The sequence below is a fragment of the Opisthorchis viverrini genome (assembly GCF_000715545.1).
Source record: "Opisthorchis viverrini unplaced genomic scaffold opera_v5_82, whole genome shotgun sequence".
NCBI lineage: Eukaryota > Metazoa > Platyhelminthes > Trematoda > Opisthorchiida > Opisthorchiidae > Opisthorchis > Opisthorchis viverrini.
Genome location: NW_008751738.1, coordinates 946,947 through 1,000,485, shown reverse-complemented (window position 1 = coordinate 1,000,485; position 53,539 = coordinate 946,947). Strand labels below are relative to the sequence as shown.

Here is a 53,539-nt window from a genome sequence, read left to right as displayed (position 1 = left end):
AGCTGCGTTGGTTGGGACATGTGTTACGTATGCCGAACCATCGTTTGTCGAAGAGAGTGCTGTTTTCCATGCCCAATTTAGAGTGGCGTAAACAGAGAGGTGGCCAACCCTTGACTTGGCGGAGGAGTATGAAGATCACGAAACGCTTGGGTGCTGTCGGTGCTACTCGCCTTCTAGGGTGGGGACCGCGTGATCCTCCGTGTGCCTGGTTGGAGACACTACAAGATATGACTGCCAACCGATGTCAGTGGCGTTCTTGTTGTCAGTTTCTATCCATATCGCGTGAGTGAATGTCTGGAGGTGTAGGCACCTCGGAATGATTGTGTTAAGCTAGCACTAAGTCCCTCCCCCATTCACCTTTATTCTTTTCTTCACAATAAGGCTTTCAAACAAGTCATGGTTGTACGGCAGTGAGGCATCGGTGTTGAACACTGATGTCAAGCTGTCGATGGTGATAATGATGATGACGCCAGCACATTCATCTGCAGCGACCTCTGTATCATCAGAGGTGCGCAGCCGGAACCTGGAAGAGAGCGAGGGTGTAATGAGTTCAGTTATAGTACTTGCGTTCTGTGTCATTGTTTCTCACAGACAGCACACATCAATGCAGAGGGGAGTCAGTGTACGAGCAAAAGCAGTCTGTTTTCTTGCTTGCCCCACCATGTGAACATTATGAGCAGCTAAGCAGACTGGTTTCCGTGGTTTGAAAGCAGATTTTGAGGTGTTTAAGGGTGTCGCTGAAGTCGGACGTACAGAAGCTGCAGCTGAGTGTGATGCATGGTGTGGGAAAAGTATGCAAACTTGGGTGGGGTAGCATAGAAGAGGGAAACTTGAAAGTGCAAGAAGCGAGGCGTTATCAGTAGCATGTTCTTGCTTACTCGCCCTGCTGTTTGCAGCAAATGAGGCGAACTGGCTGGTGGCACCACGAAACGGTCGATGTAGCATGAGTTAATTTGTATTTGTAAACTTGATGGTTGTACCTCTGCTGGTATACTGCCATGGCATCTAGACCTAGACAGGAGGACGACTAGGGTCCTCAACCAAAGCCTTTGGTCCGGAAGCCTGACCGCAAGGCAGTGGTGTTTGTAGCGAAACGCAACTTTATTATCATTTTTATGGAACAGGTCGCCACATATGTTCCAAGCCCCAAACTAAAGGCCCAGGAGACTGTGTTGTTCAGACCCCTAAACATTGACCAACCTGGTGTGAGAGATTCTGATTGTCGTATGCCACAACACCCAGTATAACCCAATGGGTAAATGCGCGAAAAGAGCCCTTTTCAGCTGTAGTACCCTTTTGGTGCTTAACTGCCATGCCACCAGAACGAAGCACGAAGGTTAGGATACTGCCAGGTTACCCAAGCCTAGACGCGGGAAGTCGAGAGGCAGATTTCGAGTTTGAACAACCAATCTTCCGGCCAGTAAATTCGCGCTCGAATCACTGTACTATCTCGCCTCATTCGCTGAACCACTGTACTAAGATTGCTTGGAGGTTGAAAGGAAGCGAAATAAAGAAGCCTTGCACTTATATTTCAGAACTGTCTATCCAAACCATCCGATGGAACTAAATAAACAGTGAAAAACTCCGGGACCAGCAGGTCTCGTAGCTAACGAAAAAAGCCGTATCAGCAACCGGCGAACAATAAGGCTTTCAAACAAGTCATGGTTGTACGGCAGTGAGGCATCGGTGTTGAACACTGATGTCAAGCTGTCGATGGTGATAATGATGATGACGCCAGCACATTCATCTGCAGCGACCTCTGTATCATCAGAGGTGCGCAGCCGGAACCTGGAAGAGAGCGAGGGTGTAATGAGTTCAGTTATAGTACTTGCGTTCTGTGTCATTGTTTCTCACAGACAGCACACATCAATGCAGAGGGGAGTCAGTGTACGAGCAAAAGCAGTCTGTTTTCTTGCTTGCCCCACCATGTGAACATTATGAGCAGCTAAGCAGACTGGTTTCCGTGGTTTGAAAGCAGATTTTGAGGTGTTTAAGGGTGTCGCTGAAGTCGGACGTACAGAAGCTGCAGCTGAGTGTGATGCATGGTGTGGGAAAAGTATGCAAACTTGGGTGGGGTAGCATAGAAGAGGGAAACTTGAAAGTGCAAGAAGCGAGGCGTTATCAGTAGCATGTTCTTGCTTACTCGCCCTGCTGTTTGCAGCAAATGAGGCGAACTGGCTGGTGGCACCACGAAACGGTCGATGTAGCATGAGTTAATTTGTATTTGTAAACTTGATGGTTGTACCTCTGCTGGTATACTGCCATGGCATCTAGACCTAGACAGGAGGACGATTAGGGTCCTCAACCAAAGCCTTTGGTCCGGAAGCCTGACCGCAAGGTAGTGGTGTTTGTAGCGAAATTCAACTTTATTATCATTTTTATGGAACAGGTCGCCACATATGTTCCAAGCCCCAAACTAAAGGCCCAGGAGACTGTGTTGTTCAGACCCCTAAACATTGACCAACCTGGTGTGAGAGATTCTGATTGTCGTATGCCACAACACCCAGTATAACCCAATGGGTAAATGCGCGAAAAGAGCCCTTTTCAGCTGTAGTACCCTTTTGGTGCTTAACTGCCATGCCACCAGAACGAAGCACGAAGGTTAGGATACTGCCAGGTTACCCAAGCCTAGACGCGGGAAGTCGAGAGGCAGATTTCGAGTTTGAACAACCAATCTTCCGGCCAGTAAATTCGCGCTCGAATCACTGTACTATCTCGCCTCATTCGCTGAACCACTGTACTAAGATTGCTTGGAGGTTGAAAGGAAGCGAAATAAAGAAGCCTTGCACTTATATTTCAGAACTGTCTATCCAAACCATCCGATGGAACTAAATAAACAGTGAAAAACTCCGGGACCAGCAGGTCTCGTAGCTAACGAAAAAAGCCGTATCAGCAACCGGCGACGATGGTGGTGCACAGATATCCATCAAACACGGGATATCAAAAGCTTGTTAAAAGACAGAACACTGGTGGATTCCGAAGATCCAAGAGATAGAGAAGGCTTTCGCTTCAGACAATAGCGACACCCTATTTCAACTGATTCGATCAACAGGCAACAAGAAGACAAATGTTAGCGAAACAATGTGCGAAAAAGACGGAACTGCAGTTCACTCAAAATAGCCCTGTTGAATGATGAGCTGAGCACTTCAAAGAGCAGTTCAGGTGGATCGATTCAGCACACTTTGCAAGAGTCCACAGGGCCCGGATGGAACATCAAAACCAGTCCGCTATCAACAATGGAAACCCAGTGTGAGCCATCATTCCTCTAAGGTGACAAGGCACCTGGCCCGGACGGTCTGTACCTCACATTCTTCAAAGTAGATGGTGAGGCCATGCTGAACAGTGTGATGACCCTACTGCGGAAGATTTAGAGCCGAAACAGAATACCAGTGTAATAGGGCGTCTCTACCGTCGTCTCAGCCTTCAAAAAGGACAGAAGAACATCGTGCAAAAGCCATCGTGGCACCAGCCTGGTAGGCGTGGCATCCAAGGTGTCCTCTGGCATTATTCTGCCCAGGTTGATCGATGATGGGGAAAGATAGATTCCTCCCTTGCCAACGATGCATAGAATGTCTTTACCTTGAGACAGGCTCTTGAACAACGCCACTCCTTCAAACGTCTCGCATTGGTCGTTTCTCTTGATCTGAAGTCCGCATTTTACTCCGCCGATTGTCAGGAACTTTGGCACTGTCCGTCAATCAAGGGTATCTCCAAAGGGCACTGTTTGCGAACTCCTGTGGTCGGGTACAAGTTCACACAAGTTCACCACTTCCAGTGGTGGAGGACGAGGCTGTCCTCTCTTGCCTTTCCTCTCCAAATTTGTTTTTAATGTTCTGCTTGAAATTTCTCTGCCTGCCTCTGAAGCCTCGGGTTCGAAATGCCCCTGGGCCATTCGCTCACAGACATTGAGTACGCGGACGATTTTGATCTCTTTGGTTCAGATTTTCAAAAGTGGGAACCATATTAAATGGCCCAAATAATCCTGCCAAACGGTTTGGCATGCGTCTTACGAGACTGAATGGGACGGAGAACAGCACTCTTCGGTTCTGCATACGCGACACGTCCCAACCAACGCAGCTCAATGGAAGTACTTGGCACACAACCGAACACTCGCTTTCTAATTGCCTCGTTACGGATTCGCCGACACCAACCCACACGAGCCGTGGTTCTAAAACAACGATTGCCGGACACCTGAAGACATTTCAGTTCTGCTGCACGAACAGGCCATGTATTACAGTCGTACAACAAAACTGCCTGCACTGAAACTTGATATGCGCGTCCCTTGAGATTCAGGGGGCGAGATGGCCCAAGTAGGTAGAGCGCGAATTTACTGACCGGAATGTCCGTGGTTCGAACCCGACCTCTGCCTCTCGACTTCTCCTGCCTAGGCTTGGGCAACCTGGCAGTATCCCAGCCCTCGTGCAAACTTCGGCTGGCATGGCAGTTAGGCACCGAAAGGGTGCTACAGCTGAACGATACACCAATTTGACGCCATAATTGTCCCCAATTAGCATACGCGATGCGGGCCTTGCAGAATCATACATTTACCTCATCTGTCACGCTGGTCAGAAATAATGCAACTGCCAGGATATGTAAAACGCTCCACAACTTCCAGTGCCTCTCCCTGGATTGTAAGCGGTGTGTTTGGTGTCTGCAAGTCCAGGAGCATGACCTTAGAGTTTGTGGATACAAAGTGCATACCAAAGGGATGACTTTGGTCAGTTCATCCAAAAACACCCGCGCCTTTCTCCCCTTAGACGACGACATCAATATCGTCCGCATGTTCAAGATCTACAAGGTTTTTTCTTCATAGGCTATTTGAACAACGAAGTTTTGAAGACCTTCCAGCGTTAGTCCCATGATTCCATCGATCACGAAGTTAAATACGAATGGGGGGAGTGGGCATCCCTGATGGACACCGCTTTGTTTAGGGAAGCTTTTGGAGCGTTCACCGTATGCTCTCACACGTCCGGAAGTCACAGTACAAGGAGATTGTTATGTTCCTTGGTAGGCTTGTGTGTCAAGAACAGACCGGTCAACCGAGTCGAGTGCGCCTTGGGAATGCAGGAATACTAGGATTGTTGGTATGAACATCCCCTATCTAGGCTTGGGCAACCTAGCAGTATCAGTGTCCCCGTGCCTCCTGGCGGCATGGCAGTTAGCCATGGAAAGGGTACTACGGCTCAACGACTTTTGTTATACGAATGGCGTTCTTCTAGCACCTGACGGAGTGTGAAGTTTTCATCATAATCAAAGACAGCAAAATAGGTGTTGACATTAATGCTTCACTGTGAAGACTTGGTTAACGCAACCCGTACCAGGCCGTAGGATATGCACACCGCACGCCGACCGTCTTCCTCGCAGAGCTCTTTTCACCAATCTCTGTCCTAGCGAAAGCGACCGGGAGGTGGACATTGTGTGACCACGTGACGAAGATGGAAGCATTAACTAGTAAGCCCAATCGGGTCAACAACTGTGGTTTCCTTGGATGATAACCCCGGGACTCAACTCAGCAAAGGTTAATAATACTGGCAGAAATGACCCGATAGCGTGGTCGGTGGTGCTCGTACTTCAGTGCCTAGCTGTTTAGTTCCTGAGTTAGCTGAATATGCCATTGCTTCAAATGCTTGGCTGATAGGGTCATGTCTTCGCTGGAGACAGACTCCTTCTGGCCGCAATCACAACTTCACCTGATGCTTCATTTGACGCCGGGTGAAAGTGAGTATCCATGCTGACCGAGGAGCTTGGTGGACCCGAAATGCCCGAGCAATGGAAGATGCAAAGAATGCTGATGACGTCCGCAAGCTGTTCCACTTGATTCGTTCGATTGGTCTTCTTGTCATCGAAATAATCAGGGACCTAAATGGCTCCCTGATATGCAGCAAAGCAGAACATTTGCACAGAACGTGTGGAGACACCTCAGTGGTTAGAGCGCGAATTTACTGACCGGAAGGTCCGTAGTTCGAACCCGACCACTCGACTTCCCCTGTTTAAGCTTGGGCAACCTGACAATATTCCGACCCTTGTGCCACCTGGTAGCATGGCAGTTGGGCAACGAAAGGGTGCTAAAGCTGAACGATTGTTTTTATTTAGAACGTTCGGACCTCTGGGCACAGTACTTCGAGCAGCAATTAAGCTTGCCACCTGCTACCCGTAGTCCAGAATCCTGGACCGTGAATATGGAGCCGCCTTCAGCCTCAGGAGTGTCCGAGTGTATTCCCCTACTCAAGCGCTGCTGGTCCTGACGGTCATCCACCTGCACTTTTCAAGAAGGGCAGTGGACTTCTCATCCAGTACCTTCCTAGCCTATTGGGGTCTATTTTGGATAAAGAGACCGTCCCAGACAACTGGGTTGAATCGATAGTGGTGTCCATTCTCAAAAAGGGTACTGGCAGTGAATGTAAGTTTGACTTCTGTTGTGACAAGGCATCTGGCGTCACTGATTCTCCAACGTCTTACAGCGGCAGGTGTACCCTTGACTCGTGAAAATCAAGCGGGATTTCGGCCGGGTAGAAGCTGCGTTGACTACATTTTCACACTCCGTCATGTGTTAGAGCAACGCCATGTGTACAGACGATCCATAATGTTTGCATCCATTGCATTCAAAGATGCATTCGATTTTATCAAATGCAAAGTCATGCTTCAGAACGTGCATTCTACGAACATATCGCTCAGAATTCAAGGAGAATCATTGGAGGTCTTGGAAAATTTTACTTACTTCGGTAGTTGTATTATTTCTGGCGGAAATTTATCTGACGTAGTCAGTGCGAGAATCTCAAAGGTTCGAATCATCTTTGCTAATTTGCTTCACGTGTGGCGTCAAAAGGACTCCCATGTACGAGGCTACAGTAAAGCTTGTGCTGTTTTATAGGTGCGAGACGTGGCCTCTACTGACAGCTGATGTGAGACGTCTTCAGGTATTTGACCACCGATGCTTCAGAATCATGGCTAGTTTTGGATGGCGCCAACGTGTTATTAGCGGCAGTGAAGCATCGATATTGAACACTTATGTCATGCTGCTGCTGCTGCTGATGATGATGATGATGATGAACGAGGTGATTAAAAATGGGTATTTTGATGTGCGTTAGGCACTTCAGTCGGAGAAAACACCCAGCATCAGCAACTACGATAGCTCAGTCATGTGCTACACAACCCGAAACACCGTCTGCCGAGATGAGTTTTGTTCTCCGTGCCCCCTTCGGGATGGCGCAAACCGTGAGGTGGACAACGCATGACTTGGCAGAAGGGCGTGGAAGAGATCACGAAGAGTCTGTGTTGTTGGTGTTGTACGCCTTCCAGGATGGGGCCCCCTTTACCCCACATGTGCTTGGCTGGAGACATTGCAAGAAATGGCGGCCAATCGATGTCAGTGGCTTTCGTGCTGTCAGTTTCTTTCCAGATTGTTTGAGCGCTTAGAGGGGTAGGCTCCTCTGGCCAGCTCTAGGTCCCCTCCCTCACCCACTATTTTTCTCTTTTCACTCTAGGACTTTAAGTATAGTTAGACGAACCTTATGGTTGTACGGAAGTGATGCATAAGTTCGAACCCGAAGTCTACCCCCCGACTTCCCCTGTCTAGGCTTGGGCGACCTTACAGTATCCTAGCCCGTTCTGGTGGCATGGCAGTTAGGCACCGAAATGGTGCTACAGCTGAACTTCCTTGAAGGGTTCTTTTCGAATATCAACTGACTAAACGGATATGTATCCCGTACGTCAAGAACTTACGTTAATTCGCAGCTACGCAACTACAACTAGCCCACAAACAAGCCGCTACATTTAGGAAACTATTCACAAGGCCGAAGAAGACGCCACAAACAACGTCATGTTCCAAAGCAACTGCAAGCACTACGACAAACATCTACACGGGTAAAAGTAAACAACGCAGTTCTCAAAAGACGATCCACTATCTCTTATTTTTCGTACATGAAAATCAGGAAGGATACAATTTTCACCTAGAAAAAGTGGTCGTAGCCCGCGGAAGTAAATACCACGAGAGGATTCTTCTGGAGGTGTTGTATCTTGCCAAACGGTAGTGCAACTATGTATCGCTCCCTTGGCTTCCTGCTCCACCCTTTATGGTATATCAAAAGGCACGGTAGATCTACACAGTCCTTTATGGAGGCAAAGGAAAATTATTGCAATTGTATTTATTGGACAATCACAGTGTTCAACAAGGTCGTGCTAGAATCTCCGTGAGGGGGCGAGAAGTGTCGAGTCGAAGATGCTTGATCCGGATTGGCTGGCATACCTTCGTTTGGTCCGTATCCTGCACGTGACACATTCACCCAAATTATGTGATGTTCGGTTATTAGGGACGGATGGCCTCCGGACGGGAGATGTACTCCTCAACGGGTCCGGTCAACTAGCATATTGAAACTGACCCCGTCTACGCATTGGCACGAACGAGGAACTGTCAACTCAGTGGTAGTATTTGGTAAAAATCGGCCGTCAGACCGGTGGAGCAAGAAACAGGACTCACTGTGGGGGCAAACGAAGAAATTTGCGGGAGGAGGCACCAGAGAGGTCGAGTCTCAAGGCTACCCGCTGCACCCACCAATCAAAAGACGGATCAACCAAAGGGCCGATAGGAATGCTTACCTAGACGATCAGTAATATAAAATAACATAATTCTCCAGCTGTAGCACCCTTACGATGCCCAGCTGACGTACCACGAGAAGGAAGCACGAGGGCTGAAATACTGCCAGCACCATAGGTGTTGAGGTTGGGTTCGAACCACGGGCCATCCAGTCAGTAAGTGCGCTCCTTGATTACTTAGCCATCTCGAACCCTAGACTATCAATGATCGGTCAAGGTCGACCTGGGTGAGTAGACCCTACATCAATCCGTGCAGGCGCAAAGAACCACACACTTTCAACCTTATCGCTCTTCGCACAACTTGCTGATGATGTCAACTCGGCTGGTGATGGAGCGTTACAACAAAATTGTCCACTCTAGCGGACAAAACAACGGCCACAGCTGAAGCGTTTAGCCGTGGTTGTATGTGCATACTCAGCCCAAAACAAGTCGAACGCCTATTTGAGTCTCACGTGCACCACGACTACCCACTTATGCACTCAGATTTGAGACAACCACAACGATATTTGCACATTTAGCCCGCAGTAACAAGGCAATCGAGGCATCATATAACTTTGATTGTGTTAGAGCTACAGCCCGTTTGAGCAGGAGCAGACACGGTAAACAAACAACGATCAACCTCTCTCTTTGACTCCTTCATGGACGTTGCTGGATGTCAATGGCTATTTAAACAAGCAAGGATCCTTCTGCCCGGTGACTTAGGATGACGCTGGCCCTGTACATCCTTCCGCAGTGGCTCCCAGATCGCCGAAGCTGTATAGCGAGAAGCGAGCGGAAAGTAATGATGTTCCTGTCTAGCCTTGTTCAAACTGGCAGTTTTTTAGCCCTGCTGATTCCCTCACGCGGTACCGGCTAAGCACCGAAAGCGTGTTAGAGCTGAGCAATTATTATTATTATTATCAAAGTTCCCGCTTCTGATACACATCACATCAATATTAAACGTGTGTGAAACCAAGGACAGCTTATGCTGCCTACTTTGGAGTGCGAAGCTTAGAAGCGGCCAAATAGCCCGGGTGTGAATCGAAGACCTTAGGTGCCTGAGGCTGTCGGTGCCGGCTGAACCACAGATGTTGCGGCTAAGAGCGCTGCAAGGCCGACGGGTCGTCAGTCCTAACGGGTGGGCGTGCAAGGAGAGATTTATTAATGGAGTGGGATAAACGAACGAAGAAGTATGTGAAAGAGAAACATATTTGTACGTGTCTTGTGATGCTGCCAGGGAGCCTAGACCTACATAGGAGGACGATTAGGGTCTTCGATCAGAACGTTTGGCCCAAAATCCTTGCTGCGAAGTAGCATTTTTTTAAGGGAACTACAAGTGCATTACATCGTTTAGGGAATACGTCACATATTCTCCAACTCTCAACCTGAAGGTTCAGGAGACTGTTAGTCAGAGATATAACCAATGACCAACTGGGAATGAGAGACCCGGGGAGTGTCGTGCGGACACCGTCCAGTATTGCTCAGTGCGTCACGAAGACTCACAAACCGTCACGCCTTGGTAATGTCCGATTTCTTCGTGTTGGACATTACATGTGTAGATCTAGTGCTATCAGTAGCCAGCAATCTGGTCTGTCCTATGCAGAATCTAAGGGATTATGCTCACATGTCTTTTTTAGACCTCCTGTTTGTCTTGTTTCAGCTTTCTCTTTCCAATGTGATCATCAGTCAATGGAGACCATTTTCTCGGTGAGTTTTGGGCTGTCCACTTAGATAGCCACATTTTGCTCAGCAGTATGTTCATTAATATCCTTTAAACTTCTTTTTACAAACTATCGGAATTCTTTTAGTGACAATCTTTCTCACAAAAAAGTAGTCATTGTTTGATGCTGTAACTTATAGTGATTTAATCCATGCTGAATCTTCTGTTCCATATATAACATCATTTTACTATCATCTCGAGAAAACCTGATGGATACTACATTATCTACCAATTTCGGTACTGTTAATTTCACCTAATACTCCATTACTATGCAATCACAAAAATCAGATGAGTCCCAGGACATAAAGCCAGCGATGTACATGGAGTCGAAATTTACGTGACTGTTGTGAGCTGAGACCGGAATGAAAGTGCACCAAACCAACGAACACTAACGACTACTTTCGGCTTAGGAGGGATATCCAAATGATTGGTTTCATGTACCTTGCACTATCACAAGCCTTAGACTGTCTAACCACATGATATTAGTGGTAGGTGAACATCATACACTGGTAGCCTTTGAATTCAGCGTATGGAAAACGCAATGTGTCTCAATCTGGGAGACCTGTCAACTTGATGACTGCTCACCTGTGGTGAACTGTTTTTTTACTCTTTTTATCACCAGTTGGTAGTGGTTCATCCTTGCTTCTGTCAATCTTTCAGCTCGCTCGTTAGATTTTACAGAGTAGGATATGTTGCGAATCGGGTATCCCAGTGTCATTTCATACCAACAACCCAGTTTCGAGGCCTTGCATGGATCCCCTCAAATTGGCTGCCGATCCCCATTCTGAAAGTTGAAAATGCATGTTATTCCGTTAGCAAAAGACGTAAAGAAACTTTCAAAGACACACAGGATGCATCGCTGTCTTTTGGGGTGACCGCCAGTGAAAAGTCGTGTCGAAAAGTATGCTGTCGTTTACACGGCAGAGAACCCTAGGAAATCCGTTAATGCATGACGGATGATTGCAATGAGGTATCACTGGATCATATTTTGTGTATCTCAGTTGTTCGTGTGTATTCTTGGTGGCTTCATCACGCAACTAGATGTCCCACCTTTAATCGTTGTCAATCTGTTTTTTATTTGACTTTACTTAAATGTCTGCACTGAGAACTTTAATTACATTCAACAGCAACCCATATCTCCTACATAAGGAGTGCAGTCCTAGGTTCCATGTAGAGTGGATCTAGCTCAATTTAGCTCTTTCTCTGGCGTTGTCCTGTCCGGTTTTCAAAATGCTGCTGCAGGCTAATACAGTTGCCCTCCATGTGTATCCTATGGCGGGGACTCCCGACGTAGGAGAACTGCTTTGCTTAAGTCCCGCGGATTCAGATAATTGGCGGACCACAACCTAACTCGGAATGGATCGGAAAATTTCGGCTATTTCCGGCCTATTACCTCCAGCAGTCACCACATCTTTCCAGGAATTGGGAAAAATGCGAAAGCTGTTCGCCGTGACAGTTGATTTCTTTGCACCTGAAAAGGGAATATTCAAACCCCTTAAATTCGGCTCTGCAGTTTATCTCCGGTGCGCATTCCTGAAACTGTTTAATTCGCTTGACAGCCTAATTTTCCGTGAAACAAGACGGTTCCGTAGCTTTGCATAATACTATCAGTCATGAGGGTTCAACAGAGCCGAAGGGCGCTTAGCATAGTTTTTCCTGTCAATACTGTGAAAACTTGGTATCGTGGGCTCAATCATTCGATGAAAGGTCGCATGGTTTTTGCTTTACTCAGTGAGATTCCAACAACAAATTGAGTATTTGGGTCCCCAGTAAGATTAAGTTTATTTGTGTGGGGATTACATTCCTAATGATGTCAAATGAATGGAGGATATGAATGATGGACGGACAACAGCGAATATTTCAATTAAGGTTCGTTCGGTCCTCACGTACAATTAGGCGTTTCATCGATCTTTTTGAACAGTGACCTTCCTTTGAAACCATTACTGTAATCACGCCCCGTGGGTGGTACCTTTTAGGGGAAACTAGCATATACGCGTCAATAGGGTTGTTTAGCCTTTGGCAATTCGCTTCCTCGTAACACATTTCGGGGCACTCTTAGAGCCCTCTCACTCCGGAATAGCTGCTTCATTGCAAGTTTTGGGTTACCAAGCGACACAGAACATAAGGTTATCGGCTTCTAGTAATGAACAACCGCTCCCCAGCCAATCATGCAACTGTCGAAAAATCACTCTACTGAGAAGTTATATGCATCGTATGCATATCTCGAACCTTACGGTCTTACACGTTATCCTGCACACTAAAAATAAAGGAATTTCCCAGCTCCATGGCCATTGTGTGTAATTACCGAGGTCAACTTCCTTTATGGAAATGAAATCAATTATTGCTTCGCGAAAAATTACCGCCGACAACCGAGGATCCGACATCAGCTAAGTTCCAAGTGAGTCTCTCGCGGAACCAAATTTGTTTGCAAATGCACGTTTTTCGCTAATATCACGAGGGATTTAACACGTTCCAGACTTCCGGTCTCCATTCTGACAAAGTTCAAATCGCGCGAAAATGGGGAAGGGGGAATGTTTTTTTACTTAACTGAAGGAACTGCCGATTAAAATATCCACGATTTTTATGCCGGTAATATCCTACTTACAGGCAAACCAGCCCATTGTTGGTATGGTGTTGAGTTTACATTATCCTATCGTACTATATGTAATGACTGATTCCTTCCTCGTTGTGTGTACTACTCAATGGCAAAGGTGTACCGCCTTCGCACGTTTCGACATCTTGGAACTAACAGTCTATGATGTACGGGCTATCCCCATTACAGCCCTCGGAGAACAACCTCATCATACTCATCAACTTTGTCGGTCAAATATCATGTTAAACACTGCGTGCTCATCATCAAGCCAAGCACCAGGTACTGCTGGATTTTGGTCTATAGGTTCACCGTGGTTACGTGTACAACGGTTGTGCCATTTCACACGTGTCACGGACTGGAGTTACTATAAGTAGATATCGGACACATTGAAGTCCACGTTTAACGTAAAATTGTATTTTTAAGTTCTCATTGGAGTATTGCTTCGTGGAACAAAGATGACTCGTTCATAGTTAGTCATTTGGTATCTACTACTGACTGTCGGTGCATTCGTATATGCCTCACTGCTAGAAATGTGGAACCAATGAGTATCTATGGAATTCTGTTTAGTCAAAGTGAGTGACATAAGCGAATGGAAACTTCCGCTGAAACCTGTATTTTCGGTTGACTCGGAAAGATTTGGGTGCAATTTTATCACCCACCTCAACAGGACACCATAAGGCACAGTAATCTAGGTATCCTTCAATGATGTTAGCTGCGGAGGTTGCCGACGGCTGATCTTAGATTCTCATAATTAGCTTTTGATACCAGATGCACATACCAGCGTTCTTCGACCCTAGACTGTATGATCTGATACATTCAGCTAGTTAAATTCTCGCGGCAATACAGATTTCTTGTTCCAGGTCGGGACGGCAACGACCAGCTGAAAGCTGACGCTACCTTTGGGACAATTCATCTCGATGCTAGTAGCAGACCTCAATATTATGTGAACTTGTAAGAGGAGGTACAACAATATTCGGGGATGACGCATTATATTATCTGCATTATGCACACGACACGACTGGAAATGGTGATGCGAGTTTCCGACCAAGCTCACAATTGACCCTTCTTGCTTTCATCTAAGCTTCCTTTGGTTGAATGACAGTTATGGATGCCGCGGCTGGATGGTGTTTTGCGGAATTTTTCCGCGTTCGATGTTTTCTCCTCCTATATTTGGTGGGCTATTCGTTTTCGTTTCACTGGTTTACTCCAATTGCGTTTGCCGTTTCCTGTACGGGAAACGCTGCGCCCGTTGATTGTTGCCAATACATTGTCGTTCTGCACTTGTCTTCAACTGACTGAGACTCACCACTCACGACCGATCGACGGTCAGGAAACTTATTTTTAGTCCCCTTTTTTGCGGGACAAAGGGAACATTTGCGTTGGGTAGTTGACAGCTTCGGGCCTGTCAATGAAATATCGTCATATCGCCAGTTGTTGGCCGACGTACCGTAGTCAGTCGCGTATTCCCTACGTATCTCACGTGGTTCTAACTTCTTTGAAAAGCCCTTTGATTTTCTGATCGTTTCTCACACAAATAGTTGTCTTATTAAATCGCCACTATTGACCACATTTTCCCAATTCGATTACGCTCTCTCGTGTGATTTCAGGTAAAAGCCAGTCGAAACGTGACAGATGGCGGAATTCCATGCACTACTCCAACGGATACTCACCCAGTTTCCTTATCTGGACATGTTACCCCGAAATTAACTCTTTCCGGTCCACTCCAATCTGTTGTGAAGCAACAAGATCCTATGAATGTGAATCTCTCCACACACTTGTCCTCACGTCCCACTTCCTTCTCCACACCCTCATCAGCTTCTCATGCAGCTCACTTGATTCACTTCACCGATGATTTTGATTTGCCGTCGATGAAGCCGATCGGAGGATCCCCACTAATGGATGATGACGATGACGATATGCGCTCTCTCCTAGCAGCAGCGGCCGCTGTTGCCGCTTCCGTTTCCCCTGGGTCACCTCATTTGCGATCTTCGTCCTCTGGTCTGAATACTCCACCTGATACCAGGGTTTGTCGCCCACTAGATGTCGAGCTAGATGGGAGTGTGAAGACCAATGTGGAACGCAGTGAACATGGTCTGCACACTGCTGGTGGTGCAGCACTACTTGTTTCTCGCCTCAACTCCACAGCGGCCGCCTTGGCGAAGGCAGAAGATCCACTTGGCCTTCAACTGATCCCTTCAAATACATCAATTGGTGGTTTCAGTCCAAATAATGCTATGGAGAATTACACGTCAACCCTTGGTGTATCAAGTCCCGCCTCTCAGTTTTTCACCATATCCTCTTCATTGACCTCAGAATGTCGTATACTTCCAACTTCTAGAGATTCACCGTTGCACACCAATTCTCTAGCTAGTTCCATAAAGTTTCCTAGCCCTAGCCGTGATCCATTCATCTGTAACAGTACTTTTGTTCGTGAAACTAGTTCACCGTCTACCTTATCCACTCCACCACAACCCCATCCCAAACAGAGCTTTGTCGATTTTGATGTCCCATGCCAGAATCAACGACATTCAGCAGAGACGGTGGCCACCACCACATGTTCATCATTTCCCACTGCTCCCTCGCATTATTCTCAACCAAATTTTGGTCGTGTTACTGATGCTTCAGTTGTTCGTAGTGTTGCAGCTACGACGGCAGTTTCGGATAGCACTTGGGCGTGTCCGACATCACCTTTACTTCTTCCCACAACCGTTCTTTCCGATAAGCAGGGTATATCCCCGAATACCGTGGGCCCAAATTCGCATATTCCTACTACTTCTGTTTCATCCCCTTTTCCACATGATGACTGCTTTCCCATCACATCCACACTACCGCTAAAAACAGAATCACCAACTCGGATCGCAGCACTAGTGACATCCGAAACTGTCTTGACAAACAAAATGACCCTAGCAACTGTTGATAATAAACCACCGAGAAATTCCTGCGACACTCCTGTGTACCCTTCCTCTAATTTACATACTTTGGGCGGGCGAAATACACCCTCTCGTTCCACTGACAACAGTGTCCCATCCATCCCAGCCGTCGACCACCAGTTTGGCGATATGGATAGCAATGCTAACAAGACTCAACCTGCTGTAAATTCAGAGAACAGAAATATTACCTGTGATCATTCTCCGATGAACCCGACCACCAATAACTCTCCCTATTCCGGTTCGGGACCAGCACAATCAGATCTCGTGCATTCGCCCGGTTCACAACTGAATTTCCTCAACAGCCATGCACCGGATACTCTGGGTTCGCATTCAGGTGAACTTTGCTTTCTGAACAGAGACGCCTCGAAATCGAATGATATCAGTGACATAGACGTTCTCATATCAACTGCAGAAGAACCCAGTCCTATTCCAAACAATACTGTAAACAATGGTGATCATCCAGATGAAGATACAGCGTGTGATGAAGCAGAGTATGTTTCCGCAGCCGTTGCAGCTGTAGAAGACGTGGTCTACGCGCTTGCTGGAAATAGAAAGCCGGATCCAGCTCTGGAGGTCGACCCATCTCTCGAAGGGACTGGAACTGATAGGATTCTCACCCTCAGTCTAGCTCCGATCAATACGAGCTCAGTGTTATCAAATTCTGGGCTTGAAGCAAGTGTGAATGGTTCCAGCTCGGCACTGCACAATACCGTCTCTTCGCACAACTCAAAGGAGGTAAGCTGATTAACCAGTATTATCATTATTATCTCGAATTGATATGTTTTGTGGCCCGATGTTTTCCTGGGCCATACACTTCTCCTAGTATTTGTGTGCTTCATTACTTCGACCTCATCATGAATTAGACCACCAAGTGGGATGGGGACTCAGTGACCATCCACTGTCACTTATGTCACAAGCTTGTCCAGTCACCGCAGTAGCAGTTCGGGACCTGCTTGTGGGCGTGAGTCTCTAAACTAGTATTCTGCATGGTTTCAGCAGAAAGACTTGTTTCCCCAGCTAAAGGTGATGGGACTCCTTCGTTCGCGTACCCCTATTCAAGTAGCTTGCTCACTGATATTCACGGTGATAGGTTCAAGTTGGTAGGCGTTTACTTGGCCTACTTGGGCCCTTCGTAAATAATGAGCAGAAACTAATTGTGAACGTATAAACGTTGTATGATGTCTTCGAATCTTCATGCTTCGCATGGATTGTGGATTTGGGTCAGGCAACACTGACTGGTGATTGCATATGCCGGTAAACTGCGGCTTTGTTGATAAATGAGTTTGCTCACTTTTTGGGTAGGCCGCAGGGACTAGGTTCGTAGTTCTCAGCTGCATAGTTTTTTATGTAGGTGAAACGGAGATGTGACTAATCCTAAGCCGTATTTCAGACCAGTTTATTTGTATATCAATCCGGACGAGCCCTTTCAGTGGCTAAACGCTTTCGACGTCTTACCTACTGTTGAGGTTTCGCGAGAACGCCACTAATGGCACTAACAGACTGAACATAGGTCAGAAGTGTCGCGATCACTTTGGAGACCAAATGCGACAGCAATCTACCGGTATCCTAAGCAAACAATCCAGTATCCGAAACATTTTTATGATCTTTACATGTCTTCAGAAAGCCACTGCATTTACACTGTCAAAGAAACCCTTCGCGAACCTTTCCGAACTCTTCCGGATGACAAACCTCAAATATCCGTATCGTGGTTGACGATCCAAATGCGCAGTTTAAAGAATCAACAGGTACAACAACCGTCTTCCTATAGGATTTGCTGTGGGTACTCTCGGAACTGACACTGGTGAACACAACTCATAACTGTATGCTGATTAACATGTATTTGTTGCAAGCACAGACCTGTAAAGCAACTACGAAAGTTATAAACGCAGACAAGTAGGGAGGAAGTGCTCGCTCAGCTGCGCGTTGGGATGAAGTGTTTGCAAGCTGATTGCCAAGCACGGCGAACAGTTCTGAGCTCCGCTCCCACATCCGATGGAACGTGAAGTTGACTACATAAATTTCAGAATCGCTTTACAGTGTCCGTTTACTACTGCTTACTGTTCAACAAAGGTCCACGAAAGTTCAAGATGCTTGATAATGTTCGCTCTTCAAAACATTTATTCTGACGCGATGTTTGTTTTCGTATCTGATGGCCTGTAGTAGCTTAGTTCGTGTTTGCTAAGAAACAACATCGCGGCGGAGGGCTTCCCTCCTTTCACCGGTATCACCAGACTCATGATGGAAAGTTGGGTCTAAAACGGGATAGATCGTCCAGTGTTGCTTTAGGGCTGTGGGGCCTGAGCATTGTGTGCTGGGGACAAAGAAAGTCGGCTTGTGTTTGACCATCGGCTCGTTCGAAACATTGCACATACGTCGTGCGACCATCAGATCAACAATGCGGAAGGTGGACAAATGGAATTTGGCAACAGATCACATACGTTTTATGGAAGGGAATACTGGTAGCTCATTTTGGCTTTTCCCCGATTTTGCAGATTCCGCTGCCTTTTGTCGCAACAAGGTTACAATGTTCAGCGTTCAACCCATCGTCAAATCAGATGCTTGTCCAATGGATGATTTGAGTGAACCACACCACTTAGTGATGGTTGCATCGTGTGTATCTTATACTAGGTAATTAGTCACCTTCCCGTGCCTTGTTTACCCAAACAGGTTCCGAATTGCAGCTACTAGAAGGCGGACAACGCATTACTTTGGGGCTGGACGTGAAAAACAACAATAGGTCTTAGTTGCACTGGTGTGTGCAATCCACGAGATCGATATATCAGAGGCTCACCACATCACTGGTTAAAAGTACTCATCGACACGTGTGTCGAAACGAGCTGAGCTATTGCGTTTATCCTATCCGTAATCGTTAACCCACTACTTTATTTTCTGTCCGTGCTCCACATACCCACTTCTGCCAACCTGACGTAAGTTATCTCAAGGTGCCATTGCCCCAGCCGCCGCGCATAAGTCCGTGGTTCGTGATTGTCAAATCTCGCAACATCTAGAGACGCCTATAGATGTCGCTTGAAAATCGGAAGAAGGGAAACAAAAAGTCACAGTAAAAATTTCCAAACGCAAAAGATTCGGAGTTTTACACCAACCAAACTGACTGTCTTCTGAACCAACGTAGCTGCGCTGATTTGGTGACTGCGTAAGTCGGGGTCGGAATGCCCACCTAAGTATACCACAACGGATTGAATTGAACTACACAGAGTCGCTGAGGTTGTTATCTGAATCTGTCGCACGGCAGTGGACAGCAGAGAACAGCCAAACGCTTATTATGGTTTGGCTCTAATCCTGTCTATGAAATATGCCTCTGCTTTTCAGCTTCCGCCACTTTCTGCACTGTGTTGCTCAACAGACGCATGTTATACTCAAACTTCCGTAAGATTCTCGAATTTCGAAAAGACAAGCAGTAAAAGATCGTCTGATGATCAGTCATCAAAATTCTTATTGCCTGGCTTGTGGTACTGAGCTTGGAGTTCAATATCTCTAGGTGGACTGAATAAAAAGTTGAATTAGGTCAGCGGTTAAGGCCAGTAAGTCGGAGCTTAGAAACTACAAATTTCAAAGCGTCTTGACATCGCATACATTTATTGTTTCGCATTATACTTATCTACATGTGAAGACACAGTAAACAACAATTTCTACGATATTCTGTTTGAAACAGGCCTAGTATATCGTCGTAGTGATGGGGTCGGATACCTGAGACTGGAATTAATGATGTGAACCGACGCAGCTACGTCAGTTCATTGGACAGTCAATTTAGATGGTTGAAGATCCCGCACCTTTTGTGTTTGGAGAATTTTACGACAACGCCAACTTCGCTTGTGAGCTGAAGAAACTCGAAATCCCTTGTGATGAGACGTTTCTTTGTTCCATAACCTGAAATTTAAAGGGGGACTACCAGCATTAAAAAACAAGTGCCAGGTTCACCATTTTTCAGGCATAACTTACTCAGATCTACTCTAATCACATCTATTACAGTTTGGCGACTGCTTACCAAAGCGCATAATACAGTAGCCCCTCACTAGAGACCACCTTTAGACCTGATCAAAGTGATTCCTTCGTGGAAAACAGACCCAGAGACGCCTATAGATGTCGCTTGAAAATCGGAAGAAGGGAAACAAAAAGTCACAGTAAAAATTTCCAAACGCAAAAGATTCGGAGTTTTACACCAACCAAACTGACTGTCTTCTGAACCAACGTAGCTGCGCTGATTTGGTGACTGCGTAAGTCGGGGTCGGAATGCCCACCTAAGTATACCACAACGGATTGAATTGAACTACACAGAGTCGCTGAGGTTGTTATCTGAATCTGTCGCACGGCAGTGGACAGCAGAGAACAGCCAAACGCTTATTATGGTTTGGCTCTAATCCTGTCTATGAAATATGCCTCTGCTTTTCAGCTTCCGCCACTTTCTGCACTGTGTTGCTCAACAGACGCATGTTATACTCAAACTTCCGTAAGATTCTCGAATTTCGAAAAGACAAGCAGTAAAAGATCGTCTGATGATCAGTCATCAAAATTCTTATTGCCTGGCTTGTGGTACTGAGCTTGGAGTTCAATATCTCTAGGTGGACTGAATAAAAAGTTGAATTAGGTCAGCGGTTAAGGCCAGTAAGTCGGAGCTTAGAAACTACAAATTTCAAAGCGTCTTGACATCGCATACATTTATTGTTTCGCATTATACTTATCTACATGTGAAGACACAGTAAACAACAATTTCTACGATATTCTGTTTGAAACAGGCTTATCAGGAGGAGGTATGATAGCCTAGTATATCGTCGTAGTGATGGGGTCGGATACCTGAGACTGGAATTAATGATGTGAACCGACGCAGCTACGTCAGTTCATTGGACAGTCAATTTAGATGGTTGAAGATCCCGCACCTTTTGTGTTTGGAGAATTTTACGACAACGCCAACTTCGCTTGTGAGCTGAAGAAACTCGAAATCCCTTGTGATGAGACGTTTCTTTGTTCCATAACCTGAAATTTAAAGGGGGACTACCAGCATTAAAAAACAAGTGCCAGGTTCACCATTTTTCAGGCATAACTTACTCAGATCTACTCTAATCACATCTATTACAGTTTGGCGACTGCTTACCAAAGCGCATAATACAGTAGCCCCTCACTAGAGACCACCTTTAGACCTGATCAAAGTGATTCCTTCGTGGAAAACAGACCCCGATTCGGAGTTTGGACCAAATCTCTAGTTCCACGACACTGAATGAAATTCAGGCAAAGTATTAACTTTTACGTATCATTCTATATCTACTATATATTAAATCATTGTTCCTAGTTGATCCCGTTTGAAATGTCCCCGCGCAATGGGCGATAAACGTAGAATCCTACAAGGGTCTTCAATTCCGAGTTCATTCGCGACGTCTATCTAATTCAAACAGGCACTCGAAATTTTTCCCCGTGGTCATAAAATCGGTCTGTTTTTTTCTCGTCGTTTACTGTTTCATTTGTCATGATCACGTAAAGGACAATATATCCGATGGAATAATAAATGTAGATTGATAAATCAGTGTTGGCATATTTGTCGATTTTTGCACCCCTCGTATTCTAACGCCATCCAAGAGTAGAAAGATTAACTTACACCTCGTCACATTCGCCGATGAAATGCACAGAGGATATTTTTGAGACTGGTTGAATTTATTCTTAATTGTTAGCATCGTGGGATATTCTTCCATGCTTGCATCATCAGAATATTCGATTTGCACTTGCCTTAAAGAGCCCACTTGATAGATAGTTCCAAAAAAGGGTCATTGCTTTATGCTTGAGTGTGGTTAAGCAGAATTTGCCTGCAATAAACTCATGGAAAAGTTAAACCCATGCAGTATTCAACTGTACCAAAGTCACTCAGCCTTAGAGCAATGGGATGTTATATTCATCTTAATTTGTTCGTCTACGGACGCCGACTATGTAACCGGATTATTAGTTACATAACTGAACGTTCGTCGGGCAGTTTAGCTTGTAGGTGCTCCTTGTGTCGATCAGAGCTCAAATCTTTACGTATTGTTTCGTGAGCTCCTGAACTATCCCTTTTCGCGGAAGTGTCACTTTCTGAGCAGTACCAGGAAGACCCAACAGTAGTTATCAGTAGAGCTATGCTTAGCTTTTTAGCTCTTAGCGTACTATTGCCTAACAAATCAATTTTCGTCCTCTGTTTTCTGAAAAAAGAAAAGTACAGGTTCAAAAGTGACAGATTTTCCTATCGTGTCATTGACGGGGCATTGACAGTCGATTAGTAAACCTCACGAGACTGGGATGTTGCTGTTTCTCATGATGATGGTGGTGAAGTGTCTTCTTTATGAGGAGGTTCTTTTGTGGAGAAAGCAACTGAGAAACCACTGTTTCTTTGTTCTACCTCGGTTGTGTGATTTTTTTAAAACGCGAAGAGATCATACATTTGTCCCAGAGGCCACTCCTGATTCAGATGGTTTTGAAGTTATCCGTCACGTGTGATAGGATGTTCCATGTTTGATGCAATAAAAAGGGCATTGTTTATCCATTCCTCTTTGAACCAGTCCCAAGGCTTCCTAAGTCTTATTGTGCCGTCAGCTGTGATTACGAGTTCAATTACGCAATAAACTGTACGTCTCACCGAGACGGTTCAGTGCTCATTCGGGCGGCCATCGACTTTGCCGACTGTCGGAGGGCTTGTTTTTTCCCCTTACCAGTTGTCCGGACGAAATAATCTAATTCCGAGCACGTGACCAGAAGCAGTGATTTATTTGTCGGCCAATTGGAAAGTTCACTCTATCCTTGCACGGTAAAGCTGGCATGCTCGTGAACCACGTGGGCAAACGTCTATTGATCACGGGACTGCAATAACGTGTCCCGTAAAACTAAAGAGAATTTTAGTCTCACCTGGATTGTCTCACGATACATGTAATTATCTGTTTGGTCATCCTGACTTTCTAACCACTCAGCCTAAATTTCACTGTTATTTAGCTGTCTCAAATTTCAGCCTATGTGGGAAATTGCCTGTGAAGCTTGAGTCTATCGTCAGATGTGCCAGAACTTAGTGTCAGGTCATAGACATATTGGGGTTATTTTGACAATAGTAGGCAGAAATTTTATTTTGCCACGAGACGCCGGCAAAGGATTACTTTTCTTGTAAAATATATCGTCACCCGTTTGTCTTGTTTGTAGATGGGAGCGATACACATGATCTGTATTCTTGTTGGCTTTTGTTCCTAGTCTACAACGAGGTATCAGCATGTTACCAATTGGATAGTCGTTCATTTCTTGATCATTTTTTTTCTATCTGCTCCTCTTTACATCACATATCTTCATTTGCGAACATTCAGTCTTCTGAAAATATATCCCCGAACGGCATGGATGAAGCGCCAGACTCGCAGACGACCACATCGGCAGTAAATATTGCGCCCTCAACTAACTGGGAACGCCTGGACAATAAGGGTGACTTCCCTTGTTCTGCATGCAATCGTGTCTTCTCCCAGAAGGCGCTGCTTTTGAAGCACCGAATTATGCACGACGAACCGAAGCATACGTGCGACACGTGTGGTCGGTGTTTTGTCAGAGAAGATAAACTGAAACGTCACGTGATGTCCATTCACACGACGGAAAAACCGCATGTTTGTGGTATATGTACCAAGGCATTTTCCCGAAAGTGAGTCTCACTTATCATCGTCATACGTCTGCCTCTCCGTTACCAGCTCCAGATGTAGTTTCAATATCACGTTCCCTCTCTCTACCCTTACTGTATGTAGTGAATTAAAATAAATGTCTTCTTTAAGATGTGCAGTGGGAACATCTGTTAGCGCGGCCATTGGCTCTTCAAACCGTGGTCACAGCGATGACGTAGTATATGTATAAGTTGATGTGAGTAGAGCACGCCAGTTGATAGTGCACTTGTTTGAATATCCAACAGCAGGAGGGCATTCATTTTTGGGGTATCTTTACGAGGATTCACTTCAACTTTCTTAAAAATATTTCCACTGCGGTATCTCTGTTTACCGGGTAAATTGGCAATAGTAGGTAGTCACAACAAGACATGTGTATCGATGGGCTTCATGGGAGTTTGGATAAATGAACGTTAATCTCAAAAATCTAAAGTTTATAAAACTTGTGAGAAAGTGCAGATGGAAGAGAATTCCAGGGTCAAGCAGTCTTCGGGAAGACCATGAAGCAAAACAGTTTTGTTCAGCAATTGAGGCTTGGAATGAGTAGGATACCCGGGTCTTGTTTGGAATGAGGAGAGACTCAGTTTGCAGTTAATCTGGCGGATGGAAGAAAAAGCCTGTATGGGTTAGGTAGGATTTATTGCAGCCACCCTCCAAAAGTCCCACATGAACGTTCGTGAAATCGGCGTTTGGTGTGAGTTTATGCACGCGATCTCTACTAAACTGAAATGGAAAATTTGAAGGGAAAAAGTGAAGGATAACATCATCTGCACATGGGTGGATGCAACCGGAAACAGAAGAAGAAAAGAACGAAACCTTGGAGAACACTTGCGTCGGCCTTGTGGATCTAGGAGAGATCACCGACAACACGTACCTCAGTTGAGTGATTTGTCAGTTGACGGTCAGTCTAGTTCACTAAGTCGTGCTTTCCAAACTCGTAGTCGCTTGTCGTATCGTAATTGATGAGAGGCCGTAAAGTTATCAAAGTGATCTCTAAATCTAATCTGGCTGTAACTCAGGAGGCTGTTTTTCGAACCACCTAGGGCTGTCTGATCGGTTACAGAATTTTTTTTACTAAATACCAGAATGGCGATGTGGCTTACTTGTTCCCATGATATAGTGATCCGCATATGGGGGCAGGGAGTGTGTGGGAGCTTCCCTGATATAGTGATCCGCATATGGGGGCAGGGAGTGTGTGAGAGCTTCCCTGAACTCTGTCCTCCATTCTGGAAGAGCACGGAAGAGGACGGAAAAAGACTATGTATGATTGAAGCCAGTTCTAAGACACATAATATGGAAGATACTTTCCGTACCAACAGGTTGGCAGTATTTAGCGATATCTGAATGCCCCTAGTTTGTACCGTTCGTTGCTGAAAACTGTAGCGGGAGATAGGTCCGGAAACAGGTGCCTCTCGATGATGTTGTTGTGTGAAGGAACTCCATCTGATAAGTATAAAAGATGGAATACGTTATTTATCTTGTTAGAAATGATTTAATTCGTACCGGTAAACGAGAGGTGACTGAGATTAGCTTACCAAAGCCGCAGTGAATGACGGGTGGTTCCCTTAGAGCCCTATGGCGGTTTTCAGATTTAACACCAGTAACCGAATCCCGTTCAGTTTTTTCCGTAAGCTTTTGGTCGAGCGGTTTTATCTAGTCTTGCTATTTTTCCCAGCGTTTTTTCGCCTTTAACGTCTTCCCCGCTCACTCAATAGTGGCTCATGCGCTTCCAGGATGTGATTACAGAAATGACATTTGTAATAACCCCTAGTATTAACCCCTGTTAGGGGATGCACAGCCACTATACGACTACCTTGCTGCAATCAAACTTCGGTGACTGATCGGGAGAAATATTCGTTGTGTGTGCATTGTACCAAAGCCATGTGCGTGTGTATCCTCGTGTTGCTGTCTAACTGTTTTCACATTGTGTTTGTGGTAGGGATGTGTGTAGTCTATTCTTTCGAGTGCAATATGCAGCTACGGTTGTGTGTATGCCGTGTGTGTATGGAATTTTTTCTCTTTCCACCAGTCTGCATGGCTGGATTGATCGGGCTGGGTTCACCCTGTGTGGGTAACTTTGCTGATCAATTCCCCGTCTACACTATCGGTAAAACTTTTCTGTGCACATGTGTGCATTCATTCGTAGCTCTTCCTATCCCTAGATGGGCGTGTTGCCACTTTTTTTACCATACCATCACTCGGAACCCTGTCACACTTACCATATCCCTTTGTTGGTTGTTCCTCCCGTTGGTAACATGCTCCTCGCAGACGTTTGGTATTTTCTGTCGCACGCACCCATTCGTATGTTGGCATTCACCTTTCCTGAGCGCCCTTATTCGCTTCATGAGGGAGGCAGCTAGTTTTACGTTCCGAATTACTAAACGACGTCTACTGTTGGAACGTGAACTGCGTTTAACCAATGTCCCCCGTATTGGACAAGGAACTCTTCCTGTCTGTTTCTTCGATCGTGATACATTCAATAACCGGTCAGACTCTTTATCAGCTCGTGGAATACGGCGGAGCTGCGCACGAGTCTTGAACATAATTTTACACTGCTACCCGATAACGATAACCAAGTGGTCCAGGAGATGAAAATCACCCGGTAATCAAAAGGAAGCTGGCTAGGGAAACAGCATCGGGAAACTACAGGATACCTCACAACTACAACAACCAGAATGCTGAGCAAACGTTAGTTCTGTGTCACGTCAAATTTGGTGGAACACGATCCACGGGAACTGGAGGTACACGAGGAGACCTTTGGCCCGCTCAGGACTTCCGTAGATCAAGGGAGCCTGTATTTCGAATGTCTGACCACGTATTAGTGTTTTGCCAATGCAAAACACTATGCGGACGACCATACGCAACAAGCAGCTGTTTTACTTCCTGTTACATCGATACTGTGAACTGATTGGTGAACATCTCCCCGTCGTGCTATGTTCGTTAATTCTCTTATCGACGCAAAGTTTATAAATCCTGGTAAATTTCCCACTGCGTATATGTATTAGATAGCCTTATTGTTTGATTTTCTTCGGTGACAGTTCTCATGCTGGTCTGCTTTTGCTCTTGTAACGATTGCTGCCTCTTGGTCTACGTCCATTTTGATTCAGTTTTTTGATAGGTTTCAGCAATGGTTTTCTTCTGGTATTCATTGTCACAGTTCCACTCACTGCTGTATGGGTTCGTTGCCCTTAAGCTTGCTGCACTTCACCGGCTGTCTAGAAAAGATTGAACCTAAATACCTGAAATTTGCAACAATCTGTTTCCAGGAACAATCACTACTGTGATATCTAGCTGAAAGTTTGACTCAATTCTTTCTATTATTGCGTACTTGGTGGTCGGCGGTTGCTTCATGGGCTTTTTCAGTAGGATTGAATAACGACCCGCTCAGATTGATCAATTGACATTACCACGAAGTTGAACAGAATTATTTCATCAAGTGGAAAACTTTTGCCAGCGGAGAATTCCGCTGTGGGAAGTCATTATTGCTTGCTAACTTTGTTGATGTTTCGTGCATTTTATAAACCTGCAGAATAAATATGGTTTTTCTGTCTGGGTACCTCTGTATTATTGCGTGTTTTTTCACTTATCCCAGCCGATTAACACTAAGTGAGCGTTTGGAGCTGTCTTAAGGAATTTCCCTTAGTGGATATGTTTCGGCAACTCGATAAAGGTTCCTCGTCACGAGTTCTTCTCCATCGATTAAAGCTCTCTCAGTATACTGAAAGTATGCCGCTTTGCTGGAGAGCAGTTAGTAAACCAAACCCTTTTTGGCTGGATCCCACAAAGTCGGGCTTCCTGGCTCCCACAATTCCTAGGACTGGAGAAGGTGCGACGTCACCCAAACTTGAGTGGACATTGTTTGACTGGCGTGACACCTCGGGCATCGATTGCCTCTGATTATTTCGTGTGACCTTGAGTGTTGCGGAATGCTGAGAAGTAATTAGTTATTATTTTTTGCAAAGCTTACTGCTACTGATCAGGAAACAAGGGGAGCCATCCTGTGTAAGCATTAACAGACGGCTCATTGCTGTCACTCAGTGGATTTTGATCACCGACACATCCCAATTAAGTTTCGTTGTTTCGGGTCTGTTTCATTACCCAATTAACGCGCACAGTAGTCCGTTTAATCTCCTGACACTTAACATAGCTGTGACGGCTTTCTGAAGTCACCAGCACTTCGAATAAGCACAGGGAGTTTCCCAACTCATTCCTCAGTGTTGGTCCCGCACAGTCATTTGGCCCAGATTCCTTACGTTGCTTACGTTTTTCGTCACCCTTTTTATTTTTTTCCCAGGGACAAACTGAAGGACCATTTGAAGCATCACGAACGGGCAGCAAGGAACTTCGAGTGTCAACAGTGTCAGCAGCCTTTTGTTCAGAAGTCGGACCTCAACCGACACATCCGTGGGGTACATCAGGGTGAGCCTGGAGTGGGGATTAACATGGGTACCAAGCGAAGAGCCCCAGGTGCGCTTCTGTTTTTCGTCCTTCTGTCAAGGTCCCAAATACAATTTTAGGAGTGTTACTTTTTGTCACAGTCGCGATGAACTGCGCGGCTAGGGTTACGTAGGAGTAATTCAAACCTCATGGTTCGTATGCATTGTTAAGCCGTTTACTTAGCTTTTCCTCGTTTAAAATGGTACATTGTTCCGAAGAACAGGGATTACCATCCTTACGATATTATCATTTGTAATGCTGAAGCAAGAAGGTGACACTTTCCTTTAGCGTTTTTTCGGAGACTCCAAGTCAAGTGCGCAGCCAACTTTCTGAACCATTTGATGTCGTATCTTGAAGAGACGTTGATTGTTTCTTTAGAAGTTGAATTGGAGGTCCTTCAGATTATCGAATGAGAAAATGACTTACTACGTTAACAAGCTTGAAGTCAGAGGAGAGGGCGACCTTGGTAAACCTCCCCAACAAACTGGGTGCAAATTGCTCGGAACTACATCATATATCCCATGCTGAGTATATTGCCTGTTCACATGAGAGGCTGGATAGCTTCCTGTTTCAACCAGTGACAAAGTAATTCAGTTTAGTTGCGGCTTCAAGCTGTTATTTGCATCGTCATCACCACGACCACCGTCGTCGTCAAACTCTGGATGGCAACACATCCCCAGAGGATACGACGGCTCTTTTTCGGTACTTGATATACTTGTTTGGAATTTATCGGCACACATGAAGTTAAAGTGCCAGGGAATGTTTTTATAGGCAACCGTTTTCTATTGATTAGATTTAAAAATTTGGAACTGAGGCTCCAGCATCCTTCCAGTGAAACACAGATTAGGGTGATCAATAACATTGATTGAGCCAGAACCACAAACTTTGTGGTCACCAACCTGTCTCTCACCGATCGCGCTATGCCGCTATTTCAAAAGGTACGTCAACTAGATGAACGTTTAGCGACTTGCTGGTGATTTCGAGCTACCCTCTTCTCCCTGCTACCTTGAGAATGGGGTTTGTTCATCAAATACAGTAAGATAGCCACGTGCATCGGACCCACATCAACCATCCACGAGAATGCTCCATCCTATCCTCTGACGAATTGCACGAATGTTGCCACTTTTACCACTGAGTCGATTAAAAAGTTCTTGTGATGCAAACTGAGCAGGCATGTTGTGGGTCTGACTATAAAATGCTCTTGTTCGCCAGTCTGCCACCTGTAGATATACACGGAATCCTGTTTCCTGTATTGGTGTTCTCTCATTCTCGACTTTGGTATAGGTTTCCGTGGTGGGTTGTTCACAAGACGAATCCATCCCTTAGCAATCAAGCACCCGTAATATGGACCATTGGGTGGGTTTCATAATCAGCTATCGTATAGATTAGACAACCCGCTACCCGAACACCGACATCCCGTGTCAATCTGTTCTCCAACGTGTTAAGTCTTTTTCGGTAAGAGGTAGTTCGCTGATTCCGGCACTGGTTGGGAATTGTACGGTCGTTTTCTTCTATACGGATGGCTTCCATACCAACAGTCCAAAAGCTCTATCGGCTTTTATAAGAGACCCATAGCACCTATCCTACTTAGCTCGAAAGTATAATAAATTCAGGTACTTCGGAAGAAACACTAGTCAGTCACCAATTTGTGATTGCAGACAATGGCCTTCTCTTAGCTCCAAACAAGGCCTGAAATGGCTCAGTGATTAAAGCGCAACCCACAAATCAGAAGATGTCTTTAACCCAACCCCGGCATTTCGACTGCTACTGTCGAGGCTTTGACAACCTCTATTCTATCGGCACAGGGGCTATCATCCAGTTACCTCCTTGGTGGGGAATCATATGATTTCAATGTCTCTGAACATTCTTACATGAAATTATGGGGCCCAGTTCACTGCCTTTTATAGAAACTATGTTGACGTGACCTTCCAGAGTGGGTCTTTTCCGAACTTCCTCAAACCTCGGTTGTCAATTTTTTCCTAATTTTGCAACTTTCGCCACTTGCGATTGTTGAGTTTCCATGGCGCTCTTCTATATCTCACCACATAGACCTTATATGGGATGGTTGCCAACGCCTCCCTTAACGTAGGATGGTAAACCAGTAGTCTGCGAAGCTTATCAACATTTGCCATATGATGGGTAGGGATAGCCGCCTAATTAATGGTCGTCCATTCATCATAGGTAAATTTATCGCAAGTTGATTTATCGGCACACTCATCCTGAACACTTCATCGTGAAACGGTTTAAATTACTGTCACCCAGGCCGCGATTAACTGTTCATTAGGCGTGGTGCCATCAAGCAAGATAGCCTGATTGAACAAATGCATTTGAAGAACACACGTTAAGGTCACGGTCCGTGTATGTAAAAGTAATGTTTTCCAGTACATCAGAGTGAGTGGAACCCCAAATGCTTCACAGATTGTTCACCTGTGAACTGGTTCGAAGCTTATCGTACTATTTGCATGCATTTTCCCGCCATATTTGGTAGATTTTCTGCCTTACAACTTCCGACATCACTTTTCAAAGCATGACCTGTTGGTCGGTATGGTTCTTTGTCTACGTTTATTCACCGTCAGGTTTTCTCAATGTGAACTGACCCCAAGCAGCAATTTATTTGGCTGTGACTATCCCTCAAGACGCTTTTCTACCTAAGCGTAGTTACATATCTTCAAACACCAACATTTTGACTCGTGACTTCTGTCATTTTTGGCCTTCTAAGAAGTGAGTAAGTAACAGGACTCCTGTCATTAGCACTTTTTTGTTCGTAGACCGTTTATCGCGGCGAAGTGGTTTTCTTGACGTAAACCCAAAAATCAATGTATTACTTTTCTTTGATGTTTTTCAGGTCTAGCACCTGTCAAATTAAACAAGAAAAAGTCTAAAAGCAATGGGAGCTTGATTTCAGCAGGGAATACCTCTCCCTCAAGCGCCGACCAGCTAGCTAGTCAACCAAACCGGATAGCTCTGAAATCGGTGAATGGCCGATCATCCCAAGCCTCAGCGTGCCTGCGAACAAAATTAGAGGACGGTGGGTCTCCGTCACAACCGTCTTCAACGGTACTCGATTCCAGCTTGTCCGCGAACAGTGTAACTGCCTCCATTGCTGCCGCAGCAGCCGCCGCTGGTCTAAACACTTTTCCACCAGCTCCCACCGCTCATGCTTCAACACCTGTTTTTGTGACAGGGGCTGCTTCTGGACTGATGTTGCCTACAATGACATTGACCCAAGCAGCAGCCCAACACCATTTGGTTCAGCAACAACAAGCCGCAGCGGCTGCTGCAGCGGCAGTCATGCTTCCCGGGGGAGCGATGACCACAATAACCCAAGCTACCCACCCGTCTGTTTTCGCTTTGCAGCATCAACAACACCAGCAGGCACTTCAGCAACAACAGCAACAGTTTTTTGCGATGGCTGCTGTTCCAACCAACTTGACTCAGTCATCAGCCACAGCACAAGAGCAGCAGCAGCGACAACAATCGGCCGCTTCTGCCGTGCAGCAACAGTTTCATCTCCAGCCGGAATTGAAGGCCGTAGCCACTCCTTCTGGCCCGATGATGGTGTGGACTCGCATTGCGGCGGCTAATCAGGCTGCACAAGCTCATCCTTTAGTGAGTGTCTCTTGATACATTTTCAGTGTATTCATGCCCCAAATAAAAAAAAACATCCAAACAATGGCGGCGTCCTCCACCCCATTACTTTTATTGAATGTCAGACACTGCACCCCAAAAGACAATCCCTACCAGTAGCCCTTTGGGTAATATCGAAGTTTGTCCATACGTGGCTGGTTGCAACGCAAGGTTGAATCCAACTATTTCATTTGCTCAGCCCATGCATCAACTTTGTTAGGAACCTAATTACCTGTAAATAGTCGGCTCATTGTCCGCGATATTTCAATACCGTCACGGAGGACCTGATAACCATCTGGTCTCTAGCTTTTAGTTTTTCTAGTGATGATGCTAAAGTAGAAGTTGTCGGCTTCACAAAGGCGAATTAACAGTACTGAGGATGACAATCCAACAGTCTTACTTATCCTGTCCAACGTTCCACAAGGATGCAACAGAACGTTGGCTACGAAGATGTAGAAGAAAGCGATAGGGTAGTTTTCATACTCCGGTTTACTCCTCCGAAGATGCTTCCCAAGGATACTACTCACAAGGATGCTGAAAAACACCTTCATTAAACGTATGAGTTAATTCCTTCAGGCAAATTTACTGAGATATCTCGAATAACATACCAACTGAATTATGAAATGACATTTGTGCAGTATATTCAGTTGAAGCATGTCATAAATGAGAAATTCAGCCGAGTCTCCCGTGAAACCCAAACTAGTATGCAAATTAGTGTATTTTTTAACGTAGGATGCTTGTTTATTTCGTCCGTTTGGCATACTTTTCGCACACATACTGTCTAAGTAGTCGTTGTTGTGTCATCATGCACGACAGCGTCTACTTGTACCTGGGTGTATTTGATTGTTTTAATGGATCATAGTTATTTGGCGCGTGTGAGTAAACCACCATGGTCTATGTCTCTTCGTTGCTAACGCACTTGTGTTGTTTTCAAAGCACATCCGTTAGGCAGCAGTGAATTTGGTGCATGCAGATACCCCCTAGTTGTCACTTTTGGGAGGAGTGCGAATAAAGAGTATGCTCACCTAGGGTAGGTCCTGATAAGTCCCTTAAGGCCAATAAAAAACAACTGAACGACTGTTTACGGTGCGTTCGTCCGCTAACGATGAACTCAGTTCATGTAGTTGTTCGATTATTTTATTGGCTTGTCCCAAAATATGTCACGGAAATGTTCAGTGTAGGGCTACCTTTTAGATCAGTGAATCGTTGGCTTCCGTAACCAATTTCCCCATTCATACTGTATCTTAGTGAGTTTAGCGAGAGGTATAATACTTTTTGAGACTTTTCCTACGGTCGCGAATCTCTATTTCATACAAAGTAAAAGGATGTCGGTAAAAGATGCCGTCCGTCCAATGAAAAATGTTTGAAGTATTGCCTTACATCCCTTGGAGTTTGAGATAACTAGGTGATTAATGCGCAAACTTACTGCCCAGAAAGTCCATAGTTCGAACCCGACCCTGGCATCTCGATTGCTGTTGTCTAGGCTTGAACAACCTGACATTATCTCCGCCTTTTGGTGGCATGGCATCTATGCACTGAAAGGATGCTACAGCTAAGTGATTCTTATCATATCCTACTCGACAGCCGGTACATGTTAGTGTATGCGGTACGCACTTTCCGGATAACCAGTGATGTCCTCCCGTGAAAGAGAACTGAACCAGGTAAGAATGTCAACTCTGTCGAATTTTCCAAGAAGGGATTTTTCCAATGAATACCGCCGTGCCACAGTATATAAAGTAAGGTTATTTGTTTCAGCTGTCCTCGTCCTACTCTTCTCGTGATGCTATTACAACAGCCCTATTATTTTCGCACACTCAACTTGAAATGAGCTTGCCCTAGTCCAAGTGGCTACTTAATACAGTGGAACTGTTGGGCTTGGATGCGGAACACCATCATAATCAAAATAAGTCAGAGCTGTATTGTAGAAGCGATGCATTTCCAGGAATGGTGCACAGAAATGGGTTTCGGGCTTCATTGCTGAGTGATTTCCACTGAAGAAGTTGTTTTCGAGTTAACTTGGTCGATGCCTCATTCTCGTCACACGTGGTTCATCATACTGGGGACCGAAACGAGAATGAGTATCACCGCAGAAAAGATCAAACTGGATAGACCGTTGTTAATATATTACCCGTCAATCTTTTGGACTATTGGCTCAAGTGGTTAGGGCGCGGATTTACTGACCGGAAGGTCCGTAGTTCGAACCCGACCTCTGCCTCTCGACTTCCCCTGTCTAGGTTCGGGCAACCTAGCAGTATCCCAGCCCTCGTGCCTCCTTCGTGTGGCATGGCAGCTAGGCACCGAAATGGTGCTACCGCTGAGCAATTTTTTTCGGACTATTACTTGGAAATGCCAGTGTAATCAAGAGTGTGGTAAGAAAGCGATTGGACGACCGCCAAGTCCTCATCATAGCCAATGCATATGGTCTGAAAAGCACTTGCAATTTCAGTGTAAGCCCGGAGCAGGTTTACTTCAGGTTTCCCCTAAGTCAAAGTACACGGGAACAAGGGAGGTTTCGTTTTTCCAACGTAATACAAGCGCGGTGGACCATATCACTTGTATTCGGTGATGAGGAAAGTTCATTCTGGACTTTCTAGATCGCCATGGACATGATACCAGGAAAGAATAAGAAAGCCAACTATGTGTCTTAAGTTTATACGGAAGCTTTTTGTTTATTTTGGGAGCAATTTCTGTGAGACAGTTGGCGATACTGTATGGAAGGCAAACGATAGAAATATACGGAAATTCACAGATTTGCTGTGCTATTCCAGTTTTATTTCCTACTTCCACCGGAAGTGCAGCTTTTCATTAAACCTATCGCCTACATCACACAATCGCTTTCATAATGCTAGCATATTAGTTTATTGGTTTAGCCTACTCGTCGCTCCACGTTGTACTACATTAAAGACGTCTGAGAAATCTTCTTGGGAACAGTCCCTTCCACATGATCGAAGAATCTTACGAAAAAAGTTTTGGCCATAAAAGTATGTCAGGATGACACGTTTTATGGCAGACTATTAAGTTCTGAATGGAAACAGATTAAGCCATGATAGCATTTCATGCGCTCGTATCACACTGTACGGTCTTTGGACACGTCCGCGCAATCCACTCCAACAATTCAAGTAGGTTCGTTAACTATCTGGCCTTGGGTGTGTTGATTTTAAGCCTGAAGACCCTAGGTTGGAGAGGTGCATTTTTAGAATAAGGGAATGATAGTGTCGTGATTAGGGAGACTTGAAGGAAGAGTTTGCGAATCAACCAATTTGACTTCGGCCTGAGCATGGTCGAAGATACACAACGCTGAAGCGGACCAGTTTGGCAGTAATTACAGCTAAATGGATTCAGTAGGTAAGCTGCTGACCTGAACACCTGGTTCATTCACTGTCTCTGAGCTCGTGGAGCAGCGGACTGATATCTAGAGCTTATGTATTCGCTTTATAAAGTTCCACTGGGAACAATTAGGCAACAGCTTTGTCTGAAAAAATAAATGTCTTCGATGGTGCTGTTTGTTTATACGTGGCAACTTGCCTAACAGGGAATTTTCGGTTTGTTTATCCTGACCGATCATCGATCCCGACGAAGAAACTGATAATTACCTTGTTGTATGTTCGGAATTTCATTGAGTCTTAATTAGAGATGTGATCAGTTCCGAAAACCTCGGCTACCTTTACGTCCTTATTGGGCATTACAACGATAAGTGGCATGACTCTCTGGATAACAGTTTGTCAGCTGCGCAGGTCGAACTGTGAAGTCTGGGTAAACATAACATGAGCGAAGGACGCGCCTGAGAATGGACTTCAACCACTGACTTCCCGCTTCCTGAACTTTACCAACTGAGCTACCTGGGGCGCTTATGCACCTGATTCGCTGCATTGTTGCCCAGTAGCATAATAGTTGGTACCCGATAGCGTCAGGACGACGTCAACGCCTGGCCCACTGAAAGTCACCAATGGCACTGGCATTTATGGGTGTTGTTCCCTTAGGTAGATGTTTGGTGAGTTGGGTGCTGGAGCAACCTAGTTTTCATGTAGATCACAGTCTTTGGCAACTGAATCATGTCTTGTAAATCCCAACAAAATGCAAGTTAAACTATTCAGAAGCCGTCCACAAGCTTTTCAAGCTTGTGGCTTTTCCTCGTCGTAACTTCATTCACACGTCTATGGCTTTCATAGAGAATACTTCACCTTGGGTGGTATAATTTTGGACGACATTCTGTGTTCTTTCAAAGGAGAATTGTGGTTGTAGTTCAAATAAGCAGTTTGGCCGGCTAAGTTAATGTTTAGCGCTGCTGAATATCGCTTTTATGGTAGTCCTCAATCGAATATGCTGCACAATCGCCGCCTCATGTTTCAGTTGATACGGTATTTGAGTTTCTATTCCTGACTGAGCGTACTTCTCAGAAGGTTACTGGAAACTCGCCCTTTTGGAGGCTCATCGACTAAGCGCGAGTTTGGTGTTTAAGAAGGAAACAAAACTGATCACCTGTCTGATAAGCTCCAAAAAGAGCGAAACCTGCTGCGCGCTATCGAAGAGCTTCCAACAACCTTGTGGACAGTTTGTTCCGTCAACTAAAAATTTTGGGTTCTGCTCCATTCCTCATTCTAGTCCATGAATTTATTAACGCGCTCGGAGAATTACATCGGTTGTAAAAGGAAAATATGATGGCGCCAACTTTGTATCCATATACCAGCTAGACGATTGCGTTTCTCAGACCTGAATATTTGTGTAAACCAAGTAAATCAGCCCATTCAATGTTTCAGAGCACGCTTTATCTTTATTACTCCACTTTGATCCAATAACGGAGACCTATATAAATAATTGTACGACGGGTGTTTTCTTTCCCGAAATGAGGTGAAGGGAAAGTCGCATATTCGGAATCGCCGCGGTGCGTCGCGGCCATTCTTACTGAAAGATAACCTGCATATAATTGGCGTTTGCAGCTTTATTTCACTTCCAGGCCATACTGTTCGGATACATTGATTAATCAAACCGAATCTAACTCTAGGGTAGGCATTCTTACCCAGATCTTTCGTTTCTGTCATATGCTCCAAAGGACAGAATAGCGAGCAACACTGATAATTTAAATAAGCACAGTTATCAAGCCTGCTCGAATTCAGTCGGATTCTTGTCCTGTAAGATTTACGTTCCAAGAAGATGCGCTTCCAAATTCCTGGTGACTGAAAACAATAGCAACTTTCGGAACAAGATTACGAAGAAAGCCAATCACTCTGCTCATCCTGTCCACAAGACTTCATGTTGTGATGAAGTAGCACGCGCTTATTATATACAACTGATGGTAATGTGGGGAAAATTTGCTAATTTCCTAGTGAGATGTAGTCCCGCAAGTGAAGCCAATCTATAGCGAAAACCCGAGGAGCGCTGTACATCTATTTTATCCTATTTGGGAATCATCAGCTGTGAATGTCTCACGAAACTCCTGGGGGTTTCTAACCCGCAGCCACGCGTTTAGTAGTTGGGACACTTAACCGTTCGGCCACGAACAGTCGGTCAACATTGTGATTAACTCGCGCTTAGGCACAATATGCCACCGCTTATTGTCAGTCACAGAAACCTATCACATGTTGACAGTATCCCTTTCTATTAGTATCCGCCAGTATGCTCCGCCACTGTGCATTATATTCACCGGTATACGCTCTTCAGTTCAATAAGAAGAGGGGCGTTCGTGTAAAATTTGGCTCAGCAGTAATCTTCAGTTAAACTCTCGACTCTGCTAATATCAGAAACCTCATTTTGGACCAGGAAGAATAGGTTGTGGAGCAGTTAGACTGAATCTCACTCCCAAACAATCCGATTCCCTTAGGTACCTCGTGTACACAAAAGGTAATGCTCAAATAAACTTTTGCAGTAGCATTGTAGCTGAACAACATACTCAAATAGTGCGTACAGCAAGTGGTATCTACCACTTATATTCTACTCACTGTTGTCTTTTTCTACACTGTTTAGGCTGGCCATGCCGTTTTCCCTCAGATGGTCGGTTTTCATCCAGCGGGGGCACAGCAGCAACTTCAACAGCATCTCCAACAACAACAAGCTGTAGCGGCGCAACAACAGCAACAGTTGCTGCAGCAACACCATGCAAGTTACGCGGCAGCGGCCGCCGCAGCTGCTGCTGCTGGCACACAGTTGGTAGCGGTCTCGGGCCACCAGCAAGTTGTCGGGGCTGGCCAGGCTGGTGTCGCTAATCTACAAGCTAGCCCTGTACAACAGTTTCAACTCCACCAACAAGCACAACAGATTCAGCAGCAGCAGGCAGCCGCCTTGGCCGCTCGTCAACAGGCCGCACACAACCTTCTGTTTCCAACCAGTGGATCTGCTGCTGGAACAGCTCCTGCAAGCTTTTTCTGCAATCCCACCGAAGGAATGCCAGCAGGGTTAATTTTGGCTTCGTCGGCCGATCCTGCTAGCTTCGCCTTAGCCGCGGCTGCTCAGGCCCAAGCAGCTGCAGCTGCTGCCGCCGCCCAGCAACAGACCGGCGCTACCAATGGGACAGTGCTACCAGCAGTCTCAGCCAACGCCTTGTCAGCTTCCGCCCTGGCAGCAGCCACGGGTTTGCAGGTTGTGGCGGGCTACTCCGATGCTCAGCACGCTGTCGCTCATCAACAAGCGCAACAGCAGCAACTACTGCTCCAACAACAGCACCAACAACGCCTAGCTGCCGTAGCGGCTGCAGCAAGTGCCGTTCAACCGAACGGTGTTCCCACTTCGAATTCCGTGACCACTCTCACGAGTACCAATGGTTCTGGTGGTGGTGTGGACAATAATACATCCACCTCCGTACAAGAGGGTCAAATTCTACAACAAACCAACGCTCAACTAGCAATGACTCAGCCAGACTCCGCAGTAGCCATGAACAGTTGCTATCAGTTAGCCGCGGCGCTCTATCAGCACCACCATCCAAGCTTGATGCTTGCTGCTACTAACAATGGCGCACATGCCAATCTAGCGAGCGCTGGATCTACCATGGCTGCTGTGGCGTTGCAACAACAACAGCAATATCAGCAACACCAAGCCCAGCAACAGGCGAACCTCATGGCAGCTTATCAGCAACATCAACAGCAGCAGCATGCGCTTCAGCAGCAACAACAACAACAGCATAACCAGATTCTTCAACAACAACGTCAGTCTTTGTAGGTCAACATTTTCCTTATTGGCCTTACTATGTACATAACTGCCCACTTCGCCGGCACCAAGACTTTGTCCGAGTGCTCGGATTGTGTAATTCATGCATTCTTGATCATTCAAGTCTCATGTTTCGCCACAAAGTGGAAGGATTCGCTAGTATCCATTTTCTTCAAAGCAACGGGTTTTTATCGTCCATCGTTTGCTTTTCTACGTTCACATGTATGAACTTGGATGTGCTATGTGTTGTTCAACTCGATGAATTCTGTTTGTACATATCCCCGTGAATATTGATCTCTGCTTCTTTTGTACAGTTTTTTGTCATGTTCATCCACCGGTACAAGGAATTTGTTGAGCACACACGATCTGCGTACGACAGAATCATCTTGTCTATTTATTATGTCTTCTGGTCTCTTACTTTTTTTACCTCTATTGATGCCCTTCATCTCCAAATCCGCTTTCTCGTGAATGTAGCCTGGATGACTCCTTTAGTGCTGCCGACAAATGTATACACTTTTATGTCAAACCTTCACTTTTTTCCAATCTTCTGTTGTATGACTTTGCCGTCCAAACTCTTGTTCACGCCCGATCTTTCCCTTGCGACACGGCAACATTTGTTCATTGTCTCGCTTACCGCCCTCGTCTATGCTCTGTAATATCTCATGTACATAATTGACCACGCCAACCAAAACGATAGACGATGATTTCCGAGACCAACATCCCGTGTATATTCATGACGGAATTTCTATCACTAGTTATTTCCGTAACGTTGTTCTGAATATAGTATTCGGCGGGTTATGATCTCAGTGCTATCCATACTATTACATCTTTCATGATGAAAGACGGGATGAGGAATCAGGGTCGTCTTGTAATCTCCCCTGGTCATTGATAGCCGGTCCGAACTGGTTAGGCCGTGGTAAGCAAAGAACTTTAACCAGAAGCTTTCGAACAGAACTCATACCTGTGTGCCATGGATTCTGCGATGGCGTGCGTTCTAGACCCGAATCTGCGTGATAACTTCGGACCAACGAATTGGATAATAGTAAGTGCCGTTTCAGAATCTACAACTTTTGCCAGAACAGTCCTAACGAAATCTTCGGAGGGTCAGGAAGTTATAGGTTTGGAACTGCGTGCGGACGAATTTGTCGTCGTCCGGCTGATGGCAGCGAACCCCGCAGGAGCAAGCGAACTGGTAGACACAAGGTGGCCTAGCGAGCCAATTGATCTTTCTGCTTTTCCGCAAACAGTCTTTGTCTATATTCTGGACGGTTGATAAACATAAGAAGAAGGTGCATAGCATGAAATGTGCGCGAAGACGTCCTAGCTACTTCGTGTGAGAATATGTGGTTGACGAAACCGCCGTTCTAATGCAGTCGTGAGTACTTTGGCTTCCTTGGCATATACTGGTTAAGCGCATTTGATTCAGGTGTTCGTAGATTGGCTTCCGGGGACCCACCAGGGTAGCCTTTATTGTGAAGTGCGCTAAACAGGGGGTCAGCATCTTCTGACAGGCATATTCCCGTTGCCATTATCTGTGTTCTACTTTCAGTGGTACAAAGCTGGAGAAATTGGTGCATTGTTCGACCCATGTTGTTTTTCTCTGATTAACTCTTTGGGCGCTGCGGCAATGCATCCAGGGAGCCCAACATGCCTTTCCGTTCCACCTCGCATCTAGAGTTTATCAAGATGTGTGCATTACTAAATAGCCCCTAAATACTCATTGGATTTCAGTTTCCATCTTATATTAGGATATGTCGTTCTCAAGTGATGTCTTCCAGCCTGTTCCTAAAGATATCGACCAGCATAGAGCCGAAAACAGACACCATAATAAATAATCGTTCAGCTGTAGCGCCCTTTCGGTGCCCAGCTGCCATTCCACCCGAAGGATGCACGAGGGCTGGGATACTGTCAGGTTGCCCAGGCCTAGACAGGGGGAATCGAGAGACACCCTGGCTACTCCCCATCAGGCTGGCGGCAATGGTTGCCGTTGAATAAAAATGATTCACTCCTGTTGCATCGCAAACGAAGCTCCTTTAGGTTGGTTACTGGAGTTCTGTATGCCCGGAGGTATCTTTAAATGGGGCGGACCCATGCATAAGCCCTGCATAAAGAACCAAATAGTATCTCACGAAGAGTTTCAGGGCAGAATCAGAACGGTTACATGTTAGCACACCAACATCACGTTTGAGTGAAGTAGATCCATTTTTTACGTGACCGAACCCCTGAAATTAGCACACTGCCAGAACGAGACAAAAATGCGGTCTTACGTGCGTGATCTCGGGCATCGGTCAGCTGTGGTGTGGAGTATCGAGAATTTATTAGGTGGGTAAGATGACCGAAAATACCTATTGTTTCGCGTCTGCAAGCACTGTTCATTCTGCTATCCTAACGACAACTGCAGCGGAAGGTATCCTGCCTATCGAACACCAGGGTTTTCGCTTTTGGATATGCCGGTTGATTAAACTGGCTCCGTCGATCGGGTTCTCAGCTTAGTTGAAAGGTGGTCGCTTCGTCTGGTCTTCGCCGTCTCCGTGCTTTGATGAATTCGATGCTTCGGTTTTGGCTGTGTTACTTTTTATAGTTCTTTCTTCGACGGAACATCCACATGAATTCACGAGTGTTTTTCGCCCCTTCGTCTCAGGCATGACTCACAAAAGCCATATCCTATGTCTTACGCGGAGGTATACTGAAATCTCAGTAGTTCTCAGGCTTTTAGGTAGCTTTTGCGCCTGTGCGAGAGTTTTTTCACTTCAATGGACGTGATTGCGCCAGGCACTCACTACGTTCGTGCATCTATGGCTCAGATGCACTGGTAACAATAACCAAGTGTCTGGGAGACTGAGGCTAAACTGAAGTTACGTTCTTTAAACTCCCAAATGAGGCGTCCTTCCTTTTTTAGGCGAGCATTTCAGATTAGATCAGCTAATACGTTTGTTAGTAACCTTTATTAGTAAAAGTTGATTGAACGAGGTTCGTCCAATACACTACTCAGATAGGTTAGTGCAAAAGTGCTTGCCTCTGTTCACATTTGAACAGATGGACGAGGGTTGAATATGAGCACCTAGAGGCCGCTGAGGCGTAGAGCAGCCATGCAGTACTTCGAATGACTCTGACCTTTGTGCCTCGTAGTAATGAGTGGTAAACACTTCTAATCTGGTTCTGGCTCCTGTTCGGCATAGAAAGGGGATCTCTGGCTCATCAATATTTCTAGATTTTCTCATATCTCAATAAGTGCTTCATCGTCTCTTACAGATAAGTACCTCTGGGTAATAACTCCCCTGAAGCCCTTGGTATGACCACAGTAAATTTCAATGCGATTTCAGTTTCAACTTCGTTGAGTATATATTCAAAAAGGCGATTTACGCACAACTATAATACCAACACAGACTTGAAGGGGATCGATTTAGTGTTTTTAAAAAAAGAATGGCTTATGCATACAGCATTGTAGACTTGGTTTGACTTGTCGCGCAGTCCAATGAGCTATTTAGAAGCTCAGCAGCCAAGACTGACTTTGTCACTGTCCACGTCATCCTTGGGTGTGTCTGTATCAACAGAATTCTTTTCAATAGCATTCTTGTCATCCACAACTTTTGATTTGGGTAGTAATACATCGTTTCCGGCGCTCATTCTAACCAGGTTGTTCACCTAACCTTGGCTTTGAGTGAGACTGAAGTACATGCTTTTAATGTTGTTGAATTCATGCTTATTCTGCTCATTCCACTGATAAATGAATGTCACTGTCAGAAGAAAATGAGTATTGGTCCGAAAATCCAGTCGAACCGTTGCTGCTCGAAACGAAAAACTATATGGAACAACCTATCACTTGACGCACCAGTTTCATTCTTTGCGAGGACTTATAAGTTCTGACTATACCTTCATTTAACAACTGTATTCGACAGTCTATTTTGGAGAAGATAGAAGGCGTGAAGATAATATCGTCATCTCAGACTGTGAAGGCTTGCTGACGTCAGTGCTGCACCACCATAGAGTGAGGTACTGATGGTGTTATTCGATTCCCACCTCTGAACAAACTAACGACCCTGTGAGGTGCATTGGTCACACTTCACTCCGTTGGCTGATTTAGACAAATCGTTTCCACCGAACAGCGGAATCCCACAAAATCAGAATGAATCTGTTGTAGTTCACAGCTGACTGTTGTTTCAAAAGGCGTGTTTTGGGAATGGCGAATGATTGTGCTAAACAGCTTTTCAGCAGACCGGTTCATGTTTAGACATGCAGATACTGGTTGCGCACCTTCACTTTCTTGCGTAAAACTCATGATTCAGAGTTACTGTTTGAGTTTCTAAAAACGGGGTTAATGTAATCAATATTTTGAATGTGTCTTGGGCGCTACGCTCCAGTCTAGTCCAGCAAGAATTTCTGGCTATCTTATTCGATCATTTTACGGAAACAGTACAATATCTGAAATTGGAGTCTCACAGATCCATGGTTTCCAATCGTAATCCCTTACATTTTCGAAATTTGTGGCAGTGTTTTGTTCATTTTCCACTTGTTTCTCATTAGCTGCTGCTTCTACTTAATGTTTAGTCCACAAAGGAAACAAGTTTCGAAAAGAGCCTTTAAATTGTACGTCTATAAGTGGATAGCCTATTTTAGTGCCGCCAAGGTCATGTTCGACTGACTGCTGTTCCATGTCGAGTGAAACACGGTCACCGATCGATCCATCTATGCCTTACGCAACTGTGCCACGCAGTGGGTGTAAACAGCGTAAGATTGCACTATATAGAGAGCCCTTTATTAAGGGAGCATGTGTCAAAATAACGTGTGTGCTGACGCTTGATTGAGACAAGAATTCATAGATAAAACCTGTCTGCTTTATTGCCGCATGAAAATGCTGAATTTAGTCTGGTTGTTTCTTATAAATTTTAAAGTCTGTGAATCAACATTGGTGGAGACGCCATACCAGCTAGTAACTAGGTATTTTATGACAGTACTGTGTAGTTAAGTTACCGATGTGGTTTTCTGGGTTCACAAACTCTTCTACGCACTCCTACCTTTTTGTTTTAGGAAATGACATGAAATCAGAGGTGTCACGTTACGTTGGTGGACACCTGGAAACTATCATCGGATGGCATCTTATTCAGTCTAGCACTTTATCTCGAAATTTGATTCATTTCAATTCAAAATCAGTTTATCAGCTATGAACCATGTACCATGGGTAGATTGGTTCTAGGTGCTACGGTTTCGACTACCGAAATGTGGGCGAGCGTGGGGGGACAGCCAAGCGCTTGAGGAAATTACACGTTCTGTTGACTCAGGAACTGGACAGCTACGCACTGAGGCCGGAAACGTTGATGCACGATCACCGACAACTACACGACTGGGCCACTTCTTCCAGTATCTTGAAGCCTTGATGCATTGAGTCCAGGGGTCACCATCTAGGGAGGCCACAGCTGTCGACCCGATTGAGCTTACTAGTTAATGTTTTCATACTTTGTCACCCGGTTACACAATGTCCACCCTCGGTCGCTTCTGCTCAGCACAGGGCGGGTGAAAAGAAAGGAAGACAGTACTCTGGCATGCGAAGCACCTATCCTAACCGGCATAACCTACGAAACGTGCGTAATTCATCCGTTGTCGGAGTACCTTCTTCCTTATACTATCTGGTATACGTCAATATTGCCAATCTGATGTTTTCACCCGACTTGAGCGTCATCATCACTAGCGTGGCATAAGTGTTAAACACTGGTATCTCGCTGCCGTGTGGATCGCAGCGTCGCAGTGTAAACTCTGCCCTTGACCGACGAACTGACGTCACGTCGGCGCTGAAGGTGTCGGAGGTTGACGAAGACCACGCTGAACTTCCCGATTCGGGGAGTAATCTCGTCTCTAGCCAGTCTACCCGGACTTATACCACTGCTCCGGTAAACTGATCTATCTGCCACGTCAATTGGCTTGTCTAGAAAGCATACGATTTGGGTTTGATCACGTTGCTCTCCTCGGTTCGGATTTTCGAAAGCGCGAACGATTTTAAATGTTCGTAATGGTTCTGCCTAACGGTTAGGTATGCACCTCACAACTTCTACGAGATTGGATGTGATCAAACCTAAATTTTATGCCTTCTAGACGAGCCAATCGAAGTGGTAGATAGATTAGTTTACCGGAGCAGTGATATTCTGTTTCTTCTCCAAATCTGCCGCAGTAGAGTCGTCATGCTGTTCAGCAGGACCTCACCAGTTACTTTGTAGAAAGCGAGGTACAGACCATCGGGGCCAGGTGCCCTGTCACTTTGTAGGAATGATGGCTCGCACTGGGTTTCCGTTATAAATGTCGCACTAGTTTTGTCGTTCCATTCAGGCCCGGTGGGTTTCTACAAAGGTTATGCTGAAGTATTCCACCTGAACTGTTAGTTGAAGTCTTTAGTTCATTTCTCAGAACGATTGCTTCTAGAGTAAATTCCCGTTCCGTCTTTTTCTCACACTTTTATGCTGACTTTTTTTCTCCGTTGATCGGACCAGTTGAAATAGGGTGCCGCTGTTGCCAGCAGCGAAAGCCTTCTTCTAAGCCTTCGAAATCTAGCAGTGTTCTGTTTTTCTACAAGCTCCTGACAATCCGTTGTTTGATGGATCTCTGTGCACCACCATTCGCGCTGGTTGTTAGTGCTCGATTCGGGCGTACTGGCCAGGAACAAAGGATGGTCAGCACACAACTGCGAAATTCGCTTCCCATTATCCTTGCACTGAGCACCAACCTCAAATCTACCACCCAGCTGAGTTTCTTCCTGGCTTAATCGTCCAACTTGGATATTCACATCACCCACCAACATTACGGTCTGTTCTTCGTTTTGACCGAAGTATTCACGGTAGATCTCGATAAAACCGACCCTTCTCATTTTCAGCAGTGGAGTGTGTTGGGGCGTGTGCTGATACGCTGAATAAACGCCACTTACTGAATCGACCTGCATTGACCTTAATGGAGCCAGTCAACCACACCAGGCAGACGACTGTTTACTGAGATCCAGCCTTGTGGCTGAGGACAAATCCCACCATAGTTGCCACGAGCCATTGCGTCAGGATTACCGGATACCCAAAGAGTGAAACGTGGAACGTGAAGTGGAGTCTTGTGTACCTGTCGGAGACACAACATACGTCGACAGAGAAGGAAAGAGAAGCCTCAGCAAGAGTTGCCTGTTGGTCAATTCGGCATAGAGTCCGGTCGTTGAAGGCTCAAACGTGACGCAGATCTTTGGAGATGAGCGATTATTTTAGTTTCTTCCAGGAAATATTTTAGACACAGGAAAGTGGCTACAGGATGGTAGACGGGTTGCTCACAGTGAATAATTTGGTATGTGGGAACGAGATGTAGATGAAAGCCGGTGAGCTATAAGCCGCAATGACGAATGATATATCCCAGTTTTCCAGGCCGAGGAAAGTGTTTTGGTTGAGGTATTACTCCTTGACCCTTTGACTCAAACGTTTGAACCGCAAGGCAGCGGTTGCTAGGATTTCATTGAGGGACTCTGTCCAAACAAAATGACTCAATAACCTGACTCATCTTCTTGCAGCGGGATGATCTGGCTGAGAATGCTGGGAATAACTCATTGCCATCTGACTAGCAATGCAGCTGCCCATATGAGCTTTCTTTTATCAGAACCAGACTGTTCAGTTTTAAAAGTATTTTGCGGCCAACCATTGGGCGATCGGAGTGTTCACTTCCTAGGGCTGATCTATCTTCTTCCGCCTATACTTCGAAGACGGCAGCATCGCTCCTCCCATACATATGGAAACACTGGTTGATTGAAAGAAACGTGTTACTGCCTTCACACTCCTATAGCAGAGTACGGTACGCTTTTATCTCCAGACCGACTGAGAACACAAAAAATACCTGTCTTCCTCGGGTTGCTCCCCGTTGGCCTTCCCGGCATGGGCGAACCTTGTGGAACTGAGTTCCAGAAAGTTTAGCTCGCAAGATTATTGCAGCATAGATACCCAATCACCCGGACAATCTGACAGATCTAGGTCGGGATCTTTTAAACACTCTCCTTATCATACGCACAAACACAAATGATTTCTTGTTATCTTTACCGCACTGAACGCTGAATTATATTGTCTTGCACAACCTCCAAAGTTTTGTCCGTCCTGAAGATAACTGATGTACATTGAGAAAAGACTCCTGAAATTGAGTATTTCAGTGGGCCCATTGCAACTGCTACCAAGTTATATTTTCAGTTTAAAGCTGTACCTCTGTTTGTCTTACCCTAAGCTATAGGATCACGGGATTCTACTGCTTCCGCACTACCTTCCCATCACATTTTCAAACCTGGTTCCTTCTAGCAGAAAGCCCGTTCATTCCCGTGGTCAGAGGCCTAATATACTTCATGAATTACGCAGTCCTTTGGTTGTGTCAGGATGTCTCCTTAGGAAGATAGACTTTTTGGCCCTTTCGCCAAGTGACTTTGTGATAGGTGGCCTCTCATCAGAAATGCTGTGTATATATAAATTCTCCAATTCTACTCAACCTAAACGGGATCCAGAAAAGTGACAGTAAAGACTGATGGCTTTTCCAATTGCGTTGTTCTGTAAAGTGAGCTTTACCTCTGTGTTTTGCCTAAAAATCTCTATAAAGCACTTCCCTATTCTTATAATGTATGTGTGGGAGACAGCTTGCTCGATGCTCCCCTGCTACATTCCAGAGGCAACCATATAATTTATCATCAAAGCCTATTGGCTCTCGGTCGTCTGTTATCGGAATTGCTAGAAGACCAACCCAATCAGTGCGCGCTCTGGGGCTGGCTCTTGACGCATCAGAGGTACGATGCACTTTGCACTTTGCTGACCTTCTCAAATATGCCAGAACCTCATTTCATCATGGAAGTAATTTGACGCATCAGAGGTACGATGCACTTTGCTGACCTTCTCAAGTATGCCAGAACCTCATTTCATCGTGGAAGTATCTGACTTGATCGCACATTCCACTGCATCGTTCTGCATATCAGTCGAACTAACAGTTGACTCCATAGACGCCGAAGCTTCAAAATTAACACTTTGGGTAAAGTAATGGTTCATCACGTGGCTAATCACTCAGTCTAGTCGTAGAGTGTGTAACTTGCACCTTTTCACTTTCTATAGGCTCAAACCCCAAGACTAAAAGTAAATCCTCTGATGGACGCTGTTCTATAAGGATAGTCCTTGAACAATGTTGACTGATGCGTATTTTCAACTCCGCTGGGTACAAAGAATGATACATGACACACTCTTCTTTTGAGTACACCCTTCATTTTTCAGCAGAATTGACGGGAAGCACTTGTGACTCCATGTCACATCGAACCTTCCATAAAATTTGTCTATGGAGTGTCATGTGAGTGCCTTTTAGATGTGTTCACAGGGGACACAGTCCTGAGGAGTCCAACCTGAAATAAAGCAAGTACAAGTTCCTTCCGGTAGCCTGAGACATTTTGTTACCTTTTTTGATGGCGTATCCCACCGAATCGAGATCCCCGTCATGATTCCCCGCGAGTTATATATTCAATAGTTTTGTTTAGCTTTTTTCTAGCTTTTACTTCATCTTTCGGAAGGCTGGTGACCTGGACCATTTGGTTTAACTTGCTTGACCATATAAACTCCAAAACTTTTCGCCAAATGCCCTCAGTTGCACAACAATTTGCTTTTGGCGGGAGACCCAGATGAATTCTAGCTGAATCATTCGTTTAAGATACTCTTCAACTGAATGTGCTGAGCAGCCTGTTTCAGGTGGTACGATATTCGGGATATCGCAGTGTATATTCTCGACAAAACGCTTCTCCTGAGGCTGCTGGAAACTCTTCGATTTTTCATTGCCTTCTCAGATTCCTGTCATTTTGTCGTGTACAATCATATTTGATCAGTTGACAAGTAAGAATCACGCCCGTTATCTTTAACCGACTTAGTCTTCCCCTATTAATATTAAGCTTTACTTGAAAGTTTTTATTATGCACAGCAGTTACTGCTGGCTGAAATAAAAGCAGATAATCGGAGGGAATTGGAAACAGGAAGACAAAATATCACACAGATCCGCATGGAACTAGTGTTCCGTTAGAGCAACCTAGTGCATTTGGTCTCTGTGATGAATCATCAGGATGATTCAGACGCTCGATTGTTCATATAGAAAAAGGTAAAATGGGAGCCAATGCGAGAGGACCGTTTACAAAAAGCCACAGATACCATATTTAAGATGTGAAGGTGCAGTGAGTGACGGTGAACGTTATTATGTGTTCAGTAAAGTCGGTTCATAAATAGCCTACCCTCTCTTTCTGTCCCTGTTGATACCTTAAAGCGACGCAAGGTCAATGATCAAGTTGTATTAAGAAATATTTGCAACAAAGCAATAAGTTTTGATGAACAAAAGGTATTTAAGGTATTTAAGGTAACAAACGACGTATATAAAAGCCCGAATATGACGGGAGATGAGACCGAATCTGTTCACTCGTTTCCAAGCCCCTCAAATGCCGGTAGTTTTTTGCCTTGATTGCGCGTCGTTAGTTGCGTTGGGAGACGTAGGAAGTTCGTTCACTTCATTCAGCGAAGTAATTTTTCCGGTACTGGAGCGAGTTTAGAAATTTGGTTAGACCAGCAACCCGGGACTACCCATCCCGAAGCCATTTCCAAACGCCCACACTCTGTACAAGCTTTCTGTTGCGTTTTATCAGAAACCCACGATCAAACTTGATATACAACATTTTATATGATTGTTTGAAAGGCTTACCAGTGGGGTGTACTCAGCTCAATTTGAGAATTAACTTTTCACTAGGCACGCTTCTAAACCTGGAGCTCCGGCCTCCGTCTCCTTGAAAACCCAAATTTGAAATCTTCATTCTTATTAATGAGTCGAATGTGACAGTCAAACGGCGTGATTACGTCCCACCATCTGTAGCGCAGCAGCCTCACTGATCCATTATCCGCACCCCTGTTGCGTCCCCTGCTTATGACAAATCTGCACGCTATTAGTGGCGTGAACCAGATATTCATGACTATTCACAACCTCAACAATCTACGACAACGGTTTGGCAGTTGAGGTACCGGTACACGCCAATAGGAACTCCTTCACAGGAAAGACGAAAGCTCGTCCAGCTATGTCCTGGCACAACAACTACCGTTAAAGTTTAGGCCCATAGTACTGTTGGTATCCTACCAAACGGTATAATTTTTTTAACCTTAGTTTCTGATCCGCCTACAAGATAAAAAGTGAATAGAGCGTACGTCTTTGTAGTCGGTGGCAAATTACCAGCTTGCATTCCTTCTAATACTTGAACCACAGAAATGGAAAGTCAATAAGACGATTACTCATCAAACCCTGAATCGACATCTAGTCACGTTCTTCCACCAAAATGAGTGATTATGTCAACCATAAGAAAACTTACCATTAGTTGAGAGAAATTCAGCAACAACAACAACTGGCACTTTGGTAAATCAAAGGTTTGCCCCATGTTTTCCGCGCGGGGAAACTAACGGAGAAAACTGTGAAAAATCCCATATTTTCCGTCTGGCTTCTCCGTTTATTTCTGGTGACCTGGTATTCCGTCGGGCTAATGCGCTAAAGTGGACCTGGTTTAGGTAGCTCCACACTTACTTAAGTCCATGAACGTAACAAACTACTCACAAAGTTATCGATGAGCTCTCAGCAACCTATTGAGTAGTGCACCACGTCTATGTGTATTGCGATGTCCCGAATATGGTACCAACTGAAACGTGGGGCAAACTGATGCAACACATTCGGCCGAAGAATATCACAAACGAGAGATTTAGCTAAGGCTCAGGTGAGTCTCCGGTGAAAAACAAATTTGTATGCAGATGGGTGCGTTTGTCGAAGCAGTGAATTCTACTTGTTGTTCAACATGGATAACCACCACTTAGTTCCGTTTATATGACCATTCTTCAGCTGTAGTTGACCTAAGTCTAAACCTAAATCCAACGATAAGTATGCTTCTCTACCCAATCACCCTTAATTAACATGTGAATCGCACTGTTTTCACTCGGCGATTAACTGTTTCTGGCCTGCAGGAGCCCTTAATATGAAATTCAACGATATTGCATTTTCGAGAAATACCCTCATTTGCAAATCAATTTGGTTTTCGCTGAATCTCTCATTTAGGATATTCTACAACTGAATGTGCTGCACACAGGTCGCCTCATGTTTCAGCTGACAAGATATTCGAGATATCGCAGTATATTTTCACAAAGTAAACTACTCACATGGTTGCTGAAAACTCTTCGACAACCCACGACTGGTTTCGCTCTCCTTAGGGCTCATCAGGTAGGCGCAATCCTCGAGTCTCCGTCATGAGAGACTCAACTGAATCTACGAGCTGCGCCTACCTGATGAGCCCAAGAAGGGCGAAACCGGTCTTCAGTTGTCGAGGGGTTTTCAGCAACCTTGTGAGTAGTTTCCTTTATGAAAATATATTGCGATATCTCGAATATCGTGCCAACTGAAACATGAGGGGGCCATTGTGCAACACATTCAGTTGTAGAATATCATGAACGAGAGATTCAATGGAGTCTCTCGCGAGAACCAACTTGATCTGAAAATGAAGGTATTTCTCGAAAGCAGTCCAGTTTGGATTCAAGTAGAACATAAGTTTGACAGAAACTCGGGGAGTGCGCCTGCCTGATGAGCCCCAAGAAGGGCGAAACAGGTCGTGGGCTGTCGAAGAGTTTTCAGCAACCTAATGAGCAGTTTCCTTTATGGAGACATTGTATTTTGTTTCTCCAGATGACCAAGGAGCAGGCTAGAGTCACCAGGACCTTGATCTGCTGATTTTATAAAAATGTATGTCGAACGCCATGAACAGAAGAAGGGACATTTTATGTCCACATGATCCATATCGTATGAAAGGAGAATATTCGACGCCTATAAATTCACCTTTCGAAATTCTCTACCAAAAGTCTGTGGGGATTCCAGTCATATGACAAATCCTTGATACCTAGCACTCCTCGACTCATGTAGAATGAAGAAATACCAGCTCATCAAGCAGGACAATCCGTTCAACAGATGAAATTGGCTTTCATATGGTTAGCTGTGTGAAATGCTGGGAAATATGGGGGAGAAAGGAGTGTATAGTAGAATGGAAGCCTTCTACCGGAGTGCAACATGGTGATCCGTTCCATGTAGCCTTGTCTGGCAGGACTATATGCCACTCTAATTTAGGTAATCTGATGCACCACGTCCATTTTACTTTCAACTCAAAAAGTGTTCTTTGGCAACAAATCCGGTGTAATCCTGTTCCCACAAATCAAAGTTCAGTGGATTTTGTGGGCAAACAAGCTGCCTTTTCTTAAGAGCATTGTCAGAAAACAAGTCGTACTGTGGGGAATACGAAGAAATTTTTCCGCCCCCTAAAGACTCAATCAAATCCTCAGATTGAAAAAAAAGTAAAAATCACACAAACTTTTATTGGTATATCCGGACCTTCTTGCCAGTACTTGCCTTTGGTGATTCCAGTGTTAGTCAATGTGAATCCCTTCTGGTGCATTTCAAAAAGACATCCTTCTAAATCCAACACTACTCCTATCGACCAAACCTCCCCTATAGTACGTCTGCACGTCAGCAAAGCGCAAGGTAGCTTGTTCGCCCATACAGAATACAGCGCTATTCGTATGTTTTGTTTAAGTCGTCACGACGATGCATTGTCTTGCTGATTTTATTAAAACTTTGGGTTAGAATAGGAAGGAGATGACGCCATAAAAGAAACTTATATCTCTCCTCCAATACGGATTCAAAGCTGATAAAAACGGAATTTAAACAATACTATCATAAACCCCGAATGAATCAAATTTGATTGGATAAAATGAGCTAAAACAAAAGTGAGATTTAGCGTTTTAACGCACGTAATCAACCTATTGTATGTGACGAAACGAAACATGATCATTAGGGGAAAGTGCTGAGGATATTTGTCAACTCTGGCAGTCGGTAATGTCCCTTCTCTGGTATTCACAATCAACTCAAAACCAAAAGTATCCGTGTCAAGATATCAGCCTTAACAAGGTTGGTGAACAAGCGCTTTTTAGTGGATAGTTTATTTTCTCCATGGAATTCAGGGTTTTTATTCAGATTCGTCATCCATGGGGAACCTAAGCTGCATTTTATTGGGCAGTGCTAGTCCCTTTTCCGATACAATCTCAGATGAAAGTTGAAATTAACCCTGGTGACCTTTTTACTTGATCTTCCAGGAGCTCTTGAAAAACCTACATAATTTAGTTTACACGTGAGAACTAGATAATAAGTAAGCAAGGTTTTCACTTTTTTTCACTTGCTATATGCATGTATACTTATCAGCCTTGCACACTAATGGAGTGCTCATTCCTGTTGACGACCTATCAACAACGCTTTTACTTGAGACGACGTAAAACCCAACTTCGGAATTAATGATCTTGCAGACAGTTGGTGAATTTGAACCTCCTCACTTCCAATAAACTCATTAATAATTACATGGAAATTTGACGAGCGCGCACCTTCCATACAAATAACCTGTTTCCAGTCTTTTCGCATTTTAAAGAACCAAGCCCGTAGGCGCATGCGTGTCCCTTCGTTGTCAACAATCAATACTAAGCGGTATATCGTTTGCATAATTCTTCATCGTACGAAGCTTGTCGTTTGACGACTAAGAGTCAAATCCGGTCCTTATTGTAGATACCGGAATGAGAAATCGTGAACCAATACACCTCACATGCGATACAGTAGTTTGTTTGACCTGGCGCTATGGCGTCACCATCGCCCTAAGGGATTATTTTTTGGCTTGATAGAAGAGCATTTTATGAGATTGTGTCTATATTACTTTGGATTATCTTTGCGTACTTATCGTTACTAATAAGACATAACTTTCCAGTACAAAAAATCTATCGTCAAAACTGAAAGTTTGCCATTACAC

At 45.0% G+C, this 53,539-nt stretch overlaps 1 protein-coding gene across 1 annotated transcript; it reads left to right on the top strand.

Annotated features, from left to right (window-relative positions):
- Nucleotides 1-14,491: 14,491 nt before the first annotated feature.
- Nucleotides 14,492-39,949, top strand: T265_13597 (hypothetical protein; the record flags this gene model as incomplete). The annotated part of the gene is made up of 6 exons (XM_009169619.1): nt 14,492-16,490; nt 22,982-23,462; nt 27,770-27,942; nt 30,758-31,521; nt 37,501-38,410; nt 39,615-39,949. Coding segments are annotated over 6 exons (4,662 nt in total), but the record flags the coding sequence as incomplete, so codon positions are not given.
- Nucleotides 39,950-53,539: the final 13,590 nt, after the last annotated feature.